Source organism: Lepeophtheirus salmonis, chromosome 14, assembly GCF_016086655.4.
Source record: "Lepeophtheirus salmonis chromosome 14, UVic_Lsal_1.4, whole genome shotgun sequence".
NCBI classification, from domain to species: domain Eukaryota; kingdom Metazoa; phylum Arthropoda; class Copepoda; order Siphonostomatoida; family Caligidae; genus Lepeophtheirus; species Lepeophtheirus salmonis.
The window spans coordinates 7,673,100-7,745,188 of record NC_052144.2 but is presented as its reverse complement, the minus strand read 5'-3'; the positions used below and the strand labels follow the sequence as shown (position 1 = coordinate 7,745,188).

Below are 72,089 nucleotides of genomic sequence, written 5' to 3'. Positions count from 1 at the left end.
TTACAGTGATAAACAGAGTCTACATCAAATGTTTATTTATCTTCCAGCTGTTGCAGAAACAGGTCACTTCATCCTGATCGTAAGGATAGGCCTTTTAAGTACAATACGAAGTACTTAACAACAATTTTTGCAACTGTTTTATTAACAGCAGTGTGAGTTACTCCAAGATACTCAGCATGATTTGACATTAACTTGGTTGAGTTTCTCTTTATGCGATTTTTGCCTTACCAGAGCCGTCCTTTCTTTCAAAGTACCCATCACATTTCAACTTCTTTTTCGCTTTGTAGAGAGTTTTCCTGATACTCAATAAGCCTTTCAAATGGAGTATGAATTAATGTTGATACCGTAAGCTTTGTTTCCCACTCTGATAACATGTTTTTCATCAATGAAAAAAATTCCATATTTTAAAAAAAATCTGATATTTCACAGAAATAATAAATAAACATAATTTTTGAAGTCAGTCACTTAAAATCCCCAAAATTTTAATTATTTGAGATGTACAATACTGTAGATTGTAATCATTTACAGTATGTAAAAAGAAAAAAGAACCAAATAATTAAACATGGTAACCTAGGCAATTTTAAAATTTTTGAGAAGAGAACAGCTAAGCTTGTCTTGAGGATCCTTTAAATTAGCTGCGATCAACTTTGAGATTAAGGAAATAAACACAGGCCTCCTTTGGTATGAAGTAAGGATATAGGAAAAAATAACTCCTTTTTCGATTATCAATTCTACTTTGAGTCCAACAACAATACAACAAAAATCCATTTTTTCGGAAAAATTCAAAAATTATATTTCAAATACTAATTTTTTTGGAAAAAAAGTATAAAATCCACACTGTTCAAAAACAATTAAATAATTAAGTTTTAAATATCGGAAAAACATTCAAGAATCTATAATCATTTACAGAAAATAAGATTCTTATTATTAATTTTTTGGAAACAAAAATTGGAAAAAATAAATTAAATTTCAAATATTAACTTTTTTGGAAATAAAAATTAGAAAAAATAAATTAAATTTCAAATATTAAATTTTTTGAAAAATAAAATTCAAATATTAAAATTTCAATTAAAAAGCAAAATTCCTTTAATTTTTTTTGAGGGGGGGGGAAGAGGAAACACCTTCCACTTTACACCCTGTGGACGCCCCTGAATAAAGGTTTACTCCTCAGTGTCGCTCTCCGACAATCATGAGCACACACACTCGTGGTTACACTTTATAATTAGATGATATTTTCTAAAAAAAATGAATTAATTAAGATAACAATTTTTAGAAAATAAAAAAAACTGTTCAACTTGCCAACAAAAACAAAACTCTCACTCAAAAAATGCATAGGATTTACAACCCTACTTATATATATATATTTATAGAAACCTCTTTTGTTTTAACAATAAGAAACTGTATATTGTAATACTTAATAGATTTTTCAATCTTTTTATTTCATACTGAAACTATAACTAAGATTATTTTATACATAGAAATTGCGCAGTAATATTTTGATTTGATAAGTAGATCCGATTACCTTATAATACATACTCATCACAAAAAGAATTGATTTATAGTACATGACGTTTGCACGTTGTGCATAGTAGCAGATGTTCAAAAATTATGGTTTTTACTTAAAAGCTTCACGAAAAGACTGAGCCAATATAATTTTGTTTAAAAAAAATGTTTATTTACTTTCTAATGTAACATCCATATGGATTCATACATTTTTGTATTCCTTTGGGCATCATTTTATTAAGATTACCCAATGAAATTTTTTCTTATGCTTCTTAGATTATTATTTTTTTAGTTATTTTTTCTGATGTTGCTGGGAGGACTCCAATTTTTGGGACATACTCTATATATAATATATCCTGACGTCTGTGTAGGTATACACATATTATCAAATAAAAATCAGTTTAATAAATACAAATGGCTTCAAAAGGCCGTTTAATCATTTTGTTTAATTACCTAATTGTCTATAATTTGGGGTAAGTTTACAGGAAATCTTGAACAAAGGTCAAGAAAAAGAAAAAAATGATAATATATATAAGTGTTGGACTTTTGAAATATACAAAGTTGTCTAGATAAATTGGGAAAATCTTTAAAGGCTTATAACGAACGAACTACATAGGATACAAAGATAATTTTTTCAGCCACAAGGCACAAGAATCTTTGGCAGAGCCGGGTGACCTCTCGCAGATCCAACTTTGTCATTGTACGGGCAATGAACATCTATAAGGCCTCCACAGATGAATGATTCTTTGCACAGCCGTCATGGTGTACTCTCCCCCAGGTATAGAAATCGCAAGAGTTTAGGTCGAGGCTGTTTGTTGGCCCAAAATCCGGGTTCAATAAGTGCACTTTTTTGGCCTTGTTGGAAAATTGTATTTTCTTCCTTTGGCTACACCCTCCACCCAGGGAATATAAATTAAAAGTGTAAAAGCAAAACCAGTATTATGGCAAAGCTGGATCTGAACGAGGTCTAGTTGCATCTGCAGTATTATATGTATTGGTTTGGTTTTTAGAATCTTTTTGAAAAGAAATTGAAAAAAAAATTGATAAAAATTTAAAAATCTATAAATGTTTACAGAAAACTAAATATTTTGGAAAAACAAATGTATTTGTATTAAATTTTTTTGAAAAAGTTGAAAAATTAAATTTTTTGTAAAACAAAATTAATATATTACTTTTTTTTTGGAAAAAAAAATTGAAATATTATTTTTTTTTGAAGAAAAAATTGAAAAATCCATAGCAATTCAGAAGAAAATTAATTTATTGGAGAAAAAAATCAAAAATCTACAGTTATTCTCAAAAATTTTTTGGTTCTACCACCATTTAGTTTGCTCGTCATAAGCCTTTAAAAATCTCCCTAATTTATTACGACAACTCATTATATTTTAAAAGTCCACAACTTTTTGAAATATATATTAAATTTTTTTGAAAAAAACTTTCCAAAAATTTTCAAATGTCTGAAAAATTTGCTTTATATTTACCAAAATCAGTATTTCCACACAGTCAATATGTTGCATTTTCAAAAGTGTCAAAATTTAAATAAAATGGACAGAAAACAACAAAAAAGATTGTATAAAGGAGTGTTTACAATAGAAATTTACCTATTATATAATTATAGTTTATTGTAGATAGTTTTAGTTTAGAATTTTAACATAAATAACTAAATATAAAAATAACTTTTTATAATTTAATTTATACAATAACATAAACTAACTGTATAACGATATCTTAGAAGAATTAATTATTATTCCCATAATATTCCTACTTAAAACACAATCAATAGAATTTTTTATTTAGTATGAAGTTACATGATGTAGTTTCACTGCTAGTGGTTCAAAAAAATTAACTTTTTTAATAATAAAATTTTAATTTTTTTGGCCCACAAAATCAACTAAAAATCAATTACGAAGAGTATAACCAAAATTTTTAGAAAGTTCAAAAAATCCTGAAATATGTTACGAGATTTCATTCAAATTATCCATTTTGTTTCATGAAAAAAAAACTTGCCCTCCGGAGCCCAGGAATCTGGTCTGATCAGAATGAAACATTGCCCTACGTACGTAACTCAGAATTTTAAACAACTTCTATTTTAGCTCTAAGTATGTACTTGTCTTTATTTTTGAATTTCTTATTATTGTTTTTCCAAGCTGGACGAAATGAAATCAGACACGCACATAAACTATTTTATATTATGTAGGATAACATGAGTAGACGGGTGGTGCTTATTTTTTAAATCTTCGAAATATGAGGTTCTTAGAGTCTAAAAATGTTCCTTTTAGTCTATAGATATTATTCGCTAACTTTGAACCTTTTTGAAAAATATTCAGGGATAGTTCAACAAAGTTTTGACATTTTACAATAAAAAAAATGTATTTATGTTTTGATATAATCTATTACGTACAGATTATAGCTTTTTGTGACTAATAACAAAAGTTAGATTGTCGAAAAATAACTATCGACAATTTTTTCGCCTATCTCTCCGTCCTTTAGCGTATCACACCCAAAAATTCAATTGATAAATTCCAAAATTTGCAAGTACACATATTGTTTACTTAGAGAAACAAAAAGATGCAAGTTTGGATTACCTTTACCTTTTTGGCGTTTTGATAACCTTTTTTCGAAGAAAAATATCTATATGACTAAATTTCATTTAACAAGTAAGAAATTATTGTAAAATAAGAATGTTTTACAAATAAACCCCACTTCTACAGCTAATTGTAACTGGTGATGAAAAGTGGGTCCCTTACGACACCGTCAAGCGAAAAAAATCGTGGTCCAAACGCGGTGAATTGGTGCAAACGTTTACCAAGTCCAGGAACGACATCCAGGAAGGCTTTACTATGCTCTTGCTGGGATTGGAAGGGGGTCAATCACTATACGGCCAAACTCTTAATTTGCGATGTAACTTATAAAATGTGAGATTAATTGTGTTCCACGAGGAGAACGCCAGCTCACAGAAATCAAAAGGTGCGGGAGCTTGGTTGGAAGGTTCTTATGCATCTAGCTTATAGTCCAAGCCTGTCACCAAGGGATGAACACCTGTTCCTGTCTATGACGAATGAGCTCAATCCAAGTTCAAGCCTTCAATTCTGTGCAAAAAATAATGGATTTCTTTTTAAACCTTATATTTTCACTCTGTGAATTCATAACCTAAAAATGTAGTTGAAGGAAGGAGTAGTAACTATGTAGAAAGTAGACGCCAGTAGCAGAGCGAAGTTCAACCCGCAGCCCCCTCTCCCTCCCCCCAAAAAAAAAAAAAAGAGAAGAATAAGTAAAATAGACTTTAAAAAGATCTTAATTACTTATTTATTATAGGCATAAACACAGTAAAACCTATAGTACAAATAAATACCATTCATCAAAACAACTAATATAATATATTAAAAGAATCAAATTTTATTAAATTACAAAAATCCTTCATTATACAAATACCATACAATACACACAAACTGTAAAAATATATATAGCTTAACTCTCCTTGCCTTCCTTGATACAAAGTCATTTTCGTATGAGATCTGCTTGGCAGATAGTGATGATAACCATACCCGTAAGGCTTTCTTGTGACATGGTTGACCTAAGATAAGTTTTTATGACGTTTAGTTTTGAAAAGCTCATCTCAGCTTTAGCAACAGTGATTGTAAGAACGATGCCAAATCTAAGATCAGTTCACACTTTTGGAAAAAAATTCAGAAAGCTCCTTTTCTTAGACAAATGTCAAAAGCTCAAGCAAGGACATGGTTTAAGATGAAAATCAGGCAATCTTTTCAACTCCTGTGTATGCTTTTGTTTCCCTTAAAGTACAGTTTAGAACTATAGGTCACAATATATTCTGACAACTCCTTATCCGCGAGACTTTCAAAATGTGTTAACACTACAAACTTCTCTCCCCCCTCTTCCAAAGTGGAAAATCATTCCTGAATGCCTAATCTTGCAGCATCAATAATTGTATTGAAAATTTTGTTGCTTGAGCATCGGTGGTGGTTTTTAACCTGTTTGATGTCTTTGCCCTATCTTTAATCAACCCATTAGTTTAGGACTCATTTTGGAGTATTTGGAAAAAGCTTAAATGTTTTTAAAGTGGCAGCTGGGATTTTTAACATTATTGGGAGTCCTGCCATAACAAAAAACAAGCTTTGGGCCACGGTATTGTTATTTTGATACTAAATGACGAGATATTTTCCATAGGGCAATTTTCCACAGTGGCAATTTTCTCGAGAGTAATTTCCTTAAAACCCAAAAATATTTATATAATATACATCAGGGAGCACTATATGATTTACCCTGTATACACGTTCGATACTAAATGCACACACCTACAATAGCTCCAGTATATACAGTATTCCCTGTGACTGTATTTCGTTCGTTCAGACATTCAAACCAATAAACATGCTTCATCAATCACATGACTTATGTTTTGTATCATGGATGACAATAATATTATGCTTGGAAGAAGAGCAGCATAGCTATTATGCCGTTTCATTCAATTAGCTGCAAGCAGCTATAAGATGAAGGAAATAAACACATATTTTACTCCGTATCTAGAAGTAGGAATGACTCCTTCGTCGGTCCTCAATTCCAGTCCGAGTCCAAAAAAGTGGTCATCCGAGGTGCATGAGAACACCCAGATTGATTGAGCCGACGAGATCAAAGGTCAACTGCAAAAAGAAGCGCTTCATGAGAAAGATGGATCATGAGGCTGGTGTATTTTAAGAAACCATGTGTAGATGGTCAAGGAGGACCTGAGGATGAAACCGTAGCGTCTATAAAAGCGGCAGCTTCTCAATGAAGACACAATGGCCAAGAGGATGATCCAAGAGAAGGTTCTTCTGATATTCCTCACTTCCTTCCTGTACACACGTTTCCATCATTGTGACTAACGAGAAGAGCATCACCTTGGAGCTGGCCTACAACAGCCACAACGACTGGGTGCTGGGTTAGTGATGGTCTAGGTAGGAGTCACCTCCTGCAGGATGAAGATTCCCTTGATATTCATTACCGAGAGTGTGAAGGTCAATCAACGTGTATATCGGGATATATTACAGCCCCATGTACTTTTCTGGATCCAGGATAGTTTGGGAAGGGTCCAACTTCTTCCAACAGGACGGATCACCTTGATATACTATAAAGTCTGCTCATAAGTGGTGCCCATCCACTTTTGAGTAAGACCATGTGCCCCCTTCTTCCCCAGATCTCAACGTAATGGACTTCTCCAAATAGTCCATTCTGGAGAGGGAGATTAGTGAGACTTCCTAACGTAGTGTCCACAACTTTAGTAAATGTACTCCTCAATATACCACCACTGGAGAACTTAGGCTTTGGAATAAACGAGGAGTTGGCTTTCAAAACTTTGTAACCCCCAAAAGGATTACTTCACTTCTCCTTAAGCACAAAAATAAGATGCGTTTTGGATCCCCAATTCCTTTTTTTATGGCTCTGGAGTCAATTAAAAATAGACAAATACAAAAGGAACTACTAGTTTGGTTATCAATTTATACAAATAAATCGAATAACAAGGATGAAAGTATAAATTGCACATTTTGCAGCAAGAAAATAGAAACGTCCGTACACATTATGTACGAGTGTGATAATATAAGTCCTTTGGTACGAATGTGTGAACTAAAAATGAAAGAAAATCTACAAGTCTTGAAGTCTGATTCCAAATCTTCTTAGGGCTTTTAAGGTGGAGCCCATCATCAGCAAAGTGCAAGTGATAATTTATCCTTATAGATGCAACAAGAAACTCATTTTTTACAAATTTGGAAGGTGTAATTGTTGTGTCTTGAGACGAGTTTGAGGAGACACAAACTATTTATACAAAGGAAACCAGGAGGACAGAGAGAATTGAGGAGAGGAAAGACGTGGAGGAATAACACAAGGCTTGTTTAATAGGAACAATTATATTCTTATTAATATCAAACACTACTCCGATATATATATATATATATATGGCTATTTATACTTATAAAGAGGTCAAGACAGTAATTTAAAAACATATATATATACGAGACAATACAAGAAATAAGAGAATAAGAGGGAAGGAGATACAAATACATTACAGTAATCGATGAAGAACTATGTAAAAATTGTTTAGTTAAAAACAGAGTATTTTTGACTTGAAGGAATGTTAGTTAAATTTAGGATTTTTTTTTTAAATCTTTACGTGACTGACAACCATCAAGAATTCATTCAAGATGTCGTGTTTTCTGTAAGTAAAGAACATATCGTTTTGGTTTTGGCCATGACCTTAATATATATATATAGTACTTATAATCAATGCAGTATTTGTAATGTATGGCCTTATATAAAATCAATCCAAAATCTGGGCAACAATGCATAAAAACAAATACATTAATCATGCATTAAAATTGTGTATAAGTATAAGCATTTATCATGATTAGTATATTGCTATCATTGAAAGTTTTAGAAGTATCTAATTAATGTTAAAATTATACCACTTTGATGGGGGAGTTAGACTTTCACTCAGATATAAAAATATATATCAAATGAATGCAACGAACACATTACATACACTTATATAAATAATATAATGCCTCATTTAATTTTTGTAATGCCATGCACTAATAACTTGGATATACAAAGCCTTTTTAGGATCTTTTTTGGTACAGATTGATACCATATCATCTTAAATGATGGCAGTGTATATACTATATTACAACTAGACCTATAATTTGATATGATTTTGACTGTGAACGAGCACTTTGCCAAACGGACACATTACCAAAAGTAGATCTCCGTCCCCAAATTAAGAACTTTTGCTTTTAACAACAAACTTTGTTGGTCATTTCATTTTTTAATTTTTTTCTAAAAAATTAATTTATTCCAATTTTTTTTCCATAAAAAATTTAATTTATGTGAATAGCTATCGATTTTTTTTTTTTTTTTATCCAAAAAAAAATAATATTTGAAATTTTGTGTGGTAGTTGTGGATTTTAGAAAAAAAAATACAAAAATAATATTTTATATTTGAAATTAAAATTTGTGAAATTTTTTTCCAAAAAATTTAATTGTTAATTTATTTTTTTGGTGAACAGATGTTGAATTTTGAAAAAAAAAATTCCAAATTAGTTTAATTTTTTGCTATGGATTTTGGAAATTTTTCAAAAAAATGTAATTTTAATTGGTTTTTTGTGAATAGATATGGATTCTTAAAAAAAATTCCAAAAAATTTTTATATGTCATTTATTTTTTTAAATTAAATTTCCAAAAAAGTTAATTTATGTAATTTTTGTGAACAGATGTAGATTTTTTTAAAAAGCCCTCCCCCCATATAACCCTGCGAACGGCCCTAACTAAGGTTGCAAAAGTATATAAGAAGATATTTCTAATGTAATAGTACTAACTTCAATGTTGTGCAGGAAAATGTTGATGGAAATCAACTGGAAATTAATTTCTACCAAAAAAAAAATATATATATTTATTTGGTTATTTGACAATATTATATTTTATTTCTTGAGAGTATAAATATTATATTTTATTTTAAATAATTGATATATGTACATACATAAATTTTTTGCATCGTTAAACAATGCTTTAATTTTAAAAAGTATGCAAATAAAGGCTTTTGTAAAATAAAAAATAATAAAATTTGTGGAAATTTAAAAGTTGGGACGATAGAGAAATAAATAAATATGGGTAACAAGTAATTTTTAATAGTAATTAGGCAAACCAAGGCAGTAGTCTATTAAAATCTTTAATTTTCTTCAATGAACAGTAGCTTGAGGAAGAGTATGTTATATTAAACGTCAGCTAAAGGGTAGAAGTTGATAGTTCAACTATTTAATACGTGGTCAGACTTGAATATACTTTCCCAGTTGTACAACAGATCGTCAATCAATAAATCTATTTGTTCATAAAATATCGTTTTTTGGCTGAACTTTTACTAAAATAGTAAAATATTGTGGAGCGTAGGGTTACTCCAATTTGGAGAATGTACCTTTATCTGGTCGCTGTTTCCATAGGTTTCCTAGATATCCAGGTAAAATTTAGATTAAATCAAGGTTAATAGAAATACAAGGTTATTCCATCACTTTTATAGGGCTTGCCAGAATTTTCAATTTGATGTACCGTACCGACTGGTCGGCAAGACAGAATTTTTTTAATCATAGAGTATATCAACAGTATATTAACAGCGTATAATACTAGAAATTATATGATTAACAGTAACAGTATATACACTTTGACGTCACTATTAAAAAGCGTGGTGGAAGTCAAACATCAGTTGGAAAAGCATTAGGGTATAACCTTGTATTTTTTTTTAACCTTGGATTGAATCTAAGCACCCCATTTCCATTTCAAGTAATGATAGTCAAGAAAGATTCGGGATAAATCAATAAAAGCTGTCCGTAGAAAGGACTTCACGCCTTTCTCTCATTTTACTTTATGATCTGATCACCGTGCCGGAGGACAATTCTCTCTAAAGTTGAGACGTTTTACGAGGACCAATAACAGAGACGAGACTGGACTGGATAAGACGTGGGACGGGAAGATTTCAAGGACTCATATTAAGGACTGATAGAGCAATTTCTATGACCAAGCAAGGAACAACAAATTCTAAGCTAAATAAGGGCCTTACCTAGTACTTTTTTGTAGTTGACTAGTTAAAGAAAGGATTTTAACAACGGGAGGGGGATTAGGGTTCCATGTTTGCCCAAAACTCTTCTTGTGCCCCCCACCCCCACTGAAATATAAACATAGTTTTAACTTTACACCACTAAAATAGTAGAATTTTGATTACATTCTAATTTATTGTGCTTAACAATCGGTTTTTTTAATTGTACCCAAGAGACTTGTGACTACTGAGGTATATAAATGTTAAATACACTGGGGTTTTTCCTATTTAATCATTTCAAATTTTGGGTATATTCACAAAAAAGGTCATTGAAGGATTTCGCAAAAAATATTCCTCTAATGGACCTGGTTTCTCTTAGATATAGGAATACCCTTTAATTGGATAAACATAGCACTTTTTAAAAGATTTGCTGAATGTACCAATTTAATTTATTTATTTTTAAGATCATTAAACAACCTCTCTTTTTATAAACCAAAAAAACAATTTTTTAATTAAAGATTTACACTTAATATTTGTTATTTTTATATGTACAAGGTGTGTTAAAAAAGTAATGTTTTCCACTTTCAAAGTAATCCCCTTCTGATACGATACACTTGTGTCAACGTTTTTTCTAATCCTAAAAGAACTTCTCATAAACACTTTTTGATATGCCCTTTAGCTCTTCCGCCGATTCAGTCTTTATTTTTTCAATCGTTGCTAGTCTCTGTCTTACCATAGGTGTCTTCTGTTTTGGGAAAAAGAAAAAGGGATCTGATCCTTTTGAGCAAATCAGGATCATCATTTACGTCTATCAACAGCCCATGAACGATGCTTATGAGGGGTTCTTCACTGCTTCAACATATTTATCGGATGTTGATGTGCTTGGGCGTAGAGAGCGAGGCTCGTCAATGGAATCTTACCGGCTTTCTTGGAAGCGTTTGTACTACTTGATAACCTTTTTTTTTACTAAGAATAGTTTCACTGTATGTCATTCTAAACATTGTAAGTGTTTTGTGCACATCATTTCATTTTATACACAAAGTTTGATGAAAATTCTTGGATCCAAGTTTTCAGTGGAAAAAGATTGCCGAACGTGCAAAATAATTCTTACCGTTATGCCTCTCACAAACAAACTAGACATATTATATAACTGAAACAGTAAGTATATGTTTGTAAAGTGTCTATTAACATAAAAAATCTAACATACCAAATGTATGTTGCCCCAGAATTTGGAAAGTCATCTTAGTTTTTAAACATACCTCTTACATCCTAACACACATGGTATGAATACGATATGTAATACAAGAATTGGGAAGAAGATCCATAGGATTAATACTAAATACAAAACACCACCTTCCAAGCACCTAACCCATACAGGTGCTTCACTAGGTTCCACTCCATGAAGAAATGTCTGTAGATACGCTCCATTCACATACAGGGTAGCCAAACCATTTAAAATCATTTATTACAGGGCATTATTTAGTCCGACTTGTTCGCTAGGTTTTAACCGCAACCAAAGGGCCACGAGCACCCTGCTCGTCCCTTAGAGAAAATACCTTTCCAACGGTGCACCATCATCCAGCTTGGATGAACACAGGCGATCCACCCGTCCAGGAAACCGGAATATTATCGGACGCTGCACCATCCTCCATCTGTTGACAATCACGAACAATCGGTCTGTCCAGGGGAGAAAACATAACCTTCTCCACCTGCACACATTCACCAAACACGTGGGTGAACAAGACAGTAGAGACATTAGTGAATAGGATCTTTTAGGGATTAAACGCACATTAAGTGATGTGATCCCTCACTCGGACACATACCTCACCTTTTATGACCATAGACCTCCACGAGGATCAACCAGTACTGCTCCGCTTTTGGTAGACGAAGTAAGATTCTCCCTGTCGACAAAAACTAGCTACCTATGTCCAACAAGACTAGCTTCGCCGACGACCCCACAACAAGGAGTTCACGTTATCTGGATCCCATCCTTGTAGACAATGTTGTGTCTGACAAGGTCAAGTACACATACGATATGTACAGGATTCAGAATGAAGAGAAAGATCGAGGAGAAACAAGAAAAATATACAATATTTTCTACTAGCACGAATACGCTATCTTAAAGATAGACAGTGAAAAATTGAAAAGATTTTTTTAAATATTTAGTTTATTTATGTTAAAATTCCTAACTTAAACGATTTACTATAAACTATAATTATATAATATGTAAATTTTTATAACAAAACCTCCTTGTATACAACATTTTTTGTTTTTTTTTCTGTGAATTTGATGTACATATAATCAATCCTGGACCCCCGTTAACACTCTTAAAAATACAACACATAATTGTGACTGTATTAATTTTCGTAAATATAAAGTATTTTTTTCAAATTTTTGACCTTTCCTCCATAGCCCAGGAATCTGGTCGGATCAGAATGTAACATATTTTAACAAATGTAACTTGAAACTCTAAACAACTTTTGTTTATTGTTTAAAGTCTTCATCTGTCTCAATTTTTGAAATAAATGCGTTTTTATCATTGTTTTTCTAAGCTGGATATCTCACACACAAACATGAATTATTTTAATACTATGTTGGATAAACACATATATCACACTCCTCCCACAATTACATTGTAATCAGGGGATTTATACTAAGATATATAATTTAAGTACTTGACATATATATATAACACACAAATGAATATGAGGATATGAACACAGTAAGTAAGACAATAAGGGGGAAGAAGATCCATACGATTAATACTAAATTTACAACATTCTACATTTTTGGTCCGTAATTGATTCGAAACATAATTGATTTAATAATCCAGTCATTTCTATTATGAATTAAGGTAAAGCGTAAAATAGATTTTTGACGCCAATTAAAAGAGATTCGTGAAGGAGTCTGTAGAAATATGGTATATTCTCTAGATAAGAGCAATTCAGTACTAAAATGTAAAAGATTACGTCCCTATATATAAGGATAAAACTAATTAATTACATTTGTAAAACAAGAAAATCTAATACCGGGATAATCATCCCACCCATCTAATCAGGGTAACAAATAAAATACACGACAATTTCATTTGGATTTCCAATATCACGAATTTTATTTAACATTCATTTTTTTTATAAACCGGCGTTAAGTTTTTAATTTTTTCATTAAAGCCATGGGAGGAAGTATTCGTTGGATATTTTTTTGGCAATATTGAATCAATATATAAACATTAGGTATGTCTCCAAAATGACATCACTTTCATTATATTCAGGGGCGACTGCAGGTTTATATTTGCGAGGGGAAGGCCATAGTTTTTGGAACTTTATTTTATAAAATCCAAAAGTAAAAAAAAATTGGAAAAATTTCAGAAATCTATAGCTATTCATAAAAAATTAAATATTTTAACAAAAATTTCAGAAATCCATAGCTATTCACAAAATTAAATTGTGAAATTAAACACCGTCAAGTTTTAATTGATGTTTAAATTGACGTATCCTACCATTGCATTCTTTCTAAAACTTTTTCGGTAAATTCCCCATTAATTGCTTCATCCCCCCTCCCGAATGGGCTTACATCATTAGTTATCCGTATAATTTTGCATGGTCCCAACTTTAGAGAGAATTGTCCTCCGGCATGGTGAAATGTTTAAATTGACGTATCCTGCGATTACATTCTTTCTAAAACTTTTTCGGTAAAAACTAGACGGTTTAACTAGACCAATTAAATTAACTTGAAAAAAATATTTGGGAACGATGTTTTTTACATGGTTCAGAGGATTTTTTGATAAGAATTCCGTATGGAATAAAATTTCAGAACAAACATTCTTTGAAATAATGGGAACTGCATTAAAGGGAGAGAAGGATTATGCAAAATTATGCGGATAACTAATGATATATAAAAAATGATATTGTGATGTTGGAAATCCACATGATTAAAAACCTTTCCACAATTAAATCATTCGTTATTTGACGTTCATTCGTCGAAATAATAGTGTATTCTTTGCTTTTGTTTTGACAAGTCATATACGTAATTTTTACTTTCAATCAATCGGTTATTGCCTCAGTTTTTAGTTCTTTATATTGTCATTAAACTTTATTTTAATAACTTAAAAGAAAATTGCTTCATTTCATTTTTCATTTAATGAATTATTTTATATAAAGCAGCTATCATCTCATTTTCAACTCAAAATTAATACATGCCTTAGTGGCACTAAGAGACAGGTTTTGTATCCATTGCTAGACCATTCCAAAAGTATAAATAATTTATTGGAAAGTTCAAAAATGGCAGAAATGTGCTACTACTTTTCTTTCGAGTTATTAAAATTAAATTTAATCACAATATGAATAACTAAAAACTGAGGGAATAGCCAATTGATCCAAAGTAAAAATTACGTAATTACTTGTCAAAACAAAAGCAAAGATTACACTTGTATTTGGACGAATGAACGTCAATTTCTATCGACAGATTATTATAACTTATCCCTTAAGTGCAAATTTTTGTTGAACACCTGAGGTTAATGAAATTTATTTTCTAAAAAAGTAATTATTTGTAAATAGCTTTGAATATCTGAAATTGTTATCAAAAAAAAATTAATGTTTCAAAATTCATTTTTGAATTTTTTTTCCAAAATATTTAATTTTCGGAAAAATCTATATATTTTTGAATTTTTTTTCGAAAATATCCAAAAACCAAGCCTTCCCCCAAAAAATATAATCTTGCGCACTCCTTTGTTTCATTAAATGAACTAATGCATTTCCAAAAAATGTAGACTTGTTCTAAAAATTGACTGTAATAAAAAATTGAAAAAATGTAATATTTGAACATTCATTTTTGAAAAAAAAAATTCCAAAAAAGAAAAGCAATGGATTTTTGAAATTTTGTGAATAGCTATGGATTTTTGAAATTTCGGGGAAGGCTTGGTTTTTGGTGGTTTTCTGAAAAAATAATTGATCTTATAATCATTTCATTGTGGCAATCAAATAAAAATAAAATTTATAGATTTTATTTGATTGTTTAATTTATTTATTAGGATCAAATTACGTAAAATAAATCAAATAAAGGTTCTAAAGTATAGTTCACATTCTTGCGTATCTTAAAATGTCCCATAACTTTGAATACAAAGCCTTTACTTGAGCAAAATATGCCCATTAAATATTGAGTTTTATGTATATAAGGAAATTTGTCTTTTCTTGATTTTGGTTCCAGGAATGTTTTTGTGTTAACTCATCACAAAAGTTATAAAATATAACCTAATAATTTCTTAAATATTTGTTTCTTAAAAAATATATATTTGATTATATCCGTTTAAGCGCCGAAATTAAAGTTGGTTTTGTTACGTTCAACATTCAATTTTAATGCTTATTTTATCAAATAAACCAATACATTTCTAAATATGTAGACTTGTTCCAAAAAGTTACCTTAAGAATAGTTAAAGCAAATATTGGTAATTAAAGCATTCAAATGTTTAGAAATAATCATATTATTTAGCTTTCAGAATCACAATCTTTATAGAAATATGTAATGTGTCAAAATAAAAACAATCCTGAACAAAAATAAAGATAAGAAAAAAATAAAAGGCTCAGATCACAGTACTTTTAGAGGAGGTAATATACTTTATTGCAATAGACTTCAAAATACGTATCCATTGTTAGATGAAGTAATTGTACTACTATAATGTTTACTTATAATTAATCAGTGCAACTCAATCTAACCAATTAAATTAACTTTAAAGAAATATTTGGAAACGATGTTTTTTACATGGGTCAGACGATTTTTTTATAAGGATTCCGTATGAATTAAAATTACGGAAAAAACGTTCCTTGAAATAATGGGCACTGCATTAAAGGGAGAGAAGGACCATGCAAAATTATACGGATACCTAATGATATAAGCCCATATGGGGGGAGGGGAGGATGAATTAATTAATGGGGAATTTACCGAAAAAGTTTTAGAAAGAATGTAATGGCAGGATACGTCAATTAAAGGGAAAATATCGTTCTTGGGAGAGGTTTTTAATACAAATTGTGATTGTACGGAAAATGAAATTTTGGAAAGAGAAAGAATTTTAAAGAGACTGTTTTTTAAGAGAAGAGAAATTGGCCCTAGGGGTAGTTTTTTTAATTATATGAAAATAATAGGAAACAATAGGCTGAGAATTCTTTTAGTAGGCAAATCAAAACAAAATCAATTTTTAGAGCAAATAAAGAGAAGGTAAGATATGGTTGGCTTTAATGCCTCGGTCGTGGAAATAATAAGAGGCCTTAATAGGATGACAGAATATTCATTATTTTGGATGAAGTACAGAGAAGTTACCAACTTACTAACTTTGTTTTAGTTTATATGGTAAAACATCGGAAGAGAGAACAGGTTTCTCTGTAAACAATCACTGGAGACATTCCAACATTTCTTATTCGAGGGTACACATATAATTAACATAATGGACCAAGTCAATGAGCATTTTTTTTTTTTTTTTTCAATTTCAAGTTGCATCTGGTGCATAAAGATCTTTCCTATTTTTATACAGGCCCATATGAAGCGGAATTATAAATTTAGATGCACAAGAACACCATTGCTTAAGGATTCTACTATAATATTGAAAAATATTTTGTTTAATATGTTAAAAAATTAAAATTAATGTTTTTATAAAATAATAAGTGAAAATATAGTTGTTCCAAGGTACAAAAAAATTTTTTAAAGATTAAATGATTTTTTTTTTACTCCAAGAATTTTATTCCGAGAAAAACTATTGAAATTTGAACACTTACTAATTCACTAATTAATGATGTTTGAATTATTGCAATTAATTGATATTTCGACATAATAAAGGATAAACAATTAGTTACAAAAAAAAACCTGAGCTCTCTAGCTGACATACAAGTCGAGAAAATGACACTTGAACGTGATACGAATTTCCATTCGTACAATCCAGGCAGTTGGGCGTCTCCAGAACCACCTTCTAGGTCATCAGTAAGTTTCAAATGTTGTAGAGGACGAGAAGCACTGTCAAATAGGCCAAACTAGATCCAGAGGAGTTAAAAAACAGCCCAGGACAATCCCTTCAAGTCTATGAGGGCCATGCAAGAAATCTCGGGGTTTCACATCACTTTCCAGAGAGCTATCAAAAAAGTGGGGGGAAAGCGCCTTGTGAGTATGGATCAATGAAAGAGGCCCCTCTCCTTTGTTACAAGACTCTCTTGAATGAGTCATTTGAGTTCTTTTAAACTCTTTTTTGACACTTTTGGCCCCCTACAGCCCTGATGCCAAACCCCATCGACTACACCTTTGGGATGCATGTCAAGGAGAAGACCTGCAATGTTCCTCATCCAAACAACCATACCCTCAAGGCCACCTTCAGGCAGCACTCTATGACAGAGGACTACATCCGTAGCAGCCTTCCTCCTCCTCGAAACCGCCATCATTGCCGCTAAGGGCGGCTACGTTAATGATTAAGAGAGCTCAGACACACATTTATTAATTTTGACGAAATTCTATTCTTAATTAATAAATTATATCTTGTTAAAGTATAAAGTTCAAAATGTTCAGATTTTAATGGACCACTCGGTACAGGAATAAAGCAAAGTTTATCCGTCCATCCCTATAATACTAAAGGTTTCTAGCATTATATGGTCTATTTTTCTGTTTGATGTTCTGGAAAAAAAGCTTAGGACTACACAGCGATATTAGAATAAGGTTACCCAACAAGACAATCGCAGGGCCATGACAGCAGATTTATTAGGTTATTATTTTTCTTTATTGTGACGTCATTAGGATCCTTAGCCTGGGTAAATCTAATATGTACGTGAAAAGTTATCATAGAAGTGGTTGCTGGACATGGCACGCATTTAACCAAATTCAACCTCATAATGATGAATTTATTAAAATTGAATATGTATATCAATTACTAAATAACTTCCTATTAAATTCTGAATTTATTATGGTACATATATAATTGATATTATATTACTTAACAAATACATAATTATATAAAATATATATTGTTTTTTTTTTGTGAGTGTGAATTAACTAAAGCACGGGATGCCACTTTCCCTAGGCACTTCCATTTTGAAGTTATATACTTTTTGCTACAATTATAATACAAAATATCTGATGTATTTCAGTTTCTTTACATTTTTATGATTCATCAGACTTTCTTTAGTAATTCCAAAACTTTGTGGCTATATCAATGATTTTATATTTTTATAGTTGCCTTTAAGATGTTAATAGTATCATTTTTGTATGATCTTCATGAAAGAAAAGGATTTTTTTTTATTTAGAGAAAATGACTAGCATATTTCTTGTATATATTGTCTCTTTAAAACTACTGGTGGTTAATTTACACTCAAACTTTATGTATTTAATTTACTTTGTTATTTTAAATGATTTTTTTGTGTTAGGTCAATACCAGTGATACCGTAAATATAAGGGTCAATAGACCACTTTTATAGTTATTCCCATAAAAAATTTCCCTTGTCTTAAAATTCTAAATGTCATCATTTTCCAGAAAGAAAAATCAATCAATTTCCCTTTCCTAAAAATAACTTTTACTCGTTCAAATTTAGTCTTTTCTAAAAAATTATAAATCTAAAATAAAAGTTTTGGTCTCCTCAAAAAAAATTATTTGCCATTTATAAAACAAACAAACCCCTTTACAGACCAAATTGTAGAAAGAAGCTCAATGACCCATCCCCCTCTCTAAAAAAATCTTACTACCCCCTTGGTGACGTCAACATTATATTTGCTCCCCCCCACAAAAGATCGGTCAGAGGGAAAAACAGTACACAACAAAAAGAAGACAGGCGCAAGCTTCTTTGCGATCATCAGTGAACCGAGCTAATGAGTTCTGAGTTACTAATTCAAAAATGCTAGAAAATTTACAACAAAATATTATGGTTATTTCTTTCCGTTTCACAAGAGATCAGAGGGCTCCGATAAACATTGTATTTAGATTTCTAAAAATTGTATGGAAAGAAATTCTTTATAGATGTTGAATGTTGTCGTTGTATTTATTTAAGAGCTAGAAAGTAATCATTCCTCAATAAAATTAATCTTCAACTACGTGTGAATGAGTAATTCATGAGCCAGTCCATGCTCATCTAGAAACTCTTTCCCAAGAAACTTGGATTCGTTTTAATTGATTTAAATCCAAATTGACTTGTAATTCAAGGACTACTACCGAAGGACTTGAGACGCTTCTTATTTCTTCAAAAGAATAGATTCTTGAAATTAACTTCTTGGGTTGTCCAACTCATATATGGAGGAGGTAACACTTTACGTCAAGGAATACTTGTAAGTTATTTTACAATACATCTTTTTAGGTTTTGAATTTATGTAGGAAAGGATGTTCACTACTCAGGAATTTAAAAAAATGTCAACTGCTAAGATAAAGAAAATTCCTTCTTCAGATTACCAATTCCAAAATAACAGGCCAGCTAAGAAATAAACCGTATTTTCAAAATTAACAATATGTAAGGAGGGTAATCCCAAATTTGGGGGAAGTAACACGGATGTGACAGTTTTTTTAATAGTTTTACATAAGATGATGATCTTTTTTATTTTCACACAAAAACCAAAATATTTTTTAGAAGGACTTTAATTTTTAGAAAGAACAATTTTTTTCTAACCCAACAAACTCTTCGCTTAGCTATTAATCTGTAGTCAAAGTTCAAGCTTACAAAAAGGAAAAATAATTGATTGTTGAGCACAGTGTTTATATTTTCCAAACTTATTAATTATCATTATTCTTTTATTCTTGAAGAGAGAAAATAAATATAAATTAATCAATACTGCCTGAAAAAACAAAGAGTAGCATTGATAATTTGTTGAAGAGTTATAAGTGAAAATCCTTGTTGGTCACAGAGTAATTGAAATTTTTTGGGAAAAAAAATTTCACAAATTATATTTGAAATATTACATTTTTTGAAAAAAAAAAAAATTAAAAATTTACAGCTGTTCACAAAAATTTCCAAAATTCATAGCTGTTCACAAAAATTAAATATTTTTGAAAAAAAAAATCACCAATTAAATTTGAAATATTCAATATTTTGGAAAAAAAATTCACAAATTAAATTTCAAATATAAAATATTCTGGTAAAAAGCAAAAATTCCTTAATTTTTGGGGGGGATAGGGGCTATAAGCCACCCCTTGGGAACGCCCCTGAATAACGACAACAAATGAGGAAAAGAAAAATCCTTTTTACGATTACTAACTCCTAAACAAAGTGTGAGTTAAGAAATACAGGTGATTGTCATCACGAGCATTTAAATAAAAAGGAATGAGGATATAGAGTTATAAACTCATGAAGAAAGTTAATCATGTATCCAAGGAAATAAATACTCTAGCCGAATGTAACAAACAATCGTTTTCATTAATAATTATTATATTATGCGTAGCACAAAAAAAAAAAATAAGAAAATCATGGGGATAATATCTATGTTGGTATGTGGTTAAAAAAGCTATTGGTACAAACAGTAGAATGAGAATAGGTCAAAACATTTAATAAAACATGACTTAAAAAGTAATCAGATAAAAAAGAACAACGTTAAACGAATAAATTAAAACAATTGCATAATAATTAGGTACAAATAAATAATTCAGATCTATAAAGGAGGTTCTAAAATGCTTGGAAATATCAATTTCAAAATTTTAAACATTTATGGCAGAGGTCACCTGATTGTTTTATTGTAGCATGGTTTCTAAAATGTAAACAAATAATAGATATTCATTTACTTTTAAAACTTAAAGTTACTTTGAAGTTAATGAAGTGTTCAGTGCCAAGAAGAAATGTTCATGATGCAGAAGAGCTTTTAATGTGAATTTATTCAGTTCCAACGAATCCGATGATTACTTAAAGCACCAAACAACTAGTTGTAACTATAAAATTCCGTATATTGTCCAGAGTCAATATTCTGAATTAAATATTAAATTATTGAGGTTGAACAGCCTATGCCATAGATGAATGTATATTTGAAATCGATATTTAAGAGTTTTTGTTAAAGATTTTTTGAAACGTAAAACTATTATAACAATCTTTCTTCAAATGTCTACCAAATTGTTGTGTCTTACAAAGAAAAAAATATAACGAACGCATAAGGATCCCTCTAATATTTATAACCAAAACAAAAAACTGACCCTTCTTCTATTTTCAAATATACACATACATTAATATATATATATATATAACGACTAATTGGTTCCTCGTATACAAACATATTATTTGTATAGGAGGAATATAATTGAACAATTACATCATTGGCACAGCAACTCCATAAATTAATATTTCTTTTAAACGGGTATTGTAGATTGGGAGTCAAACAAGTAGCTTAAATAGGTACACATTACTGTTGGATTTGAGACAACATTTTTGAGTTCGATTGAGTTGAATTCTTTTTCTCTGCGTCGATTGATGTTCGTTCAAGTATAATATACTCATTTTCGAGTTATTAAGAATTCTCACATAATATGCTATGTCGTGTGGTTTCTTATTTATTACCCATCAACTCTCCTTTGAATAGGAAAGTATGTATTTTTTGACGGTCCTTTTGAGTGATACTAGAATTTCGACTAATTGTTACTCGAATATTTCAAGTTTTGAACATTTTTCGAGTTCAAGTGAAGTCAAATCGTCCAAATTAATATTTCGGAGGAGTTTGGAATAATTGGCTTTAAAAAGTCTGGGTTTTTTTTTTCGAGTTCGAGCAATATCCGACTCCAAGAGTAATATACAAATTATGTTATTTTTGTTGGAGGTCACCGAATGAATATGAATAAGCAAAAATAATTTATAACATTTATATTGAATGCCACAAAATTAAAGACGTTCCAACTGCCTAGAATTTTGCACTAATTTTTCCATAAATAATGAATTAATCAATATACAGACAGTCTGGGATGGATAATAATTGAATGTCAAGCAAATGATTCGTGATGAAGAAGTTTAGATTCATTTGAGGGAGATCCTTTTCCCTCATTCTCTGAATTATCACCACTCAAGACTGTCATATACAGACTTTTGTTTGGTGACGGTGTGCTGATATCCTCCGTTCTCTTTTCTTCGTCCTCATTATTTGAGAATCTTTTTACACTGCGTTTTAAAGAGCCTGTAGGGGTTGGTATATGAGGTGGCATTGGAGGTATATCGATTCCTGCCTCAAGAAATGGATCTTTGGCCATTTCAAAATCGTTGTCTGCAACATCCACAATCAAATATGATACTTGAAGGTTTCTATCAATAATGTAATTGATGCAAAAGTCTTCATCATCATCTCCAAAGGGATTCAATAGTGTTTCGGCAACTTTGATCCATCCAGCATAGCTTAGAAATTCAACAAACGTGAAAATAGGAATGAAAAAGTCTGGTGTGTGATTTTGCCAAGGAGAGAGTGTCGCGAATGTGACATTGGAATGTGGAAATGCATTTTCATTGATTTGAGTTTCATTGGGAATCAAGTATTGCTTTCCGAAGAGAGAGGCAAGGAAATAACAGTAGACACTAAACACAGCAACTTGTGTATATGCCAAAGGGAAATTGACAAGACCATAGTTTAAAATTTTACGATTTGCAGAGTCAATGAAGTCAAAGCTTGATATCAGATTACCAAAGAGTGGAGGTTCTACCTTAATTTTTTCTTCAGATCGTGCTTTTTGAAGAAGTTTATTGGCCCAAAGTAGTGGAGCCCATGAGGACTCGTGTGGAGTTCTAGCGTCGATCTTTTCTAGCCTTTCAGCTTCATGGGGGAGCATGAGTTTTGCGTCAATGAGGGTTTTATGTGTAGGAAACCGTTTTTTTACTTTGAGAGAGACAAGACGATAGACAAGGATGGTGCTCAAATTAATGTAGCGCATAACGGTTAATCGAAGATTTTTGTGAAATAGTGCCTGGAAAAAAGTTAGAGCGTCTAATAATTATTTGTTATAACAATAAGCACAAGTCATGAACTTTAAAGCCAATGAATATACTTGAGGGAGTGGTAATTACAAAATATAGTATCATGAGTAATAATATACTTCATACCTTTCCAGGAACAAAGGTCACTAACTTGAGCGCAATTTTATCCGGCCAAGGTAGGGTCATAAATTGCCCCCACCATCGACTCACAACTTGACTCACATAAAACCCTGTGAGGAAAGTAATAGGGATTTGATGCATAAAACGACTCGCAAACACACAAATCATTTCAAATAAAGCTCTTGACTCTGGGTTTTCAAAGATGATTACGCGGTATACAAAACTGATAAAGAAGTAGAAGGTAGCAAATAGGATAAACTCGTGCCATATAAGCTTGAATACACTATTTTTCCATACTGCAAAAAGGTAGAAAGAGCCTCTACAGCGTTTGGAGGTATCCTGATATTGATTGGCGTACATATTCTTTCCGTACGACATGATAACAAGGAGTTAGGAGTGCTTTTTAGGCACTCACATCAACACTAATAGGGTAACGTTGTTGAGTAGATGAAAAATCGTTACTCCATAAATGTATTGTATTTTTAAATGTATGGTTTATCCTCTCATATCTATAGGGTATAAACTCTGATAAACACACACTCGACGTAGTTCACTCTCTAACAATAAAAAATAGACTGTTGCTTCGAGCTGGGAGAAATACTGCTCTAAGTAGCGGTTATTGAGGAATTCATGCATGTATACTAGTACTGTATACAGTACACTGTTGTATATATATATATATAGCGAGAGAGTCCTACTCAAAAAGGCACGCCTTTTAATGGGATGCAGTAGAACTACAGGATATACAAACGTTTGTAATGTGTATACGAATTTACTTACTTACATCAAGATAAATAAGCAAATATTTTGTTAAACCAAAGTGATTTATATAATTTACTTATTAAAATAAATGACAAGCAGAAATTTAAATCACAGAATGAGGTAGTTTATAATTGATGGACAAGGCAGATAGTTTCATTTGAGTAAATTAGATTAACATCCATATTATATCAGTGGCCTCCAGTAGGGTGTAGAAGCTGTAGCCCCTCCAAAAAACAGACGAAGGTATTTTCGCTTTTTTATTAGAATTATTTTTGGTCATGATGAAACTATTTGTGACGGGTAATGGGGGTACAGTTATTTTTTTCAAAAATTTAATGTTTGAATTTTTTTTTTCAAAAATTTAATATTTGAATTTTTTTTTCAAAAATTTAATATTTGAATTTTTTCCATAAATTTAACTTTTTCTGAAAGCTTAAGATTTTTGAAAATTTTTTCCCAAAAAATTTAATTTATTTTTATATTTGTAATCTTACCTATGGATTATTAGAAAAATTTTCTAAAAAATGTAATTTTTTTAGCAATTTTTTTCCAAAATGTAATTTTTAATTTTTTTTTCCAAAATGTATTATTAAAAATTGCTTTTCTTAAGTATTAAATTTCTACAGAAAAATTCCAAAAAATTAAATTTTTGAAATTTTTGGTGAATAGCTATAGATTTTTGAAATTTTTATTTATTTTCAAAAAAATTCTAAAAACCTAGCTCCTTCCCCCCCCCTAAAAAAATATATAAAATATATATAATCCTGCGGACGCCCCTATATATTTATATAAATGATCAAAAAAACCTTTGAAAATCTACAATTTTCTATAAATATGAACATATTTTGTGTAGATATTTATTAATAGAAATATGACGAATTGAATTAAAGAAGAAATTCCTTTTGTATGATACTTAACCAGAGACTATTCTTGTATGCTGTATTTCAATTATTTCACTGAATATATTTAGTACTATATTATAAGCCTATGTATTTCATGACTATAAATCAGCACTTAATTGAATAAATGTGATGTAGAATTGGGGATTCAATTTAAAGTATTATGTTAATAGCTCAATAACTGCAAGAAAATAAGGGTAATATATGTATCCTATAAAGTATGTTTACAAAGGGACTTCAAGAGCACGAAATCATGGGTTTAGGCATATCGAAAGTTGCACTTTACAAAAATAAGACTGTTTAAAAAAGATTTATAAGGGACCTAGCGCTTAAGTTGAGATCTATTAAAAATAATGAACATTCTTTTGAACTTTTAGAGAGCGTGTCCCTCTATATTTGCTAAATAAATTGATTAATCATCACTCCTTCCCTGGGGAGATGAGCTACACCAAAAACGGACATATCCTGGTGATCTTTGGTCATATATTTCCTGCATCCATTTTTTGGTGATGATGATACTTCATTAGTTTCTGAGTAACGAGGGCAAAAAAGTCAGTGACATTTTGAATGAAAACAGGTTTGTGATAAGAAGCATTTTATTTTTCAACATAGTCTCCTTTGAACTCCTTCATATAACGTTTCTTCATTTCTTTTATACCTTCCAAAAATTAAGATTTGTCAAGGTTATCAAAATAAGCATTTGTTTGTGAGATCAATTCGTCATTTTCTTTCTGTTGTTCAATTTCTTTAAGTTTGAAAACAAGAAATAGTCAGGTGGCCGGCTCTAAATTCGGATAATAAGGCGGATAAAGGAGTAAATCGTATTTATTTTTTTATATAATTTTGACATGGAAATGGATCCAGATATGGACCCTTGCATTGTCTTGGCGGTAAAAAACTTTTTTTCTTTGACAAATGCGGTTGTTTTTTCTTCAAATTGTCATTGATTCGGTCCAATTAGTAGGTATAATATTTGTCATAGCTTATTCTTCCCTTCTGAAGGTAATTAATGTGGATTATACGGCGTCCATAACAAACATACTCGCCATGAGTTTATTGACTGAAAAATCCACACTGGTGTTCTTCGCGCCTATTTTTCCGGAGAAACCCACTATTCTGATTGCTTCTTGGAATTGGTAATATAAAAAATGAATTTTCTTATCCTAATCTGTTATTATTTAACAGCTGAAATAGTGAACTTCCTTTTCAACTACATTCAAATATATATGTAGCATATAGGAATCAAACCGGCACATCACTTATTTAGAGTGTTGTTTTTGCTATTTTTTTTCCTTTTCCGGGGATTAGTAATGAATATTATCGATAAAACGTTGTCTATAGCATTTAATTATTTAATGATAAATAAATTACATATAATTTATTACAAAACCCGATTGAAAATTCGTGTAAGCACACAAAGACGGGGAGAAAGAAACACTGATGATTTGTTGCGGAGTTATAAGAACTCCGCGACAAATCCTCAGAACTCAGAGCAGAATAAGGATCGACATCGGAGTAATGTCCTTGTTTCTTTATTTTCTCCCCCTCTTCCCTCGTCAGAGCTGATAGTAGACGATCTAATGTAACGTCATGACAGCTTCTGTTTTCCACCAAAACATTCTTCAAATTGTCGGGGCTACCATGTTGATTTCCGGGTTCTCTTTTTTTAACATACACATTGTACACATGAATTTTCATCAGTAGGTATTGACAGTTTTAAAACGGTTCTGTACTGATCCGGTAGTTGAAGCACCGATAACAATATTGAACCGCCGATGACATAACCCTCAAATTTCTGAACTAACGACTTCTACTTTATAACTAAAAGCCCTTATCCATACTACCCAAATAAAAAATCCTGAGTACCCATTGCATACTTTTTTGTATTTTGATTTGTTTCTGTATTCTCCAGAGCTCTCTAGCTTATTTACAAGCGAGAAAATGACACTTGAACGTGATCGACGAATTTCCATTCGCACAGTCCAAGCAGTCAGGCGTCTCCAGGACCACCTTCTACGCCATCAGCAATTCCGGAACGTTGGGGAGGAAGAAGGGCTCTATCAAAAATGCCAAACTGGACTAGGAGTTCAAAACAGCCCAGGCCAATCCCATCAAGTCCATGAGGACCAACACCAGTTGTGACAGGCCTTCTGGTTCTGCCTGGAATCCATTATTGCCGCTATTTAATGGACTACTAGATATGACATTATAATGCCTAAAAAATGATTTTCGAGATTCTTACATCCTAAAACATTGGACAAAATGTGGAAACATGACAAAATTCCAAAAAGTATATTTTGAGTATTTCGATAGTGCATGTGATTTTTTTTGTTTTATATGTTTAGACCAAAAAAGTATCAAAAAATGGCTCTGCTAATTTTGGTACCGGAACCCGTAGGAAAATATTGGGTATCATCACAAACACTACTATGAATATAAAATATAATATATTTCAGCTCTTTTAATTATAATCATCTATCACATGATCTCATAATTAATACAAGGGTTTTCCTCATAAATGAAAATTGGTAATACATAAATAAACATCTATTATATCTTATAATTAAACTTCATACGGAACAAGTACTTGCATTGAACTTGAGCAACATCATAGACAATAAACTCATTATAGAGTAAGTCAGATTTCAGATTGTCATCTTTGACACTCTTTCCATATTGAATAGTGGACCCGTCTATTTCCGTCACATCATTTGGATCCGGCTGAGTTTTACCAATGCCCATTGTTGAGTGCTTTCCTGGAGGTAACTTCTCAACATACTCAGCACTTGTTTTTTCATATATATTGCCCAAAGCAACATCACAAAGCATCAAAAGACCCGTATTCTTTTTCTTAGAGGTGTGACAATAATTGGCGGATTTTGATACCATATCCGCAAAATAAATACCTTTGCCAAACATGTATCCCGTGACCGGAGCTTCAGGAGGAGCAATTTTCAATCCCTAATGAATAATTAATAGTTATATTTATGTTATCAAATGATCAATGAACATATACAAATGTGACCCACAACATAAAATCAAGCTAGAATGATTATTCTCAAAATGGAGTCTACATACTATGTATTGCAAATTGTATTTTAAGTGGCAATCATTAATCGTTACAATGCAGAAATTAGAAATTGATTCATTTTATGCTTGAGAATATGGAGACCAAATTAATTACCATATATTAAATTATATTAAAAACTACAGCTAACAGGGGCTGGGTAGACACCCCCCTAAAAAAAAGAATTTTTGCTTTTTACTAGAAAATTTAATATTTGCATAAATTTCCCAAAAAAATTAATTTTCTATGAATTACTATGGATTTTTGACATTTTACTCCAAAAAATTTAATATTTTTTGTAACAAACTTTTTTCCCAAAAAAAATAATTTTTTGATAATAGATCTGAATTTTTAATTTTTTTCAAAAAAATTAATTATTTCTGAATAGCTGTGGATTTTTTCAAAAAATTTAATATTTGAAATTTTTTGAAGCTAACTGTAGATTTATCATTTTTCCCCCAAATTTTTAGCTTTTTTATAGTAGATCTTGATTTTTGACTTTTTTCCCCCTAAAATTTAATTTTTTGTGAATAGCTACGGATTTTTGAAATTTTTTTCGAAAAAATTCAATATTTGAAATTTTTTGAAGCTAACTGTGGATTTATGATTTATTTTTTTCCCAAAAATAATACAAAAACCAAGATCCCCCCCCCCCTCCAAAAAAATATATATATTGTTGTGTACAAGTTACGATTTCGTACAAGTTGCAACCAAAAAATGAAATGAATAATTTTAGATGAAGGATTTACAATACTTGGGAATTTCATGATCCATGTATCAATAGTGTAGTTTTTGACTATATCATTACAAATTACTTAAATATAAGTATTATAAGTCACATTATAAAGTTCAAATGCCCACATTTACATTACTGAAAAATACATAGTAACCCTGTAAATTTAATAGATCAAAATAATAAAATAGTATCAATGTACAGTTGGTAATTAGAATGCTCAATATTGCAATTAAATAATGAATTTTAAGACGAAGAAATTGCAACTTGTACAATTTGTTTATACAATTTACAACTTTTACAGACATCGCAACTTGCATTAATATATAATCCTGTGGACATCCCTGATTGTTAAATTCTTAAATATCTTTAGTCGTCCCAAGAAATTTGAATACAAAGGCCATAATTAACCAAAGTATGTTCAAAGACTGTTTGTTTAAATGAGGTTTTAAAAATAATTGGATTTTTTCCCCAGTATTTTATTCAGTAGCTTTTTAGGCATGTAGATAGAAGCAGAGGCCGAGTGGCACAGTGGTAAATTTTACCCCCTTTAACTAACAATTTTTAGAAGTATATTAATACTTCAAAGATAGGCATTTCTTATTTTTGAATTTCGGATCTTCAGAGAATATTTTCTTTTTTGACAATAAATTAAATTTTGTTTAAAACAAAATTTCACCTTATCTTTATATTTTTGTAACTTGGCACCCAATATAATCTTCATAACAGTGAAAGCATAATTACTAACAGAGTTTTTTTTGTCCGTCCTTCTTTATTCGGTGCAGTCAGTACTAGAACTGATTAAAAAAAGAAGAAACAAAGGCAAAAGGACGTAATCAAAGACGGAACTTTATAAGTTTTAAGATTGAACTGTCCTGGACCGAAAATAAACACGACTGCAGTCTTCAATTCTTATTTCGGACCGACAGAAGACTAATTATCGCTGATTATAAGACTTATTATTACCTGAGACAAAATCCCCACGAAGTTGGTCATTCGAGATCCGTGCCATAATAAACGCCGATTAGGCAATTTTCGGAATGGTTTGAATTTCTTGTTTTCACCTTTTCTGTTGACTTTCAAAATCTAAAAAAACAACAACATAAGAATAAATAACACAAGTCAAACATGAGTTAAATTATGATTATAATTCCTTAAAATGTATTGTTGGTGAAATATGGATTTGAATGTGTGTCAGGAAACAAATATGGAAAATTGTTAGGAGAAAAATAATTTATACCTATAATTATAGTACATGGGGGGGATCGCACCTATTTATGAAGCTGGAGAAAAAATATTTGAAAATGCATTTCATATTAGTCACAAAGCTTGAAATAATTATTTATTCGCCTTCTTATTCCAACGTAAAATAATAAAAGCTGTAAAAAATTCAATGCAGTATGAAGACATTAGGAGTGTCAAAAAAAAAAATTAAGTACAAAGACATTGTTATTAGTGTTGACACACTCTCCAAGACCGAATTTGATTTTCGGTTCGATCTTAAATTATTTTTTCAATACCAATCTTGACTAAAAATTGTAACTTAAGAGTGAAATGTTTAACCATTTATCGATAAATCCTTCTTTTGACTTTGAAAACGGGAATTAAAATCAATTAAACAAATATTTATGGAGTTTTAAGACTAGAGACTACAAGATAATAACATACAATTAACACAACTTTAAACACTAGTTTATCTTAAGGAACTTGACATAAACATGAGGACAATAAGAAAGTATCGGCATTTCTTGTTCTAATTGTCCTTTATACATTGTAAACAGTGAGTTTAAAGTAAAGTAAGGGCTTGAAGAGTTAGACTCAATCAAGTACCAATAAGAGCGCTAGGTAATTTTGCATTCAAGCTATTTTGCCTTAATATATAAATAAATAAGATTTATACGTCGTTTTTCTTATTTTTGGTTAAAATTAATGTTCCTTTGGATATTTTTAAATCAAAATATGTAATGTGTATTACTTTAAAACGCATTAAAAGAGTGTTTTCTCTTGGTAAAATGATAGAATCCTGTTCCAAAATTTCAATGCATACGACAAAATCTCACCATGAAATGAATTCGAACCAGAGATGAAATAGGTAATAAAATTAGTATAGTAAGAAAAACAAAAATATATTAACACGGCAAGGATTTGAATATAAGAATTGTTAATCACTTCTCCGTTAATAATTATCATTAGAAATGAGGGGGACTATTCATATTAGAAATGACGAAAAATCATAAGCTGAGGGATTTTGATTAAAAATTTGAAAGAAACATCCATTTTAACCAAAAATAAACAATAACGACTTATAAAGCTCATTTATTTATATATTAAGGCTAAATACAAATTTATATTTAAAAAAAAAAAAGAATTAGAAAACTATTTACTAAAATGCAAACAAATTAAACTACACTTATGTAAGCAATTAATTTTTATGTAAACCACATCATTTGAGTTTGAAATGTCCCTTTCCCCCTAACGCTCAAGTCATAATTAACGTTTAAGCTCAAATTGGCACAAGTTATCGTTATTAGGGATAAATATTTTTTTATATGTGTGTAGCTTAGATAACATTTTAAAAAAGTATGTCAGATTTTGAAGGAAACTATTGCTTTATTTGCCTCGGGACACCGTAATGGCCTAATGCAGGGGTAGGCAACCTTTGAGACATGGAGTGCCACTTTCAACAATAATGGCAAAAAACACACAAACTGCGGAATAGGTTCTAATTTGTGCGTGCCATAGGATGCCGACTCCTGGCCCAATGGATCAACCTTTATTCTGTCACAAAACATGCCTAAGGAATACTTACACTTTCTATTTCTAAAGAGTACATATCATGAGTAGCTGCATGTGTATTTTGCACATATTTTTCAAGGATTTGATATTCTTCCGAAGAATTATCCACTACTTCCAGCTCAGTATTCAACTTCTTATAATAAGAATCAAACGGATCAATATCTCCATTCTCTTGAGAAGATGAGTCACTTTGGAGTAAGCTATATGCTACCTCAATCTCCAATAAGTTGTCCAACATTTCGATTTTATTCTAGACATTGAAATAAATAATTAATGAATATGATTTTGTCAATTAATTTTTTTTTCAATTAACAAAAAAACTCCAACTTACTTTTATGAGTTCTAAATCCTCTAGAAGTGGTGGAGAGTTCATACCAAAGTCATGAGGAATGAGAGTAAAGAACCTATTGGTCGCATCAATCACCTTGGATTGTGACTGGGTCTTAGAATCTAAAAGATTTTGAGCTTCATTTAAAATGGAATAAGCTTTTTCAATTTGTTTTCGACTCAATTTCCCAAGAGGCATTTTATTCAAATCAATCTCAAATTCAACAAGTGCCTTTTTCATGCTCTCAACGTCAAAAATCAAAGAAATGAGCTCCTTGATGGGAAGAGCAAGTTTGGATTTAGACTCGGAAAGTACCAATTTCTTTGATTCCGCATCCGATTGACTGGATCCAAAGTCAATATCCAAAGGATAGAACTTGCCGGGCAATTTCTCAAACTTATTTCTATGGCGCCAGAGATTCCCTGTTTTTTCTTCATATAATCTCTCAAATTCTCGAATTGCATCAGAACTTGAATCAAAGTCCTCCGTTTTCTTTCCACCTATTGTAGTTCCAACACGTCCCCATGATCGGAATAAGTAATACCTTCAAGTAAAAATGATTTCTTTTTTATGGACTTGAGTGAGCAGTTAAATGAGAATATTTAGTACAAACCGATGATTCTTTTTGTCATGCTTCAAAATTTGAAGCTTATAATATGAGTTTTTTCCATCTTGAACACTGACTGCTCCTAATACTGATGAGTATAAAGTATCCCCTTTTTTGAATACATGACACTTATTATCTAGCCCCGAATCCGGATCAACACAACCACCTCCTTTTAGCGTTAATTTCACACTCTTGGAAGTTGCTATTCATTAAAAATACAATTTAAAATATGCTTAAACTATTATTAAACAAGATATTTACAATTTGCTTTTGATCCACTATTGGAAGAACCCGATGAGGAAACTTTCTTCAAGTGAGGTATCCGACTAGAAGGCTGATAAATATATAGGGAAATCATAACATAATAATTAACTAAGAATTCATTAATTTTAAGGAGTACCTCAGAACCCCATTCACAAATTGAGTGTTGCTTTATTAAAGTCTCAGGATCTATTTTCATCGCCTTGTCCAATGACTCAGGTGGAATTACTTGGATTTGAAGGGATTTTGCTTTTTCAATGTTATCAGTCATTTTTCCTACAGAGCCTGTTCATAAAAAAATGAAAATAATGATTAATATTTATATGTTCTGAGTTAATTAAAAAAAAAAAAATCTTGAATCCCAAATCAATTTATTTTTTACTTCATATATATGTTGTTTACAAGTTGCAACTTGTATAAGCAAATTGTACAAGATTCAATTTCTTTTTCTTAAAATGAATTATTTAATTACAACATTTGTCATTCTACTTTCCAAATATACATTGATACTATCATTTTACTTTCATCTACTTCAATTATTATGTATTAATGAGAAAAATAACTGGGGGTATTTGAAGTGAGAATAAGCCGCCTACCTCCCAACAAACTAACCCTGGCCTTTAACCCCCGACCAACTACCCTTTAGCCTTTTCTATTTTTATTATTGAGAAGTAATACAGTTAGTAAATGATAGAGGCCGAAAGTAATAAATGAATGTTATGGTTGTTTGGAGTGGTTGTTGAGCAATAAAACTTTCAAGTTCGAATCAAAAAGTAATTATGAGTTTATAAACAATCAAAATTTTAAATTAAAATAAATAAAAAATTCAATTAAAATAGATACTTAGCCTCATTGTTTAACCATAGGCATGATATAAAAGATACAATAAATATTTATAATAATGCCTAATCTAATTTCTAAATTGCCAAAACATTGAGTTTTAGTATGTTATTCGTAAGATGAATTTAGGGATTGATTATATTGAACGAGTATAAACATGATGTTATAATAAACGTTAGAGAAGGGATTTTTGGATAACTCCTTAAATACGGTGAGATAAAGTCATGCATATCCAAAATAAATAGGTTAATTATATCTAATTGTTTCAACACCACAAAAATCAGAATCATCCAAAATCTTCAAGTAATATCAACGGTACATTTGTAATGGAAAGATTCAAAATACTGACTTAGATGCATATAATTATTATAATTGTATATGTATTTTATTTCCGTGTAATAACTGTTAGTAAAAAATATTATATATTTAAACAAAAAGGAAGGGCCTTAAAATATCACAAAAAAGCAAAGTATGTATTTACTCACAAAATAGTGTATGGGTTAAAATCAAATTTGTCAATGACTGATGCTGTCGTGGGGATTGAGAGTTGCCTCACTAAAAAGTGAGGAATCGAACAAAAAAAGTTAAGAACATCCATTTCATATATTTGACTTAATTCATCTCCAATATGCTCTTGATAAGCAATATGATCAGTGAGACAATGAATATTTCCTACTTACTAACTTACTTTTGTGTTCACGGGCCACATAAACGATGAACAAAAATTAAGAATTTTATGGAGCAAGAAAAACTTGTGACTTCCTTTTAATTTTAAGGATGTACAAATTATTTCTTATTACATAGGTACATTAAGTGGATATTTATAATTTAATAAAATATTACGGAACCCGCATGAAATAAAACATCACGAAACCTTTTGAAAAATATTTTGTTAAAAATTATTAATTTGTACAAATACAAGGAGTACATATTTCGTTCATAATCCAAATAAGTTCCCTCAAGAAATCTTAAATCGTAATAGTTGGGGATAAAACCAAAGAATAAATGTCTTGGTTTTTCATTATATAGAGCTTCTGGGTTGTCTCCTCATCTTTAAATTCTACAGAATTGGTACAGAGCCTTACTTTTTTTTATTGTGTAACATAAGACATTTCAAGATTAATTTTGGAACTGTGAATAAAAAGTATATAATCCCTTGAATCGTATGCTGAAAGTCAATATAAAGAAGTAGCTCTTCTACATCAGACAAGTTGGTCATGTAAATGGATGTGCTTACGCAGTTCTCCTTCCCTGTTGCAATTAAATGAGACATTTGTTCCACGTTGCAATCTTGAAGGAAACAGTTCAGCAGACAATTTGGTTGATAACAAGTCTAGCCAAATCATTCAAAGCAGACATATTATATCAAAATGATTTGTCATAATCTTCATCAGATGGCTGAAAAATATATGTAGTGATTTCTTCATCACCTGGAGCAGGTGATGAGAGACATGTTTCATCATTTATTGGAACCTTAGTAAATGTTATTACAGGTTTTACAACATTATGGGTAACTGGTCGAATAGTTGAAGGGATACTTGGATATTTCTTGTGCATCTCTGATACATCTTTTACATAGACAAGACAGAAATTGTAGTCATTTAAAAGATTGCTTGGTTTTCTGAAAAACTATAGGCACTCTAAACTTAGGATAAGCATTATTTCTTAGAGACTAGGATCTCTAAGTTTTTACACTGATGTAACAAACTTTTTGAGGAGCCCAATGATGTTTTTAGTCTCCAAGTAGTACGCAAAATACACGTTCTTAACAAAGTCAGTAATGTTGGACTTCTGAGTCTTCTGAGTAAAGCTTTCACAGATGTGTTTGTTTACTTTATTATCATATAGAATAGGAATGTTAAAAAAAGAAGAAGATTTTCTCTAGTTTATAGGGAGACTGAATTATAAATACATTCTACAAAAACTAGCAACGAACAAACTATTCAAAAGATAGCCAATGAAAAATTAACAAGATTTTATTAATATTTAGTTTGTTTATGTTCAAATTCTAAACTAAAACGATCCACTATAAATATATAGTAGGTAAATTTCTATTGTAAAACCTCCTTGTATGCAACATTTTTTATCATTTACTATCCATTTAATGTAATATAATCAAATCCGCACCCCCTTTTGACATTCTAGAAAATGCAAAATATAATTGGCCCAGTGAAAATACTGATTTTGGTAAATATACTCCCTTTTAACACTAGTAAAATTATTCGTTTTTACAATTTTTAATTTTTTTTTTTGTGCATTTTCGAATCCACAACTCATACCTTTAAAAGAAACACAGGGGAATTGATCTTGTTTTATGAAAAAAATCATCTTATTAGCGGAAAAGCAAACTTGTACTCCAGAGGACAGGAATATGTTTTCCTCAGAATTAAATATAGCCTTAATTACGTAACTCAGAATTTTGAACAACTTTTATTTATGTCTAAAGTCTGTATCGGTCTATGTTTGTGCTTTTATCATTGTTTTTCTAAGCGGGACGTACATCACACACACATCAATTATTTTAATATTATGTAAAATAAATCAAATAATCCGGCCCTTTTGCTACACTACTCAATAGAAGGATCATTTGTTCTTGAAATTCAAAAAGGTGGAATACATACGAACAGCGCAAAAACATTATCTGATAAAGAAAATATACGATCAGATTTGAATTAGTATGTTATGTAGTGACTGTCCTTAAATTCCATGCCAAAAATGCATAAATTTCTAGCAATTTGAGTATATTCGTTTGATTATCAGTAAATATTTACAATTGCATAATGAAGCCAAATGTTTGAGTAATATGAGCCGTTATAATCATACTCCAATGAGGCCAGTGATTACTAGGAAGTGTGAAGGGAATTATACCTTCCCTGACAAAAGGTTGGTCTCAAATTTCTAATCTTTTGTGTAAAAGACAGTAGTTTTTTCAAACTTTCCATAAATTTATCAAAAATGAAACTATGTTCCCAAAATTGTTAAATAGGCCCCAAAATATTTATTTTAAATATGGCATTTATAAATTTGTTAAAAATATTCAAAACAAACAAAAACATTCATAATATCTTCAGAAAAAAATAATTAAATACACGTGTCAACAAGATCAACAGTTCTCAAACTGTGTAACGTCATAAAAAATTAAATTAAACCTCCGCTATCACGTTGGGCTTTTTTATCCATTAGTAACCTCGACTAACAAAAGGGAAAGGAAGATTTGAAAAAACAGCATATGGTAGATATTTTTCGGTATATTTCTTATTGCAAAGTGTTAATTATTATGGGTGGATTTACTATTTGGATATTATCATAGAGAAAGAAAATATTACTTTATCTATGAATATTTTACACAATATACTACTGGAGCCACTAGATCTTTTTAAGTTTGGCTCAAAAACTAAGTCATGTTTTTTTTTAGATATTGATTGAATTATTCACACCAATTGCTGCATTACCGCTTGGTTGTGCTGCTGAGGTGGAGGCGACATGAACATTTGCAGAGTTAAGACCAAGAAACCTGAGCAGTGGGTCTGAAGAGAGAATGGTTTGACACAATAAATACGTGATAAGTTGTTATTATATTGGTCTGTGGCTGAGTATAGCTCATCCCCTACAAAATATTTCTCAAATTGTCAGGTTTACCATGTCTACTTTCGGTTTCTTTATTTAACGTGCCCATTATATAGACGATTTTCATCACTATACAGTAGTGTACTCTTGCCATACTTGAAAATTACATATTTACTTTACTGGTTGTTCAATTCTCATTATAGAATCGCTAAAAGATCGGGGGGAATTGGATGATTTTATCCATATGACGCATCAATTAAACAAGACATTTTACGTCATGTTTGTATTTAACTTTAATTTCCCCATGACATTTTATGAAGAAAAACATGAAGAAGTAATGAACAACATATATTTTGGGTATACCCACTTCACAGAACCTGAATTTATATTTTATAAAAATGAGAATAATTTCCAGTTTGATTAGTTCATGAGAACTAATAAAGGAATTACTAATTTGTAGAATGACTTAATTTTGAGTATATAGACTTGGGATTTTTGAGCGATTTTTTTGGTCAAAATGAACACCCAAAATATCAAAATTCTTTAATGGAGTTCAGTCCACTAAAACTCAAAACGATGTAGGATTTTAAGACCGAACGCCCGCACTAATGATGAATAGCTTAAATTGTACCTATGTATGTGGAATGGAGATAGGGAGGTGTTTATTATCTGTATAGAGGTGTTAATTAATTATAATTAGAACATAATAATAACAGAATTAATGAATGCAATAATAATTATCTATCTTTCGAATGAACAAACAACGACGTCTGTCGTCAAAAGTGTTTGAATAAACAATAAATAAGTAAGACGTCGTTTTCCATTATGTGTATGGGCCTATCCATCCCACGATGAGAAAGAAGGCTTAGCTCATAAAAACAACCCCCTTATGACCTAGCTCTCCACACAATATTATATAGGTAAAACAAATAATTGATAATCATGGATAAGTGTCAAAGTCCTTAAAATACACTTAAAGTTACGTAGAAGAACCCCGTAACTCAACATATTCTGAGTGCAATGCAAACATTGGGACTGAGCTTGGACAAACTTCGGAATTTAATCCGACTAAAGTGACTTTTGTATGTAATAAATATAATTCGTCCTTCAAAAAACAAAAATAAAAAATGTATGTAGTTGGCAATACTATATAGCGGGTTTTATATCATTGACCATTTAACGACTACGCTACAAGCTTTTGCTATAACTATGTTTATTTTTGTGGTTGTAAAGGGTCTTTTATAGAAAAATGATAGGTCTAAAGTTTAAGTTATCGCAGGTGATCCATTGAAATTTGAACACTTACTAATTCAATAATTAATGAAGTTTGAGTTATAGAAGTAAATTCATATTTCGATATATTAAAGGATAAACAATTAGTTGCAAAATAAAACTCGCTCTCTAGCTTACGAACAAGTCGAGAAAATGACACTTGAACGTAATAGAAAAATTTTCATTCCAAGCAGTTTGGTGTCTCCAAGACCACTTTCTACGTCGTCAGTAAGATAGAAACGTTGGAGAGGAAAACGAAATCAGTCAAACAGGCCGAGAGGAGTTAAAGAAAACAGCTCAGACCAATCACTTCAAGTCCATGAGGGCCAATACAAGAGATCTTGTGATTTCACACCAGACTGTTGAGAGAGCTATAAAAAAAAGTGGGTGGAAAGAGCGTTATGAGGGTAAAAAGGCCCCTTTTGACAACAGCAACAAAATAAATCCATCTCCACTGTTGCAAGACTCTTTTGAGTTGTTTTGTATTCTTTTTTAAGATTTTAGGCACCCTACAGCTTTGATGCCATCCCCTTGACTACACTTTTTGGGTGCATGTCGAGGGGAAGGCCTGCAGTGTCCGTAATCTAAACACCAAGGACCTCACAGCAACCGTCAGCCTACACTTGAAGGCCATGACAGAAGACTACATCCGCAACGGGTGTCAGGCCTTCCCCCGCCGCTTGGAAACCAGCATTGTCGTTAAGGGACGCTACATTAAGGATTAAAAAAGCTCAGTCTCACATCTTTTTATTATATTAATTTTGATGAAATTCAATTCTTAATTAATAAATCATATCATGTCAAACTTTAAAATTCAAAGTGTCCAGATTTTAATGGACTACTCGGTATGCAGTCCATGGATGGGGTCAAGTACATTAGTAATTGTATTTAAGTGTTTTAATTTAGTATTTTACTTGAGCATTCATCAAACACAAGCGCTGATACTTAATTTAAAAAGTTGTACTTATGAATACTTAAGTAATTTTAAGTACTATTGACAGAAAATTATGAAAAGAATTCACTTCTTTCTTTTTAAAATGTTTACTAATCACTAAATATTTTTATCAATTGTAATATGTATGTTACACATATTGATTAGGGAGTCTTTCACAATGAACGTATTATCTAGTTACGTCGGTTATAACAAGATATAACTCTCAGCTTAAGATGATTCGGTCTGTCATTTTGGACGATAAATTTTCTTCTTTGCAAGGAATTCCTGACGCTATCTTCTAATAATTTACTTCCTATAAAACTAACTCACTAAATGGGATTGAGACTAACAATAAGTAATTATATTGTTTAAATATACGGACTTGCACTTAAATACATTGTGGATACTAGAAAAAAGCCGAATAAAAAATTTTCAGTTAAGTACTGGTACTTGAATAAGTATATTTAAACGACAAGGTCAAATATGTTTTACGCAGTCAGTGAAGGGAAACTGAAAAAGCGACCGCTTAGTGCAGATGACCACTTAAACTAAGCTTCTTATTTTATAATCATTCTCAATTTGTAAACTGGAAATGGGTGCGCTGTGCCGTGTAACTCCTAAAACAGCTGACCATTAGGCCAGGTTTATTATTCAATTTCATATTTTGTATAAAAAAATTAACAACATTATATTAAAAACGCGATGGTTAAGAACAGTCACAGTTTCCTTGACTAATTTACAATGAATATTTATTATTTATTTTACAAAGTTAAGGCTAAAAAAATAAAAATTCCAATCAAGTTTAAAATCTGTCACCTATAGGGGACAAGAAATGTTTTTAACCATTTAATTTTGTAAATCTATAGCGTAGGGGCGGTGCTAAAGATTACAAATGACCTCCATTGAGAAAGTCCCACCTGGTTGAGAACGAATAAATACATTTTCAGTTATTTCTTACGGTGAAAATTGATCAGGAATTCAAATCGCTTCTTGACGCTACTTTAAGAAAAATTAAAGCACGCCCCGTATGCAGGGGGTGGGCTGGATGGGTTATAGCTCCCCCCCCCAACGTCCAAATTTTCGAAAAATTGAATTCTTTAAAAAAAAAGTTCCAAGAAATTACAATATTCAATTTTTCTTAATGGCTATGGAAATTCTTATATTTTTTTAATGTATAATTCTTGTTCATTAGAGCAAGGATTTGAAGAAGAAACATCTTACAATTCTGAACATGTGTTTAATTGTTTACTTCTTAATCATATTTGTTTTTTCACACAAATATTCAATGTTTTGAGTGTGTGTGTGTGTTTTTTTTATATCTTCAAACCGGAATAGTTAATATATGTGTATATATTTTGTTGATCCAAATGTGTTTCTCCTTCTTGCCCTTGTCTTCCCCACCCCTCCTGATTTTAAAGAGCAGTTCGTTATAATATAATCATAAGAGTCTTGTATTCAAAGAGACAGCATATGTAAAATAATTTGTTTTTACGCGATGACGAAAATGTATATAATTTGTACAAGTTGCAACTTGTATGAGCAAATTGTACAAGATTTAATTTATCAGTCTTAAAATGCATTATTTAATTACAAAATTGGGCATTCTAATTACAGACTATTGAGACATTGAGAGAGATTGTCCAAGTTACAATTTTTGAGTCTTAAAACGTCTTATTCAACTCCTGGATCGATTTCGTTAGTGAAAGCAATTTATCCCATAGAAAAAAAATTAATCCGTTCCAGCCATAAAATTAACTAGTTGGAATCCACCTGGCATGTTTTGGGGTACTCAGAATACAAAATATGTCCTTATCAATTGATAATTTGAAATAATGAAAAATTAGTAATTACACCATATACGAGGGTGGTCTGACAAGTTTCCGAGCTCAACGTGAAGATCGGAACACTTGCAAATAAAAGATTGTCACATCTATCTGGCAGCTGTTGACAGTTTCCCACCAAAGTTTCAGCCATCTTGTACACTCATTTGTTATGTAACAGTCGTTTGAGAGAGTTCATGCGAGTGTTTTTGAGAAAATCGAGTATCCTACACCAATGTTTTAGCTATTGTGGACAACAAATAGTTAATCACAGCTCGGTACTCGATTTTGTCCATTTTCACATAACATCAACTCACTTAAACGACTATGAAATAACAACTGCACGTCTACAATGGCGAAAACTTTGGTGATAAACTTTCAACAGCTGTTAGATAGATGTAACTAGCTTTTATTAATGAATGCTACCATCTTCACGTTGATGTCAGACACTTTTCATACCACCCTCGTATATATATATATATAGTATCCGTGGAATATTCAATGATTGGATAGTCATCATTACAAATCTACTTGAAATTCTCTATTTAAAAACTTTTACGGCAATTAAGGGTTGCAACCAGTGATGCCACAAACGCGTTACTCAATAACGAGTTACTCTAATCAGACTACTTTTTTGCAGATGCGATTAATCTAACACGCATCTATTTCCAATGCAGTAGTCAGATCAAAGTTACTTACCAGTTCATGGTGTGTTACTATTTTTTTAATTTTCCTTCGACAGTATCATGTGCCATTTATATAGTCTAATGACACTTAAACCCTTAACCATCAGACGGCAGCAGGTTAGATTTCTTTGACATACGGCGCACACACCTCACTAATCTACAGCACTCAGCATTATCTGGCATGGTGGTGATGAAGTGATCAGCCATTCAGCTGCTGAATGTAACTAATAAAGTAACTTGTAGTCTAACTTAGTTAATTTGAAAATCAATTATCAGTAAAGTAACTAAGTATCTTTTTGAAAGAGATGTCGGTTATCAGTAGTCTGACTAGTTTAAAGAACATATCCTATCTGCTAACATAAGTTACAACTTGTCCACGACATATATACTGGGGCGTCCACAGGAGGTGGGCTAGAGGATAATGTACCCCCCTCAAATAATTTTTTTTAGTGCCAGAACCATATAAAGTTATTGTTCTTGTAGGTCAAATTCAGACACTTGGAAAAAATTGTGACTTTTGAAAAAAAATTCAATTTGATGTGTCCTAATGACTGTTCGACAAGACAGGCAGATTTTGACAAACCCCGCAACTAATTATACTTTATGACGACACTACTGCTAAAATTTTCAATCTCATATATCATACAGACTGCTGGGAAAGACAGACAGATTTTGACAAAACAAGCAACAAATCATACTCTATGACGTCACTATTAAAAAACGTGGTTTAAGTCAAACATAAGTAGTATTACTGTATATTATGGTTGGTATCTTTGGTGAATACATAAACCCCTTTCAACCCTTTGAAAATATGTATTTATTAATAAATTTTTTAGCGATTGACATGTTATTTATGCAAAGTAGTCGTGGCTTAAGTATATGTAGAATGAACACATGTTTAAAACGACAACAATATTATAAGACTGCATACTATGAGAAATACATAAAAATTGATGAGCTATGAGCTTTAAAATTAATTTTTCAAGGGAAAAAGAAGATTTTATTTGCGAATGTCAAACAATGGCACAAAAAAATATATGTATATAATTAAATTTGAATTCTTGAAACATTAAAACCAAAAAATATATAAATGAATATTCAATCCTACTTAAGATGTGCGTGCATGTCTTTCTATATACATTATGTATATTCACAGCATATCATTACGAATTTACAGATAAAATATCTAAGAGAATTTTGTTTAAATTCACTTGATTTCATTGGATTTTTTTTTTAATAAATAAATAATATATATATACTAATACATCTTCACTCATTAACACGCCTTATCAGTAGTAAAGACTTGAGGAGCTGAGAGTTCTTCTTCTAATGGAAAATCGAGAGAAAACACATATTTATTATTATCTTTTGTAGAAAAAATAAAGTTATTAAACAAGTTTTTTTTCTGACTTTTTAACGTCTTGACGATATATGGATTCGATTTTAGTTTGTCTTAGTTTTTGTTTTTTTCCCTTCTTCCAACAACTTCTTCTTCTTCTTGCATTCATCCCCAACCCTGCTTCCTTCCCCCCTCCTCCTTCTCTCAAAACTCAATGTCCATTAAGAGACGGACCACAAATGAAGAACCTTTAATCCTTAGTCATTTTGGACTTTAAAAAAACTTAAAGATCAATAATATAAATTCCAAAGTTTAAAATATGAGTGACTCCTTGTATCACCACATCCATTCACAACATCATCTCTATCACCACATTTCTGTTGACCCCGCCATGCGGTCTTCCCCTTCGTCGTCATCATCACTATCATCCAACAACACACTCCTTAAAACTGAAATCCCAGACATACCAGAATCCCTGCATGAAATGCAGCCCCCACCAATTTCAACACACTCCGGAGCACATCTCTTAGTACATGACCACAACCACCAACATTCACATCATAGCCAGGCAACACAGCAACAACTCCCGAACATCATACCCCTCGTCGACTCAAGCCACCTTGAATCCCTGCCAACAATCATACAAGAAAACAACACATCACTTGAAAGTGCACTTGAGGATTCTAAATCTGAATTTGTGCTGGGCGGAAATGAAGATGAGGTTATAGGCGTTCTCCCCCCACCCCTCGCACCCAATAATATTCAAAACTGTGCCGTTTGTGGAGATCGGGCTACGGGTAAGCACTATGGTGCCGCATCATGTGATGGCTGTAAAGGGTTCTTTCGTAGGAGTGTGCGTAAGGAGCGAGTCTATGGATGCAGACAGAATCGGGCTTGTATAGTCAACAAGGACAAACGGAATAATTGTCGGTACTGTAGACTCAAAATGTGCATCAAGGCTGGAATGAAAAAATCTGCGGTTCAAAACGAAAGGGACAGAATTAGCTGCCGCAAAAAGACATCAGCCAAGGATATGAACTCTGCAAATGAGCTGACAGTTACGGCACTTTTGAATGCGGACAAAGTGGGTCAAAAGTCTCTTCTCAATAGTATTGTTGGTGGTAATATTAATACAAATAACTTTATCACAGAGGAGAACGTACTAGCTAATAAACAGCTTGCATCCATCGAAGACATTGGACATTCGATGAAAGAGCAACTCATTGTTTTAGTGGAATGGGCAAAGCATATTAAAGCTTTTTGTGAACTTAGCGTTGATGATCAAGTACGGCTCTTAAGGGCACACTCAGGAGAACATCTCCTCATGGGTGTAGCGAAAAGATCTATGAATTTAAATGGAATTTTATTGCTAGGAAATGATATGATCATCGTCAAAGATGAAAGGAAATGGAACAGCGAATCACAAGTAAGTACTAAAAAAATTCTTTTTAAGTTAAAACCCCCCCAAAAAAACGTAATGTTTTTTTTTTGTTTTTTACAGGACGCTGCAGTTCGTAGTATAGGTGTTAGAGTAATGAATGAACTAGTGGACACATTTAAAAGAATCAACATAGATGATGCCGAACTTGCTTGCCTTAAAGCTATAGTATTTTTTGATCCTCACGTCCGTGGGCTACATGATGTAGAACAAATAAAAAAACTTCGATCTCAGATTCACACTAATTTAGAAGACTACATTAACGATCGTCTATATGAGAGTCGAGGACGATTTGGAGAGATCCTCCTATCAATTCAAAGTTTACAAGCCATCACATGGCAAATGATAGAACAAATCAGTTTTGCTAAAAATTTTGGAGTTGGAGTTGATTCTCTACTGCAGGAAATGCTTTTAGGGGGATCTGTCTATCCCACGCAACAACAACTCCCAATCGACAATGAGCCACATCAACAAGTACTTACAGGGAATTCTTCAATGATTATACCTCAAACTCAGCACTTGCTTCCCTCCCTCGTTGACCATCATAGCTTACAATCCCACAATTATATTAATGATCAGTCTTGCATGACACTACTTAACAATTGAAATTATTAACTAATGGCAATAAGGAAAGATATTTTTTTAAACTAAAGACTCTTAGTTTTTATACATTTACACTTCTTTACCCACGGTAGTGGCAGAGAGGACAAACTTTCTTGAAATTGTATTCAAGTTGAAACTGCTAGATTCAAAATTATTTCCAATCATACAAATCATCTTGCAAAATATTAAATCAATTAATTTTTTAAAAGACATGATCTGAAACAAGTTCATTAATTTGAGTTAATTGATATTTGTATATTAACTGAAACTTTGTGTTTTGTCATAAAACCCTGTCAAGCCCTTACAATTGATAGTAATCGTAAGGTAATCAATACCTTGTCAAAGAATTATCTATGTAAATACTTGGAATAAACCCGTGAATATGGGACGCAAGCTGAGACTCAGATACTTTCTTCCTCATATTATTTAAAAGTATGATCAGAAAGGCAAATGTTAAGATAGTTAAGACTAAATAATATAGAAGTCAAAACAGGTTCATCATCTTCTCCTGTTAAGAAGATATAAAACAATAATTTCATAATAGGTTATTTCTCTCTGCCTCAAAAGTATACATGCGCATTTACAGATACACATACATAATATATCTCACACACTGATATAGGTGTGAGCTTGTTGAATGATTCTATATAATTTATCTATAAAAATATGTACTTAACTCTTTTAAGCAATCAATATTATATAAACCTCATTAAACATAGTTAAATACCTCATTTAAATAAAATAAAAAGCTTTATGAAGATACTTACTTGAATCCGCAATGATTGCAGCCGTATTAGCAGAAATCCTACTGGACACTCTTCCTCCCAAATCCTTGATTTGCTTCTCAATGGATTTTTTGTCCACGCTTCCCTCGAGGAAAAATTTTAAATCTTTAAATGGGGTTTTAATTACTCGAGCAGCCCTATCATAAAATGAAAAAAAAAAAAAATTGACCAATGCTATTGATTGAAAGCAACAAACCTATCCTTTTCTACTTTAGTAGGTAAAACTTTTATATCTTCACCAATAGGAATGATTCTTTTCTTTACGCTTCCTTTATACAATTGGAACCAGGAGTACTCCTCTCGAAATTCTTGTGGGATTTTAAACGGAGTTCGTTCTGGCTCATGGGTTTTGTATACACATCTTGTCCATTCAGAGATATCTCCCGTGCACTGATAACCATTTGAACCCTTGAACGCAAGCTGACCATTTGAGCACTCAGAACAACGATTAAGTGCACCAAAAGTCATGCCATCTGCAATTCTATCAAGGGTAGGCTCAAGACCACTAATTATATCTTGACAATTATGTTCTTGAATATAGTCAAGTTCTTTTTTCTTAAGTTTAGAGAGATTATCCCTGTAGTAATATAATTTCTTCATTTGATTTTTTATATCTCCCTTGATTTTCTCTTCCTCTGGGTCCACTTTGATCTTTTTACTCTCTGGTCCATTCTCTTCTTTGATTTTCCTTTTAATGCTAATAAAAATATTACAATTAATTAGGGTGAAATATAATTATAATAAATATTTTCTATACCTTTCTAATTTCTTAATCAAGGACTTGACTTCTTTTTGATCGTCTTGAGAAAGGGTTTTAAATCCATCCAAACTGTCTCCAGAGTCAAAGTATCCTAGTTCTTCTTGTTTTTGAGCAAAACACTTGAGATGATTCCAAGCATCGTAGGGACCATACCTCAAAGCTCTTTCCGACTGATATTCCTTTTTACTCACACGAACAAGGCCCTAGTAGAAGATGAAATAATGTAGTCATTATTTCATAGAATGAGTAATTTAGAATATTCATCAACACAAATATTTAATAGACTTACTTTTTTTATCTTTTCCTCACAAACGTTACATTTAGCTCCTCCTGATTTAGAGTACTCTATTCTAAAATCTTTTCCAATTGTTCCGTTTTTACTTTGACCTTTCCCTTTTGTTCCAGGAATCTTACCAGCTAAGGCATCTTTAACCAATTCCCTAAAAATAATAAATAAAAGATATTTGGTAATCAATAAACGTACATTACTTTAGCAAAGATGTATTGAAATTTTTTGTTTCAACGCACACAATACATACAAAGAAAATAATGTTCTTTGAGACCAAAAAATTGAGCTATTGAAAGAGTTAATTAATATGGAAAGAGGATAAAAAAATAGAACCCAGAATTAACATATAATGTTCATATAAATATTAAATAATAATGATAATTTTCGGAAGAATTGCTCGATATTTATCCTAGATTATTTAATTTATTTACAAAAAAAAATTATAGTCTATTTCAAATTACAATTGTGGTGCATTAACACAAAAACATTCTTAAACAAATATCAAGAAAATGATAAATTCTCAATTAATTTACTATCAAATATTTGATCAACCTACTACAATCAATGATGGGCTTTATATTCCCATTTATGGGATCAATTGAAATACCGAATAATGTTGAGAGTATAGGATACTATATTATTTAAGATACTATATTTGGCCCGATTTGTTTTTTTTTTTTACATATTTTTTTTGAATTATGATAAATAATTTTTGTGATATTGAAATATAAATAAAGGGTGGCTCCAAGAATTTCACCATAATATTTTAATTGAAGAAATTGACGATAATAATTACTCAGAGAATACAAATGTAATCCAGCCTCAATTGTGGAGGAAATCTTTCTAACTTGCTTAAATGTTGTTTTTATCAAGCCACAATATACTTCAAATGAGAGGACTTTCTGATTACTCGTATAAAATTTTATCAGTAATCGACTACAATTAAATCTACAAATACAATAACTTCCATTAAAAATATTCATTTATATGTAAATAAATTTTATTAAGTTTTGAACAGGGATGTCCAACCTAAGATTCAACATGAACGAAGTAATAACTTTAAGTCCCATATATTTTCGCTAGGACACAATTTGCTTACTTTAATACTTTTAAAGAGTTCAAAATAAAGTTAAATCAATGTTAAATGAGAAATATATAACATTCCCCGTTCAGTCCGAATGCGATGGATCTGGGGTTCGCTATTATAATCTTGTTTGTTGTTTTAAATCATAGCCCTGATTATAAACGCCACCAATGAAGATGCGTAAAGAATAAATTGTTATTTTGAAACTCCACTTGACCAATTAATGGGATTGTTGGAAGTATATATTATTGTACAGAGTCTGATTTTTTGACTCATCATAGTTTATTTAAGCAAATGAAAACTAAAGAATTACATTAAAATATATGAGTGAGCAGTAAGTCTCATAAAACATTAAATGGGACATAATGCCACTTGCGAGTCTCCGATAGGACTTTCCTGGTTAAATGTAATATCATCACTCATGAGAAAATAATTTCTTACATAAGTTTAACATTTATATTAAAAATTAAAGATCCTAAATTCAAAATTATACTAAACTTCCAACACAATACCTACATTATATTGGGAGAAAATTTACTTTAATAAATAAAATATTTAACACTAAAACATCCCTGTGGAAGTACAAACTTCACAGTCAAGTATATTTAGTATTTAATTCAGTCAGTAGTTATAGTTGTATTTAAAAGCATGATACGATAAATAGAAAATTAACTCCAACTAAAATTTAAGTGAACAAAGTTAGAACTCATGAGTCAGATATAAAGTATACTATACTGTCGATAATTAATTTAGTAACAGTAATTAAAAGATTCATGAGCAAATATGCCAACATAAGTATGCATTTTCTTACTTAGAAACAACATGGTACAATTTTTCAATTAAAGTTTTAGTTTCAAACTGAGTCATTCACAAATAGTTTTGGATTATAGTTAACTAAGAAAATAGTATTAATTACAAGGTAATTAAGATTTAGTTTCATAAACTTATATAAAATACAATTCTTAACATTTAAACATAAATTTGTAGAGGAATTAAAACATCAGTTGGATCATTAATTACGCACATTTCATACCTTTAATTACACTAAAATCATTCACTGTAATTTATGTGCATACACATAATAATTGTAACTTTTCTAATATGTATTTTGTAGGAGTTAAATTCAACCTTTATAATGATCATTAAGAAACAACAAATATTCTTACAGTACTCGAAGCTCAATTTGTACAACAATTAGAAAAATGAACAGGATTGAATTGATATAGAATGGAACAAACCTCAACTTCTCCTGATCTTCCCATCTTAAATCATCGAAATGACCAATTTCTCCGACAGTGTGTGGCCGTGCCTTGGTAAAAAAGCATTTAGCATGGTGCCAATGGGGTACTTTGCCATCAAACATGGGAGACTACATTAAAGAAAAAATAAATTGGGATTTAAACTAAAAAACAGCGTCGTCTGGGAAATCCCGCGAATAATATCAATGTTTTTAATACCTGAACCATTATGGCCAAACGAAGCACTCCTTTTTCAATGGTTATTTTGCATTTCTTACATGATGCTCTGCCGGATTTGGCATATTCACCAAGATATGGAAGACTACTTGCATCTGCATCACCCATAATAAACGTTATTCGATTGTCCAACCGCCTCTTGAATGAATAAATAGTAGACAGTAAATACTCGCAATTATTTAATGAATAAAGTAACTTGATTTGAATGGAATTGACGTCACTTCTTTACAATTTTTTCCTTCTTTTTGTTTTGATTTGTTGCTGTACGTCTCCGTATTTTATTTCTTTCTTGCTACTAAACTAGCTAAGCCCTTTCTGTTGTATAAGGATATAAATAATAACATAGATAAAATTCCCGCCAAATCAGCGACATCTAACATGCTTAATTCCAACTAGTTTTATAATTACATATAGAGCGTTTTCATGTAACGTCAGCCTTATGGATGGTTATCATTTTTGAAGCCTTATAAAGCTTTGATTTTAAGATTAAAGACAAAGTGTTATAACAATGAAAACCCTTTTTTCTAGTACTATTAAGGAAAAATTAAACTATATTGTCTATCAAAAGTATATCCATCTAATGCCTACTTTTATTACATATCTCACACTAAAATGAATTAAAAATATGATATTGCATCCTTGTACAATCTTATTTCCATATTGTAGATAAAGATTAGAATAGAATGAAAGGATATTTTTCAAAAATTATTCTATCTTTAGGAAATAATACATTTACTTTCACAAATCATGTTAAATGATAATAATTTTAAAGCCATCTGTAATTATCGATATATTTTTAATAATATCAATTAACAATTATGTACTTAATTAATAGTTATGAGAAGAAAAATTAAAATATGAATGGAGGTAAGGTTTAGTGATCATTTGATTTATTAAAAGTTCCAGAATATTTATATTTTCATCTAGGTACATAATATTTTCGAACATTAGAGCTGATTTTATGTATGAATTTGTTTCAGATTAAACTCAGGTGTGAATTGAATATTAGTAATTCATTTCAATTAATGAAGGGTAATTAACCTGGTAACCAGTGAAGCCGGAAGCATAAGGCCGGAAGAATTTTGATATAGTTATTGCAATAAAAATATTGCAATACATTTTAACATTTTGACCGGCATAATTTTAGAGGAAAAAAATTAATTCTTTGTTTATTCGTTCAAATAGTCTCTAAATAAAATAATACAAATTGACAAAAAGACCCCCCTCCCCAGAAGAATAATAGATATAACACTGTCCCTTCCTCTGGGGGCCCATTATAATGTCAACATGATATATTTTGGCCCTGCACTTGCAAATAAATTCTGGTACCGGTGCCCAGGAAAATTGTTCAAAACAAAGTAGCTGATAAATATTTTTAAAGACAATGAACTATCCCCTATTATAGAATTGATTAATCTATTGTCAAAAAGCAAAAAGATGTATTTCTGTCTATATTATGAATATATATAACGAGTCACTGGGTGCACTGTATATAGTGATCCATGATGTATATCATAAAAATATTTTAATCTAAGAAACAACAAGGTAGTTATGTATTGATTAAATATTGCATTAATATAAGTATTCATTAGTTACGTGTGAGTTTGCTTATGAGGAAGGGAGAAAACACTGAAGATTTGTTGTGGATTCATCTTCTATATTATAATTTTTTTTTTGTGTTTTAGCCGACACCTAATTACTCTGGGCTAACACACGTTTCTTACTACTCCCAACGCATAATAGGGATTAACAGTATTTCCTTAAAAACTTTAGAGTCTTGTCTCTGGAATGAAACCATGCCAACTCCATTACTATTTCTACATCCTGATTGTCACACATACAGTCCCCCCCCCAGCCCATCCAAGGTATCACAAAAAATTAAAATTAAAAAAATTATCTTAAGTATAACTCATATTAACCTATTGATGATTAAATTTCCCTCCTTAAAAAATGAAAGGTTGCCTCCGCGTATAAAAAGGAAAATAAATGTACAGAGATGGGGGATTTGTATATACCGAGGACATAGACATAACTTATAACAAATCATGTGACATGCCTCAGGAACATAAACACCAGAGAGTAGGAGGGCCTAGGCCAAATAATTATTTCAAGAGTAATATCTATCGATCTATTAATTGAGTCATCCATAGTCACCACTAAAACCAGTTCCTGGAAATTTCGACTCTTGTAATTAAGAGTTATAATAGCTTATTTAAAATGATATCTTTACCATGATAGGATATAATATCTTTGTACAAGTTTGAGGATTTGAAGTCGATCACTTCTCAATCACACCAGGGATAACGGAACTGGCGTTGTGTTCTTCCTTATTTATTCGGCCCAGTACAGTCTTTAGACAAGTCATATCAGTCCTTGGAAATTTACATTAAAATCTCGATGGTTTATTGTGCCAAATAAGATAAATTAGATATTGATTAAGAGCATAATCTTACAAAAAATATTCATACTTTCATTTATGCTTGTGAAAGGAGCGCAAAGTTTACTAGCGTTCAGCAGAACACACATTAAATGAACGGAAAACTGACTTTAAAAAAAAATTAAAATGGAATTTTAGCATTAGGTTCCACTCATTCTTGTGGTATTTACTCTTAAAATTGAAAATCACTTGCACAATCAGTATTTTCACTCTATAACAATAAATAGTGTCTTTCAAAGATACTTTTATAACTTCGTTTAATATTTTGTCTAAAAATCCAATACCTATAATCCAGGCTACTTTATATATATATATATATATCAATCTGTTTTCAGCATTTTTTGTGTACAATCGGAAACAATACCGGATTTGTCTCTGTGTATGGCCAAAATCATATTCTTCGAATCCAAAAAAGATTTGTCAAATTCTAAAAAATTATATATTTGATAGCGTGTCGGTTTGTATTTTAATTATTGTAATAGTGGGTAAGACGGGATCTCAAAAATAATAACCTCTGCCACGTCGTAACCTTCATTGTATCACACAACCTTTATTCAAAAAGAAACAAACAAAACAAAAGACCAAAAACAGTTGGCAGTTAGACAATTCATCACAACTATGGAACTATTTGTTCAAATGAGTGTTGAGAATTGTTCACAGTTTTAAAAGCAGCTAATTATAATTCAACCAAGCAACGTTCAGAAAACTGATTAGGAAAAAAGTATTGCACAAAGCGTACCATATTTTTGTGTTAGCGAGGTAACACATTACTGATATATATCTCTCATCGTATTACCTCACAGATACCTGATTTTCTGATTTAATTAAGTTTAACAGGTATGGAGTTCCCATATAATACTTTGAAATATTGAGTTGTAGATAACTAATTTTAAAGTATTTGAATAAAGTTATTAAATTTTATAAAAAATCAGATTTGGAGTGGTTAAAATATTCTATGACTTCACATTTTTGAAAGCAGGACTATATTTGGTGCGTCAATATCGTTGTTTAAGCAAAGTAGTTGAACACTAAACTGGAACGAATGTATTCAAGTGGTTTTAAAAAACATTATTTGATGTAGTTTGACTAGGAATCTATATTATTTATCAACCTTACAATTAGAAGCATAATTCCTAACTCCTGATATCCTATTGTAACCAAATGAATCAAAGCTAATTTATTACTTCACTGGATAGAATTCTATTAACTAGTATTTCTTTGGATGGTTCCGAATTCATTCCAAATTATGACTTTTCCTTAAATAAAAACTTATTAGGAGTTGTATAATTTTGTTGCCCTAAGGTTTCATAAGAGATTATACCTCAACTTTGTCAAATCAGTCTTAATATGGCTTGTAGCTCCAATTTATTTTATTTTTTCAACGTTATGTATTGAAGACTTTAAAATACCACTAAACGGAACCCTAAAAATGGCTGAACGCTAAAAAATTAAATCGAACGGAATGCTTATCACAAGCCGCCTTCATTATACTTCAATATAATACAAACATATTCAGACTTGTGAACGGAAAGCAAAATTGAACAGCGTGCAATGTACGAAACTGATTTTTTTTTCCAACAGTAAGCCCTGAACGCAAAAAATGAGGATCCGAATGCATCGAACCATGGTGTAATGAGGGAGGCAACATATTTTCTTACCAGAAATCAGAAAAAATCTTTTGAGACATTGCTGAGTGGTCCCGGCCTTGTGTACGGGTTGGAGTCCTACTCCAACACATAGTTTCCGTCTGGGTATTGAACTTCTCCTAGAGCAAGGCCACACCTGAGGGCATTTTGGTACGCATTAACTCCGATTTCTCTGATTCTATGATTTCCAGTATAATCGCTTGAAACTTAGTCTGGTTGACTAGCGGCCCCACATCAACCGCGATGGCGAGGTTGCAGACGTTCCTGGAGTTTCTCGGTTAGTCCACGTTCAAGTTTTCCTTCTCTAGTATACTTTGCCTTTTGGCCTTCATCTGGACAATTAATGAACCAATGTTAGTCATTTGTTATTTAATAATTTAGTAATTTAATTTGTAAATATAAACGACAAAGCTAAGTGTAAGGTGGCCGTACACAGGCCTAGCTGACAGAGCCCAGCTAGCGGTGTTGGGCTTAGGGCTGGAAATCCTAGACCACGTGAAACTGTTATGTTTTTTGTTGGGTTGAACTAATTCAGTCCTTTAAAAAAGTTATGTATAGATCTGTCTTATGGAGCAAGACTTTCTAGATCGGTCCAAAGGCAAAATTTGGCCAAAGGAAAGAATGATTTTTATTTAAATTGACAAAGCCAAGTATCAGGTCACTGCCATCAGGGACTAGCTGGCAGATCCAGGCTGGTAGTTATATAATTTATAAGTAAAAAGGGAAATGTTACCTTTTTTAACGACCGACAAGTGGGACTGGACTGAACCACAGTCCTTAGTCCTAATTCTCGAAGAAAAAAAATGAGAAAAACCCAATTATCTTTTCATTTCACACAGACCAATCTTTCGTAGACATATTACGTTGTTCAATAAGTCTTAAGGCTTTCTCACAGATGGCGCCACTATTGTCAAATTTAATTTTTTTGTACGTTGCACCAGCCTTCAAATGAAACATATCAAATTTTTATGACAGCCAGACTATTTGTTGAATTGTTACATTTCTTGATGTGAGACTACTTTTTGTGTTTGTAAAAAAATGGATTCAAAGCAATTTCGTGTGTTGATATATCACAGATTCTTGATGAGATAAAATACATAAAGGCAAAAGTTTGGCTTGATAAGAATTATCATAACTCTATTCCATCGAAAGTGACTGTGGAACGTTGGTTTGCTGAGCTTAAATGTGGTCGTACAGGCACCAATGATGACTCTGGTTGCCAAAATTCTGCAGTTGTTTCCGAAAACATACAAAAAGTCCACAAAATGGTTTTATCCGACTCTAAAATTAAGGTGCATGAGATAGCTGACATACTAAAGATATCAAATGGTAGTGTGTTTACTATTTTGCATGAAAAATTGCATATGAATTAGGCATTCTCAAAGTGGGTGCCGCGTTTGCTCACAGTCGACAAAAAACTGCAACGTGTCGAGGACTTGGAGCGTTGTTTGAAGCTGTTTCGCCGCAAAAACCAAAGTTCTTGTGTCCGTATGTCACAATGGACGAAACATTTTATTTATATAAAAATATGTATCATGCTTGAAGGAGACTATGTTGATGAATAAAGTTGCATTTTTCGTAAATATTGAGTTTTACTTAGTTTGCACCGGACTTATTGAACGTTGTGCTATTTGACTCAATTATAGTCTTTGTATTCAAACTTGTGAGATGTGTTAAGATACCTAAAAATGCTCTCGATATTTTAGAACCTTTTTTTAATTTAAGATAATTATATTGCCTTTGATATGTCCCCTTTCAAATAAAAACTTATCAATAATGTATTCTTTTATTGCAATTATCTATTTGTCTATTTTAAGTGCAATTCGCTACGACTTCAAAGGATCAATAATAATTATCTTGTTGATAGAAATTTACATTTAAATATTTCATTAAGAGTGAAATGTATTTTTTATTTTGTCCCAAGTAGATGTGATAGTCAAGGTTTTGATATTCATATTATATGTATACAATAAGATATAATACAGTGGTTCTCAAACTGTGATTCATGCAGGCTTGAGTAAGGATGTATTTAATTACACTATTCAATAAAATCACATTTTTGTTAATTCAAAAGAACAACATATGCTTAATTTAATAGAATTTAACCCGCTGATTCGAAATATGGTCTTATTTTTTTCTCAAAGCCTCGTGGCCTTCAGAAAAATGGTATACATTTTTTTTTCTGGCTATTTTTAAGGTTCAAAACTGTTTTAAGCCCTCGGTGTTGAAGATAGGAATAAATTATGTATATATATTTAAAAGCCGAATGTTAATAAATTCAAAAAATTTTTATTAAAAAAAACAGAAAATAATTTATTATTTTATTATTATTTTCAGAAAAAGCTAAGCATTCTTATAGCCTTTTTTAATAATAACCATATTACCTTTTATGACGTTTATTTATATATATATATTTGTTTTCCATTTTTTAAAAGGATATTTTTGAAAAAAGGTCAATAATTATTTTTCTATTTTATCAAGGAGTGTCACTCACGACTTTTATAATTTTACAGAAGTAAGCAGGCCCATTTGAATGACGTAACAAACATATGGAAAAAGCTGACCTGTACTTGTATTTTACTCTAAGACTATAAGGAATCTGACAAACAAATTGTTGCCCGACGAAATTTTTGGGATTGGCTGGAAATTAAAAATAATTATTTTCTAGAGTGCTTCAAAGACTGTCCGAGCTGTTTTAAACTCATAATTTCCTTCTTGCTCTTCAACAGCAACACGGACATTAGAGACTTGAACTTGATGAATTTCTACAATTTGAGGGATCATTTAACTCGAATCTAGATGCTCTACTCCTAATAAAGGTTTAACAATTTGGTGGATCTGTCTTTTCCTAGACCCTTCTCTTCACTCAGAACGTATAGTTAAGCTTGAAATGCATGAGCTGTGTAAATTTGCAGTTGCAAAATGTCCTTTCTCAAACGAATTTCGTGATGCTGGTCCAAGTAACTCATTACGGAGATCTCCATTATAACATTCTTGACTGAAACGGTTGCTCCAGATGCGAGATATTTTTGGATTGAATTTGTCTTTTGTTTCCCACGCCTTCACCCAATTTTGGAGCAATCCAAGATCCTTTGAAAAATTGTCAAAGGATGTATCAGCTGTTGATGGATAAGAGGCCACTGCACATGTTGTACAACTATTATATCATTTCTTTGATTGCAGTGATTCTGGCAGTAAACCCTTTGGGCCTCTACTTTTGTTTCTGCAAGCAAGGGGTAGTTCCGGCTGTTGTAGAATTTATCAACTGTGAAAATATTCTTGTCCGAGAAAATTTTCACAATTGACCCACTTGCCTTGGTCCATGTTAGGATTTTCTTGAACCTCTTGAGCCTCCTGGCTTTCATGAGGACCTCTGTCATAAAGTCCTTTAAAAAATCCCAAGTTGTGCTTTATAGCCATCCTGATGGTCCTAGGAGCCACAGAAAAGTCTTTGGCGAGGCCATTCATCGACTTTGTGAAATCCGCCTTTATATTCTTCTCCAAACTTAACAAGAACTTCGTATCCCTTATTAAATTATGCCCTACACTTTCTGACATCCTGGAAAGGATTTTTTTACATTTTTCTTCTTGGCAAACTTAAAAACAGGCTCCTAGAACACTTAACAATGTCCGTAATCTTCATCCCATCAACTCCAGCATCTAGGAGATCTGATATGTGCTGCCTTTTGGGTTGTTTCTCGCTTATATTGATGAAATGACTGTATGATTAGTATAGTTTGTTTATGTAAAAAGGACAGTAGTGGAAACAGAACATCAAAAATAATCGCTTAATCTCCTAGTAATGAGAAAATATGCATTAATTAACAGTACCCGTTTTGCTGCTCTACCCAGTAGTCAAAAATTGGCCCCATTAATATATGGATCATTTATGGAACATTAAGTTATTGGATTATCTTCTTGAGTAATGTAAATCCTTCATTAAAAATTTGGTTGCACTAGTACAATTTCCTTGGCCAAAATGGCAACTTATATACAACATTTACATATGAAGTTAAGGCTCAAGTGAAGAGCAGGTTTTATTAGGTGGAATTAAAATAGTTCGAAAACTACTGATAACAAATTATTTACTTTTATACTTTCTTCCCAACACAAGATTCAAATGAGGGATTTCTTGAGAAGAATCACATTTTTCACAAAAGTAATATGAATTACATTTATCTGATGTGTGATTCGTGGTGTTTTTAATGAATGGAGATGTAGAACATTGTAGCACATCAAAGCGTGATATGCACATGATGAATCTATTAATTATTATGTAACTGTTGTGGATATTTAATATCACTTATCAATTATAATACCCTTGTAATGATTATAATTGTAAAATTTAGTGGACATCGTACAACTTATTGCAAGCTGTTAGTTTTTCTTTTTATCCTTTATATTTTACTTCATAAATACGAAATTAATTGCTATAATTATTATTTTGGTCATACGATCATGAGAATAATCGTATCATTATGAACTCTGAGAGATCAAGGAACAACATAGATGAACTTATGTAATAGTATTGTTCAAGTTAATCACTTAACTTAGGGTTATTGATAGAATTGAAACCTCCAAGCATTTTATAGAGCGCAGATCTTGTTGGAGTTGGCAACCTTTACACAACTTTTTTATATCCTATTCATTATTCTTGAGGTAATAATAAATGTGTTAAAAATAATCAGAGTGTTTAATAGATATGATTAAATCTTTGTCATCATTTTGATTCTTGATATATACAGTTTTATTAGGGTAAATCTGGACCATATTTAAATGTATCCTTCATCTATAAGGGAAGAAAGTATAGGATTGAAATTTTATTTTCAAGTTCTTATAATGCAAAAGAAAAAAAAATCTTAGAATGTGTTTTCCATTTTCGCCAGTCATTCGCTCAATACGAGGTCTAAAAGATTTGCAAGCCTTGACCACGTCTGCGGAGGAGATTTTGTAGCAGTACTTGGATAATGGAAGCCTTCAAGGAGTCGATGCTGTTGTGTGAATTGGCAGAGACCTTCCTCTCCCAAAAAACTCCCCCAAAAAGAAGTAATCCATGGGATTCATATCGGAGAGTTAGAGGCTCAGGTCTTGAGTCCCCAATATGGCACCTCCTCTTCTTTCCACAAGTTTTGGGTCTCACGGGCCTTGTGAGAGGGGGAAGATCCTTATTGAGTGAGGAACTGGACACCATTGGCATCAGCTTACATCCAAGGTATCACTTTGTCAGGCAGGACTTCACAGTACCTGTCGACACTCACCCTCTCTTTTGGAGAATAAAAGATGGGGGTATGACACTACCGTTGACTATGACACTATCCCAATGAACCTATGGGGCATAATGCTGGCGAGAAACTTGATTTTAAAGACGTGGGAGACATTAGCTCTCTCTGTGGCCATCCATCTGTCATTTTTAATGTTGTGGGATCTGTCAACAGTCCATTGCTTCTCATCCAAATAAACAATGATTCGGTTACCATGGGACTTCAAATCGTACAGTAAATTTCTTCTGTGTGCAGCCCGGGTGGCCTTCATTTTGTATGTAAGGATATGCCTTTTGTAGAGGCCGTATAACTTCATCCTCAGATCAGTGTTTATTGGCCTGGAGACTGTTGTACGCCTTGCATGGTTTTTTTTTTGCCAAGAACGTTTATCGGATTCCCAAGGGTTGCCTTCACGGATTATTTCAGGCATACGAGGAATCCGGGAGTGCGCTGTTTATCACTCTGGAACTTTTTACCTTTTGTATTATATGGCATCTCCTTCTTCCATCGGTTGTAGACGTCGTAGACTGTCCTCTTTGGATACCCGAGCATCTTATTGATGTACGCTGGGCCAATTCGATGAAAGTTTTCCTCTGGATCTCCTCCATCGTAAATACATGTCTTGAATTAAAAGCTGCGCAATGAACTTAAATTTAACCCACAACCTCTCACTTTAAATTGAAATAAACGAGATAAATGCTTTCCTTATAGTTCAGGATGTACTTCAAGATGGTCCGAATTTACATGAGCCACTCTTTATGTATGTATACAGGATGGAACAATGAAATATGACACTTCAGATTTCCGGATTTTTCCAGCATATATGATGACAAAATTATGTATTGTTTATTTGTGGTCAAAAGTACACATTAATGTTTTACTTAGTAGACAAAATACCGTCATTGACTCAACCATAGTACACTTCAAACCTTTTACCTTTTCAGAAGCAGAACGCAAGTGGACTATTGTGATGATTTGGTGAACAAAAAACTAGATTTTAGCAATGCATATGTCTCAATAATGATAAAGATTTAGAGGATAAGGATTATATGGTCGATAGGATTTTATTTTATATTAATTTATCCAAATTAAGGATTTTTGTTTGTCCTTTTATACTCAGTCATTGATAAGATTGTAATTTACAATTTTAGATAACAATTAATAGTTATTCTCTAAATAATACTTAATAGTTCGTAACAAGAAAAATAAAGACGGTAGGTAACAGAGGTTTTGTTTTGTTTTTCAAATAGTTATTTTCCCTTTTGACAGTCGAGGACGTCGATGACTAACTTACATTGAATTGTGTTAGAAATTTGTCTTTATTAAAAGCTGAAGCATCTATGGAATATATAGAAATATATTAAATGATTGGATTTTTTGGTTTTTTTTATGATAAATTTATTATCAGTTTTTTTTTTTTTTGTGAAATCATCATAGATGTTCAAAATGTTATCCAAAGGTATGCTATAAAAATAAAACGAAAATTAAAGTTATAACTCGTTTTATCTATGTGCAGCCGAGAGAGGACTGAAAAGGAAGTAAACACAAATCCTACTCCATATGTAGTAATAGCATTGGCAAGAATTACTTCGAAGTCGATCTTAAATTCTAGTATTTTTCCGATAAGGACTTTTTATAATAACCATAATCATAACTTCCCCACCAATATAGTATAGCAAATAAGGTTACAATAATAATCCATTATCTTACTCAGTTTGTATCATGGTTGAATGACTTACCAAATGTTCAGATTTGAAGAAAAAAAAATGATCTAGTCGTGGATCATTTGTGTCCAAGAATGGCATTGCTCTCAAGGTATGGGAAAGGTATTTACGATATGGATCTTTGATAACAATATGAAATTACCATGTCCTCTAAATATTGCAATCATATATGCTCTTAATTATAAAATTGATATTCTCAAAAAATCCCATTCCATATTATGTTGGACGTCAAACAAAAATTCCTTTGTCCTCATCAAGACACAAAAAAACAACAACTCAAACTATTTAAATGTATAATTTTGATGGAAATTTCCGAAGTTTGATTAAAAATTAAATAAAAATGATTAACAATTTAAAATGAAAAATTACATTAATTATATAGAATGTACGGTGCCTTAATGTTCGATTAAAAATAAAGATATGCCCATTTGTAAAGAATAGAAAGCGTATATTATAGCTAATTTAATTTTATTAAATGTATTCATTCAATGACTTATGGTACATGCAATTCCAATACTAATTAATTTTCTTATAAAGAATTATAACATGTTTAAACAAAATATTGTGCATGTACAAAGAACAAATAAATATAAAAATTATATTTAATTTTTTAACATTCAATTTTATTATATAATTTTTATATATAAATATTGATTTAAATTCATTTTTTACTTATAATAAAGGAAAAAAAGTCTAGATTTATTGCAAGGCCTTCAAAATTTTTGTCATATGGCCTTTGTAATTTTGGGAGCAAGCCTTAATTAAAATTTGATTTTTAACAGCATAATAAAAGTCGTATTCACCATAATGATTTGAAGCTTTATTCAAAGAATATAATTGAATCAAGTTTAAAAAATTAAAAAGTCAAGATATTTTAAAGTAATGTATTGTTGTCAAAGATTAAGAAAGAACTTGTAGGAAATGATAATCTTATTGTCTTACACAAAACTAGGGTCCATGACTGTAGAGTTGATAGGTTGCCCTTTAATAAATTTGGAGGATGTTAAAAAGCCTGACAATAGAACAATTACAAGTATTAAAGTCAAAAGTCTCAACAACATTTTGGGCTCCAATTTCTGTGACGAGAGACTAAAGGTTTTCATTATCGTTGGTGCAGCTTATTGTATAAAAGTAGTCAAAAACCTTAAGTAACATTTTCCAATGATGTTGTATATCATTAGTTTTGCTCATTATATAAACAAAATAGCGCCACTTTTTTCTAATTAATTCGAAAATACCAACACTCTTATCTCTGAAGTAAAATTTTTGTTTCTTAGTTCTGGTGAACGAAAACTTTTGATTACTACGCCGAGCACTTCAATTCAGTCTCAATGGTATGGGTTAAAACAGTGATGCAATCAATAAAACAACAACAATAACGTTATTTATTCATGGCATACCTATAAAGCCTCTGTTATATGGAAATTTGTACGCCCAACTTAAATGGGTACTTATGAATGAGGCCGCTACAGATTTTCGTGGAAGTTATCATCCATAAAACCTACATGGTACAATCAATATAAGAAAGCAAATATTAATATATACTTTTAATATTATATTCATAACTCCCATTAATTATTTTGCTCATTATTCCATAAATACTCTACCTGAATCAGGTAACAACCGCAATAAACTTCTTTTATAATATAATTTTGAACATCTCTAGAAATCATATTTAATATTGTTTTGATAATAAAAAATGATGTATAAACGGAGAGATGAAATAATAGCGTGTGATCAATTGAAATCTGAAGCACTTACTAATTCAATAATTAATTAAGTTACAGGGATATAAATTAATTCATCATCCGATATATTAAAGCATTAAAAATTAGTTACAAAATATAACAAACTTGAGCTCTCTAGCCTACGTTCAAGTCGAGAAAATGATACTTGAACGTGAAAAACGAATTTCCATTCGCACACTCCAAGCAGTTGGGCGTCTCCAAGACCACCGTCTGCACCTTCATCAAGCCAGAAACCTTAAAAAGGAAGAAGGGTTCTGTCAAAAAGCCTACACTGACCCTTGGGAGTTAAAAAACTGTCAGGCCAATTCCCTCAAGTCCATTAGGGCCTATGCAAGAGATCTTCAGGTTTCACACCGGCCTATCGAGAGAACAATAAAAAAAGTAGGTAGATAGAGCCTTGTGAGGGTAAAGAGGCCCCTTTTGGCATCAGCAACACAATAACCCCATTTCCCCATCCCCATTGCAAGACTCTTTTTTTGACACTTATGGCCAGCTCCCTCGAATACACCTTTTGGGTGCATGTCGAGGGGAAGGCCTTCAGTGTCCGTCATCCAAACACCAAGGACCTCAATACCCCTGTCAGTCACCAATGGGTCGCTATGACAGAGGAATCCATTCTCGGCGAGTGACAGGCCTCCGTCACCGCTTGGAAGCCATCATTGCCGCTAAGGGTGGTTACATTAATGATTAAGAGAGCTGAGAAACATATCTATTTATAGCATCCATTTTGTTGAAATTATATTGCTAATTAATAGATTATATCTTGTTGAAGTTTAAACTTCAAAGTGTTGGGATTTTAATGCCTCACTCGGTACATCGATATATGAAGAATGTCAAATCCTTGTCCGCATACAATTAAAAAATAGAATATGTTTGTAACCACCATGATATTAGTACTCTTGTTTCTAATTTCAATAAGGGATAGTTTTGTGAAAATTCATGAGTCTCAGATAAATTATACTCCATTTTGTTCTCAGCTTTCGAGGTTTCTGCTTATTTTCCCCATATCAATGATCTAAACGTTGATTGGTTGCATTATAACTACTTTTTGGAATCCTAGGAATAATTCCAAAGAAGGATTAAATAACAAATTTATAGTAAGTAAGAGTTGGCTAACTACCAACTGATTTTGTGACCTGTTTTTTGTAAAATTTCGAAGGAAAGGTTCGGAGATACATTAAAGATAAGGAGGGGAAAATACAATGTTAATTTTATTATTAAATGAAAACATATATATAAAAGATCATATTACGAATGATTGAAAGAGCAACTGTCCCCCTTCAGACTTCTAACATATCGGTGTTATAGAACAAGAAAAACATAGATGTTTAGAAATATCCGTGAAGTCAAGTTTTTACAATCAAGATATGAACTAATTAATTATCATAATTTTTTGTGTCGTGGATTTCACAAAGAGTATTGTTTCTTCTTCTAAAATAGTTAAAAATTCATCTATTTTAGCTTATCATTGATGAATATGGTTTAAACTAAATAATTCGTTATTTTTTAGCATAAGAAACATTTTGGACTATGTTTCCCTCCCATTTTAAGAAGAAAAAAAAATCAAGGCGCTCTTTAATGTAAAGTACTCTGTACTTAACATAAATCTGAACAAATCTTAGTACAACAATATTTGATCATATATCTCAAGAACAATAAGTGATAAAAAATGAAAATTTTATTAATAAATCATTATGTCATTAAGTTATAATTTATTATATATAATTCCCATTAGCGGCCACAACAGCCTCCAAATGAATGCTCAAGAGAGAGCAAGTCTTCGAGATGTAGGTCTCATTTATTTGGTCCCAGATTGCAATGATGGAATCCTTCAGGTCATAGATGTACCGGAAGGAATGTCAGGTACCTTACGTAATGTCCCAGCGTTGGCCTCATTTTCAAAAGAGAAGAAAGAAAAAACGAGACAGTGAGATTCTTGATGGAATATATACTCGGTTTCCATTGAATTCCATATCCAACCAAGCCTTTACTACACCCTAAAGAACCTTCAAAAACTCCTTGGCAACAATCTTCAAGCATTAAGGGAAAAAATAGTTTATATTTTGGCCCTTAAATCCTCCAGGAAGACCTCATCCATCTTGTTGTGATAAGAGTTTGAATTAACAACTGCTAAAGTTCACCCAGATACTTCAAATTTGTGCCTAACTGCATACACTCTGGTGTAATAGCACCCCAACTATACACCAATATTCCTTGGCTTTATTCCCGTGCCAAATAAGGTTTTTGTTTTGTTTTGTTTGTTCCCTGATTTGAATCAAAACAAAATGTTAAAAAACTTACTTATAAATTTTCTTCCTAAAATCACAAAGCCTCCGTAAAAATTTCAAACTTGAAACTCTACTCCCTACTCTCAAAAAACCAATTTTATGCCTGTACAGATTTTGGTTGCAAAGACAGAATATTATTTATTATTCTTATATTATTAATTGCATTGAAGATTTCTTTAAAAACAAGAAACTAAGGAGCTATGTACAAAGAACGTACGCAGGTAGGAAAACTTATGAAATTTCGAACACAAGTTACAATAAAGTTTATTATGCGTGCCAAATACCAGAGGCGTCCACGTGGGGTGGCCCAGAAGACCTGTAGCCCCCCTTGAATAATTTTTCGCTCCCTCCCCAAAATGACATAATCCTGCGAACACCCCTGAATGCAAACATGAGGGAGGCGTTCCCGCCCTAATGCAAAAATGTCCATTACCTATGTGCATCTCGCAACCTTTCTTCCAAACATATATTTGATGATTTCTCTAAATTTTATCTATTCAAAAAGATCCTTAAAGATGTAAATAATTAACTTTAACTTGACACTGAATGAGTCAATAGGTCCAACAGTTAAACCCATTAATAATAGCTAGTCAATCGTTTATGTCTTAAAACAAAAAGATATGATTATACATATTTATGCTCATTAACATAAAGGGTTTTTAATAAATGTCTGGATGGGCCATAACTTTTAAAAAAAGTGGAAAAAGGTGTCAAATGACAGTGACTCAGGATATTTTTGATTTGAAGTATATTTATGGAAATAGGAGATGGGTCTTAGGGGGGGGGGAGATCAGAATTGTATTTTTATGTTTTTTTTTTTGTTTTTTTTTTGCAATTTGTAAAAGACGTTCGGTTGAGATATTGAAAGTGATATTTTGCCCAAAAAGATGGGATTGTCCCCTAATTTAATAATAAGTTCATGTGAATTTAAGTACGACACAATTATTATTATTTTTAGGTGTATAATTTAGCTCAATCAAGGGTTTAATAAATATCCAACTGTTGTAGTTCAACGGATTTCCGAGATATCAAACGAAAATTGTAAATCAATCGTATCTGGGTCAACTGTACATGGAATAAAACAATGTCTTATGAAAAGAGATGACCTTGAAGCCGCCCATACCAGGGGCATCTTTAGGGGGTAGGCTGTACGGCCTTTTGCTTTTGAATTTTTTGTTCAAAAAATTTAATATTTGAATTTTTTTTAAGAAAAATAAAGTTCTTCAGGTTGAAGGGCAGTTCAAAGTCTGTCCGTTCTGGCTGTACAAACCTGGTTCTGTTGCATACAAGCTCTGTTTCTATTATACCAATTAAAGGAAGAATTGGACAAGTATAATTATTTATTGTATGCCATCGATGACAAAGTCCTAGAACCCTTTTGGTGATGAGAGTATAGATGCATTAAGCGCAACCCCTTACTCATATCTGAAAGCGATGATCTTGGATAAGCACAAAATAGCCACCTAGGATAAATTAAAAGTATCTTCTAACTAACCAAAGCGCCACATATCTACTTCAAAATGAAATTGTAAGCCTGCCAAGGGATTACCTCTCAAATGTTTCCTATATCTGGGAGGCAATAATCAAACAAATACTCGTGAGGAGTCTCCCTGAGAGCAGCAGGGCTGGTTTATCGGTCCAATTCTCGTATCTTAGCTTGATGGATCTCATTAGGAACGTCAAATATCAAACAACTATGGTCGAAGGCCCAGGCGTGATTAATATTTTCAAGAACTTATGGCCCCATTACAAAGTTTAGGAGAAACAGGAACACTTCTACCACAGGAAATGGGGAAAAAGGCGTCAAAAAAACGAAAATTATCAAATCTGTCCAACTCTCATCACTAATAAAAAAAACTAGGCAATCGTTGGGTCCTCATCCCGACGTTAAACATAAATTTACTATGCATAGACTCCACATTCAAAAATGTTCTTTTATTTATTTATAGAAATGGGATTACGTTCCACGTTGATACCGGATTCCACCAATCGATCGTTCCGAGGAGCTTTTTCTCCGGGAGACGTAATCCATTGTCCCCCAAAGCTCGTTGGCGGGAATGAAACTCCTATGAGAACTTAGGGTTCTATGAAATTATGGGTCGAGATACACCCCGTGGACAAGGTTCAGTAGGAGTTTGTCGTGGCTGATATTAAGTTCGGTGTCGTTGGTTTCCGATTTCTTGAGCCATTTTAAACCGTTCGTTTACATCGAACTAGGTTTTCCGTGGTAAAAAAAAGTGCAACATTGCCAGTAAAATGCTAACTTGAAATCCTACTCCTCAGTCTGAAGAAGAATTCTCTCATGAGCCACGTCATGCAATATAAAATATTCACAACAGGGAATCCCTACTTTTCACGTACTCGCCATCTAACTTCTGAAAAAGAGACTATGGTGAGGAAAGAAATTTCTAAACTATTGTCGGCTGGAATTATACATTGTGTAAAAATCCAATTGGTCTTCCACAATTCCCTTGATACCAAAGCAGGATGGTTCATGGTGCTAGGTTGGTGAATACCGCCAATTGAACACCTTAACCTTTCCAGACCATTACCCCATGCCTTATATTCATGATTTCATAAGGAATATCGGAGGTTGTAAATTCTTTACTAAATTGGATTTAAAGCGTACTTACCATCAGGTAGAAAAATCATGCGAAGACTGCAAGAAAATTGCACTGACGACGTACGCAGGGTTCTATGAATTCACAAGAATGCCCTCTGGATTACGACACGCCTGCAATACTTTCCAAAGATTGATGGATCCCATGTATGGAAGATTGGACTATGTTTTTGCCTATACCTGCGATATTGTTATTATTGCTTCTCAGACCGAAAGGGAACATCCTGACCACATCAAAAAGTACTTTCAATTATAAAAAATACCTGGCGTACAATATGAAAAAAAAACATGTTTTTTAGACCGGAGATTTATTCGCAGTCTGGGTGAGTTGTTAGATATTCCCTAAAGTTAAAAGTTCCTTGATTGAGTGGACTGAAGAGAGCAACAAGGTTTTCTTCAAATTGCGAAGCACTCTCTCCAGCATTGCCCCTTTGAAGTATTATACTTCGGAAAGGAGCTTTTTCTTAAGTTATATGCACCTGACCAAGCGATTGGAGGCGTTCTCGAGCAGCAGGGTGGTGAGAGAGACTTCCTCCCTTTAAGAGTCCCTTGTCGAGTTCTGAATCCTACACAGAGGAGATACTTTACATTTGAAAGAGAGCTCTTTGGTGTTAGAGGAGCCCTGTTTCATTTTCAATATTTTACCAAAGAATGAGCTGTAACTCTCTTTACGGATCATAAGCCACTTATTAGCACCTTTAAGGCTAAAATCATACATAGTCTAACAAAGTTCATCGATATTTCGCGGAAGATTTGATGGGAATGGATTCAATATAAATGTAGCCACAACAAGTAAAATAGCTTCCTGCTTATTTTGAGAGAATCTAAAAGAATATTTAAGAAATTTCGTAAATGATTGTAATACTTGTGCCAAGACAAAAATCATAAACCGCGTGAACCAAAAGCCGTCAGTGGTAAATGACATGAGATAACTGCTGGTTATAATTGACAGAAGGACTACATTGCTAGAAGCATTGCCTCTTTCGAATACTACTGCTTCCAGTAATTGTATAGGCATTTCATGTAGCATGGGTGTCCCAATTTGTTACAGCCCCTCCAGCCCTATATCTGTGGACGCCCTTGTAATGACACAAATATAAAATAATTTTCTGTATTATTATAATTATTGATACAATATAAAATCGAAATCAAAGTAAAAGTTTCTTCATTTAAAAAAAAACATCATTCATTATTGAAAGAATAGAATTTAAATTGTAATTTATTTTGCAATATTTATTTGTTATGTATATAAATAATATTTTTGCAAAAAATATTATTCGAGGAATTGAACATGTTTGAGCCTCCTGTCGCCTTTTGAAGTAGTACATTTTAAATGATATTTTAAAAAATGAATCTAATTCTTATTAGTATAGGCTGGGTCGGTTTTAGGGTGCCTTGCCCCAGGCTCCAATTTGTACACCCAGTGCTGGATGGAATTATGTAAAAAAATAAAATAATAGGTGTAATAAAAAGAAATCGATTATTTAAATTGTGTTTTCCCCCATTAAGGTTTATCTCATCAGAAATTAAAGCGATTTCTATTATTTTATCAACTATTTGACAATTGGCCAACCAGAGTAAATTTTCAAGGATACATAGAATTTTGGAAATTCAATTTCAACAATTTACGCTACAGTATTTTCAATTTCAAGTTTGGACATTTCTGGAACATTTTATTACATAACTTTTGCAATATTTTTTATGAATATATTTGAAATTTATATCCCCCTTCTTTTTTAAATTCATCATAATAAATTTCATGTAATATATAGGTGACATATTATAATGCATAATAACCTAACGCTCGCCCAAACCAACGGCGTCTAAATTTTTTAAAAATGCATTGACCATTGTAAATGTGATTCTCCGCTCCCTCCTTTGGTCCAAACAACGTTGGATAACCCTTTTGTAGTAATTATTTAAAAAAATAAAGAGACATTATTTTTTTTAAAGAGCTTAAAGAGAGGTGCATTTTTTTTTTTTTTTAATGTTCCTTTAATTATTTCGATGGAGTTGAACTCATTAAGTATAAGTAAACATTATAGTATTACAATTACTCCATATAACTTACAAATCTTTCGGTGAAATCCTTATATATAAAGTATATTTCTTTCTCTAGGAATCACCTGGGCGCGAACGTACACACATCAAGTTCAAGAGAATAACTCCCGAGTCCATTAGCTATGGCAATTCCATAGTCCATTTTTTTTTTTTCAAAAAAAAAATATAAATATATGTTTTTAAATCAAATTTTATAATTTCAAAAATCCACAGCTGTTCACAAATTATTAAATTTTTAGAAAAAAAAATTGTAGAAATTAAATTTCAAATATTAAATTTTTTGGAAGAAAAATGTCAAAATTCCATATTTATTCTCAAAAATTAAACTTTTTGTGAAAAAAATTCAAAAATCTATGCTAAAAAAAAAAAAAAAAAATTCAAAAGTCCAGTTTTTCATAAAAATTTTTTAATTTTTTTGATAAAAATTTGAAAGAACCATTGTTGTTTGTTGAAAATTATTTTGTTTGGAAAAAAATGTAAAAAAAAAAAATCAAATATTATTTTTTTTATAAAAAGCAAAAATTCCTTCATTTTGGGAAGGGTCTACAACACCTCCAGCCCGCCCACACCCTGTGGACACCCCTGAAAACTTTAGTGAGTAACAGTCAAAAGATGCTACAAGATTTTTTCAAGGAAGTCATCCACTGTTTTAGTAACCTCCTGTCTTACATATACGAAACATTTTTGCGTAATAAAATAAAGAAATGCTTACTTACAAAAATATACAGTGTTAATCAAATATAAATAACTACATATTAGTATGTAAAATAAGTTGTGACGTAGGTGCTACTAAAGGATTGAAGCAACAACAAAAAAGCCGCTTATCAGATAATGTAAAAAAATAACTTACCAACTATTCAAGCTCTACAAATGTATCTACCTAGGCATAACTGATAATGCAGAGATAAGGCTATGCAATTGTATATTCATGATGCATTTTCTACCAGGACTACATCATCAAAAAATGGGTGCATCGCACTTTATGCTAATAGTTAAAGAGGGGATGTGTGAAGAAAAAACTAAATACGTATAGAGATACAAAAAGGAAAAATGTCTGTGTGTGTATTAACATCTAAAAGTAGAATTCTCGCCTATAATTGGTGTAAATTGATTTAAAAATACATAATAATGTATATATATACATACTAGCAAAGGGTTATCCGGTGTTGCTCGGGCCATGGAGGAAGCAGGAAATCATATTGACAATGGGCAAAATAATTTTATAAATTATTCCGAATACATCATCCTTCTGTCAAATTTATATGCAAACAAATCTCCAGACAAATTTCTACAAACTTTATTTTATTTATTAATCCAATATTTTATTGGAAATTCATTTTTTTACAGCGAAAAAAAAACGAAAGCGCAAATTTCTCCGATTCATTTTTTTATTTTGAATAAATTTAGAAAACGTAGTTATTCCTTTAGTTGTTCTTGGAGACGGCAATTACTTTTTGGTATGATTGACTTATTGGGCAAACTACCAACTGATTTAGGGCCTTTTTTTCTTGTTACTTTTTGGAAAAAAGGTTGCCCGACATAATAAAGGTAATTATTGAGCCAATAAAAGATGCAGTAAAATAAAAAGTTCACTTATTCACGTAACCTTGATGAAGAAACAAAACATGATTAGGGATGAAACCATTGTAGAAGGCAAGGAGGATAAAAGTGTACTATATCTCCACAAAAATCCCATGCTTAACAGTGATGCGAGACAACAGGTGAACTTAGTGACGTAGAACCATAACCCCAGCTGTGAAACTCTGGAGTATATGTATTTCTTGTCTCTGTGAATTTTTTTCCCTTGTCAGATATTTCTTTTTATGACACCATTCGTGACGTTACTTTATATTTTTTCATAATACTTTTTCTTTTAGTAGGATTCCCTTTCTTAATTAATTAAAAGGGTGAATGCATGGAGGTTGTGTAGTTAATTGTGCAGTAATACCCTTGGCACCTCAACTCCTCTAGCGGACAAAAATAGTGTTGCGTAGACAACTACTTCTTTTGGCATTTGATTTATACATTTGATGCATAAAAATACTTTAAACCAATCAGAGTTCTAGAAAAAATTTCCTCTTTAATATATTTGTTCCCTCTTTCCATGGTCACTGAATAGAAGCGTCTGCAAGGGATGGGATGGAAGGGCTGTAGCTTCCCCTCCCAATAAAAAAAAATATTTTTTTGTGAATAACTATTTTAGAATTTTTTTTTCGAAAATTTTTTTTTGTGAAAAGCTGTTGATTTGTGAATTTTTTTGAAAAAAATTTACATTTGAAATTATTTAGGAATACCTTTGGATTTTTGAAATTTTTACCCATTTTTTTTTTTTTTTTTTTTGTGAATAGCTATGGTTTTTTTGAAATTTTTGGATCTTTTTTTTTAGATCATAAATCAAGCTCCCCCCTCCCAATAGAATCCTTCAGGCAACCCTGCTTACGATTAAAAAAAAAATACGTAGAAAAGAGTTTATACAATGTAACAATTCGCTGATAAAAGTACATAATGATAATTATCATATTCCAATTATTCTACAATTACTTTGCTTTTCCGATCCATGTAACAAGATCTAACATTTCGTACATCAACAAATTATGCCTACATATGTAGTTGTTCGCACACTTTGTAATCCTGTTGGATTTCTTCTTCTTCTGAATCAGATATGGAGAAGCAAGATACAAGTTGAGAAATAGAGTTTCCTTAAAGGAAATGTCTATCCAAGTATACAACTCACAAACCTAAATGATCTACTTTAAATGGATTCCAAAAACTATGTATGTATTTAATAGTTGCAGTAACATTACCCCACAATGAAACATACGTCTGATTAAAAACTGCTGAGTTTCAAAAAATATATATAAAAATAAATTAAGGATATGACCTTAT

General features: G+C 31.6%; 3 protein-coding genes across 3 annotated transcripts; 1 reads left to right on the top strand and 2 right to left on the bottom strand.

Annotated features, from left to right (window-relative positions):
• Nucleotides 1–20,427: 20,427 nt before the first annotated feature.
• On the bottom strand, nt 20,428–23,736 carry LOC121129707 (bestrophin-3). The gene is made up of 2 exons (XM_040725427.2): nt 23,080–23,736; nt 20,428–22,943 (listed from the first exon to the last, which is right to left on the bottom strand). The coding sequence occupies exons 1-2, from the start codon at nt 23,449–23,451 to the stop codon at nt 21,975–21,977; spliced, it is 1,341 nt and encodes a 446-aa protein (XP_040581361.1). The 5' UTR covers nt 23,452–23,736; the 3' UTR covers nt 20,428–21,974.
• A 3,428-nt stretch (nt 23,737–27,164) lies between these two features.
• LOC121129705 (poly [ADP-ribose] polymerase 1) lies at nt 27,165–49,735 on the bottom strand. Its single transcript, XM_040725424.2, has 13 exons — nt 49,401–49,735; nt 49,182–49,312; nt 46,860–47,010; nt 46,568–46,773; nt 46,007–46,507; nt 45,793–45,947; nt 32,666–32,811; nt 32,527–32,599; nt 32,272–32,467; nt 31,662–32,202; nt 31,344–31,580; nt 29,501–29,620; nt 27,165–27,695 (listed from the first exon to the last, which is right to left on the bottom strand). The coding sequence occupies exons 1-13, from the start codon at nt 49,524–49,526 to the stop codon at nt 27,285–27,287; spliced, it is 2,994 nt and encodes a 997-aa protein (XP_040581358.1). The 5' UTR covers nt 49,527–49,735; the 3' UTR covers nt 27,165–27,284.
• LOC121129706 (hepatocyte nuclear factor 4-gamma) lies at nt 42,906–45,787 on the top strand. The gene is made up of 2 exons (XM_040725425.2): nt 42,906–44,410; nt 44,486–45,787. The coding sequence occupies exons 1-2, from the start codon at nt 43,304–43,306 to the stop codon at nt 45,026–45,028; spliced, it is 1,650 nt and encodes a 549-aa protein (XP_040581359.1). The 5' UTR covers nt 42,906–43,303; the 3' UTR covers nt 45,029–45,787.
• Nucleotides 49,736–72,089: the final 22,354 nt, after the last annotated feature.

What these genes read in the sequence shown, in the direction of transcription:
- LOC121129705 (XM_040725424.2), bottom strand. Translation starts at nt 49,526, where the DNA reads ATGGGTGATGCAGATGCAAGTAGTCTTCCATATCTTGGTGAATATGCC. An exon ending in TTGATTAAGAAATTAGAAAG is followed by an intron (nt 46,508 to 46,567) that starts GTATAGAAAATA and finishes TATTTTTATTAG; the next exon opens with CATTAAAAGGAAAATCAAAG. An exon ending in TCGTGGGGATTTTGTCTCAG is followed by an intron (nt 27,696 to 29,500) that starts GTAATAATAAGT and finishes ATTATTCATTAG; the next exon opens with GGATTGAAAATTGCTCCTCC.
- LOC121129706 (XM_040725425.2), top strand. Translation starts at nt 43,304, where the DNA reads ATGAGTGACTCCTTGTATCACCACATCCATTCACAACATCATCTCTAT. An exon ending in AATGGAACAGCGAATCACAA is followed by an intron (nt 44,411 to 44,485) that starts GTAAGTACTAAA and finishes TGTTTTTTACAG; the next exon opens with GACGCTGCAGTTCGTAGTAT.
- LOC121129707 (XM_040725427.2), bottom strand. Translation starts at nt 23,451, where the DNA reads ATGTCGTACGGAAAGAATATGTACGCCAATCAATATCAGGATACCTCC. An exon ending in TGACCTTTGTTCCTGGAAAG is followed by an intron (nt 22,944 to 23,079) that starts GTATGAAGTATA and finishes ACTTTTTTCCAG; the next exon opens with GCACTATTTCACAAAAATCT.